The following is a 67,069-nucleotide window of genomic DNA, read 5'->3' as shown; positions in this document are numbered from 1 at the left end:
TCAGGCCATGAACCTGGGAGTCCAGGATCGAGTCCCACATCAGGCTTCCTGCATGAAGCCTTCTTCTCCCTCTGCCTGTCTCTCTCTTTCTCTGTGTCCCATGAATAAATAAATAAAATCTTAAAAAAAAAAAAAAAGAAAAGAAAGCATCTTCCTATAAGAGACACTTGAGCCCGAGAGTTTCCTGGAGGGACTAAAATTCTAGTATGCTCTGAGTCACAGAGGGATCACTGACAAAGGAAAAAGATACCCATGTGTGTAGTTATGAGGCAGTAGCAACTCAGTGAGCTGGGTGTCATGGTGTCTGAAGTGAGAGCATCTTGACAATCTGTCTCTTCTCTTTTGCTCCTGTAGCACCATATGTTAACATCCTTAAGGATACACACCCTTGTTGTATTTCTTTTTTTCTTTTTTTTAATTTTATTTATTTATTCATGAGAGACACAGAGAGAGGGAGGCAGAGACACAGGTAGAGGGAGAAGCAGGCTCCACGCAGGGAGCCTGATGTGGGACTCGATCCCGGGACTTCAGGATCACGCCCCTGGCTGAAGGCAGGTGCTATACCACTTAGCCACCCAGGGATCCCCCTCTATTGTATTTCTTGCCAGCCTGGGTGCTCCCCATACCTGGTACCTAATAATGGCATGGGGTTAGATGCTTAAACTATGTTTTCATTATATTTCTTATAAAGAATTTGTACTTTTTTCTGTGACCAGAAGATGCTGGGGGTTGGGGGGGAGGGGAGTGATGATCACTCTGAGATTAGAGAAGAATAATCCAGGTGAGAGATGGTAAAAGAATTTGGATCAAAGCAGAGGCTATGGGAAGGAGGGGATCAATTTGGGAGATAATTTGTATAGTGGCAGGTCTTGGTGACCACTGGCTGTGAGAGGAAAAAATTGGAAGTCAACAAAAATGGTTTTGAGAGTTCATCTTACGAAGTTGGATGACTGTTGATGCTATTCTGGAGATGGGGGTTTGAAGGCTGTTATCTGGAGTACAAGGGTCTTCATTCTGGGAGTATGCAGTGTGTCCTTGTCAGTATGATTTACATCTTGATGGTTAAAGTTTTGTTACTTAGAGTTTTTATTTTATTTCCTTTGTGCATTCCATTTTACCCATTTCATATATTGAAGACATGTTATTTTTGTAGTGAGTAACAACTGTTCATAGGACATGGAGTCTGAGGCCTTGAAAGTTGTGGGCTCTTGGGCAAGTCATTTAACTTTTCTTATCCTCGGTGGTTCATCTCCAAAATGAGGATGACGATGTCATAAGATTCCTGTGAGAATTAACTGAAGGGGTGGATGACAATACTCTGTAAAACATATATAAATACTGGCTATTGTTTGAAATCCACTATGCTGCCTTTTGGGGAAGGATCTTAGTAGTATCCAAGGGTCTGTTAGGATCTTATAGTATTGGCATATTCATGCATTCTTCGTGATCTTAGGACAAAAATCTATTAAATTAACTGATTTCATTAACCCTTTGGCATTGAGGACAGTATATAGCTCTTGTGAAATGCACAGTACTCATGTATAATAGGAACTTTACTGAGTCTTCAGTAGAACCAATACTCCTCTTCTTCTCCTCCTCCTCCTCCTCCTCCTCCTCCTTCTTTCTTCTCCTCCTCCTCTTCTTCTTCTTCTTCTTCTTCTTCTTCTTCTTCTTCTTTCTTCTTTCTTCTTTCTTCTTTCTTCTTTCTTCTTTCTTCTTTCTTCTTTCTTCTTCTTCTTTCTATTTTTTGAACCAATACCTGTCAAACAAGGTGGGGATGAAAAGAACCTTGGTTTTGGCATTAGAAGATTTGGTCCTGGATGGATGACTACTTACTTACCTTTTTTTTTTTTTTTTTTAATGGTTTTAGGCCCATTTTATAGGATGGTTGGCAGGATTCAATGAGGTAAAGCATGTTCGCTCACCCAACAAATACTGATTCTATCCTAGATGTCAGGCACTGTTGTAGATGCTTAGATTCAGCAGGAAATGACACAAAGTCCATGTTTGCATAGATTTTTACATTCTAGTGGGGGAGATTAAAAATAAATAGATATGAGATTTGCTGAAGTAATAAGGAAAATAAAACAGAGCTTTTTAAAGTAGGATGTCAAGAAATCCCCAGAGGAAATGACATGCCTGGCAGGTATAGGGTATAAAAGCAGTTCACTGCATAGTGAAAACGTGTAAAACCAAGTCTGGATAGAGTGGGCAGTGTGAAATCAAATGGTTTTTCTCTCATAGTACTGGACACAATGAATCTAGAAAAAACAAACATTAAAAAGAAAATCCCTTTCATAGGCCATGAAATAAGGGAAGGGATTTAATACCATAAAACCGGAAGTGTCAGCCCAGGATGTAATATCACTAAATGTCTAATTCAGTTCTGAGTGCTTTGTATTTATTAATGTAATTCATTTTTAGTTCTCCCAGAGAAAGGCGCAGAAATCTGTGGTATGGTTTAGCGCAAGTTCTAACCAGGCAGCCCTCTTTTCCCACCTCTCCAGGATATACTGATTAGTCCACAAGCTCCTGAGAACACTGAATAATAATCTTGAATCTGGGAAGAAGCGAACATGAGGAAAAATCTGTCTTCTGGTTGGGGGGATGGTGTAACCGGCTGCTGGGCACAGAACTGGGGATGGCGGATGATGGTGCAGAACTAGGGGTTGCTTCTCAGAAGCAATAGTTGCTGGGTTCCATGACGAGTTAGAATAATGATAAGAGAAGTCAAGAGTGGTTCCCCCCAGGAGTGTGAGATCTCTCCCAACATATGACATTCACACTGACTCAGAAGTACAAGCAAAGCCCAGGTGTTCTAGTAAAGACTAGTAAAGATTACATCTAGTTGGGGATCCCTGGGTGGCTCCGCGGTTTAGCGCCTGCCTTCGGCCCAGGGCGTGATCCTGGAGACCTAGGATCGAGTCCCACATCGGGTTCCCTGCATGGAGCTTGCTTCTCCCTCTGCCTGTTTCTCTGCCAATCTCTCTCTCTCTCTCTCTCTCTCTCTCTCTCTCGAATAAATAAAATCTTAAAAAAAAAATTACATCTAGTCTTAGAAGAACTATATTCATCCTCCCCTCCATTCCCTGTCTTTTACCACTGACAGAAAAGTAGTGGAAATGAAAAAGTCTTGGAGAAGGAGAGATGAATGAACCCCAGATGGGAGATTGACAGGAAATCCGTAAAAAATCATTTTTTACACATACCATTTTGGAGCAAATAGATGGTCTAAGCAGAGTTGCTCCCGTTAGGCATGAGTGAGCCGAGAAGTGGCATGCCACCCTTGTCATAGTATGGGCCTTAAAATTAAAGACATGAATAGTACTTATAAAGATGAATTGAGAACCGTGTCTGGAAGAAAGCATCATCTCAGGACACCTAATTCCCAGGAGATTCTTCAAGATAAGAACTTCATAAGAAAATGAATTCGATGCAACCTAGACCTCAGAGGTGAGAAAATAACTGAGATGGCAGAAGAAACTTGCATTGCTGTGTACAGCATTACAGATCTAATAAATTTGGAATATAAGGAACATAATAGACTTAGCTAAAAATCAAAGCACTGCCACAGAGAAAAGACTTGAAATAATCCAGTGAGTCCAGAAGAAAAAGACTAAGCAATCAGGAGCTGATATCTGTGGAAGGCTGATAAAAAGTCATTACTATTAGGATAATTGGTGTCCAAGATAGAGAACCTAGCAAATGGATCAAAAACAGTATTCAGAGATAAAATAGGAAATTTCCTCCAACAAATGAAATATGAACCAAATCTGCAAAGTACATTGAGTTCAAGAGTGATTGACAGCAAAGAGGCTTAGCCTGCTGGTAGTGCTTTTTTTTTTTTTTTTTTTTTTTAAGATTTTATTTATTCATGAGAGACACACAGAGGGGCAGAGACACAGGCAGAGGGAGAAGCAGGCTCCATGCAGGGAGCCTGATGCGTGACTTGATCCCGGGACTCTAGGATTTTGCCCTGGGCCGAAGGCAGGTGCTCAAGTGCTGAGCCAACCAGGAGTCCCCCTGGTGCTAGTTTTAAAAATAGTGTCAATTAAAAAAAATTTTTTTTTTTTTTCTTTTTTGTTTTTTCAATTTAAAAAATTTTAACCATTCTAATAGGTGGTAGTAGTATTTCATTGTGGTTTTATTTTTCATTTTCCTAATAACTAATAATGTTAAGCATTTTTACATGTACTTATTTGGCATCTACATATCTTCTTTTTTTCTTTTTTTAAGATTTTATTTATTTTTTCATGAGAGATCCAGAGAGAGAGAGGCAGAGACATAGGCAGAGGGAGAAGCAGGCTCCATGCAGGGAGCCTGACGTGGGACTCGATCCCCAGTCTCCAGGATCACATCCTGGGCCGAAGGTGGCACTAAGCCGCCGAGCCACCGGGACTGCCCATGTACATCCATTCTTAAATGCCTTTGATGAGGTGCGGTTGAGATACAGTAAACAGCCCATATTAAAAATGTACACTTTAAGTTTTGATATGTGTACACCCATGAAATCATTGCCACAATCAAGGTAATGAGCATCTAGCTCACACACTTATTTGTACACACATACACACATACCTTGCCAAAAATTTTTTTTTCTTTTTTTGTGGGTTGGGGAGAGTCAGAGGGAGAGGACGAGAGATAATCTTAAGCAGGCTCCATGCCCACTGTGGAGCCTGAAGCGGAGCTCGATCTCAAAACCCTGAGATCATGACCTGAGCTGAAATCGAGTTGTATGCTTAACTGAGCCATTCAGGGACCCCGCCTCAGAAGTTTCTTTGTACTCATACGTAAATCCTCTCACCCTGTGTCTTCCCCATCCCCAGGCAACCACGGACCTTCTTGTCATTATACCTTAGTATATTTTTTACAAATTTCTATAAATGAAATCATAAAGGGTATACGTTTTGGTGGGGGGCGTCTGGTCTCTTTCACTCGGTATAATTTCAAGATTCATCCTTGTGTGTGTCAGTGGTTTATTGGTTTTTACTGCTGTGTAATATTCTGTTGTATAAATATACCACGAGTTGTTTATCCGTGCATGTGTTGATGGGTGTTTGGGTTATTATAAATAAAGCTGCTATAAACATTAGTGTATATAAATCTTTGTATGGGCATATGCTTTCATTTCTCCTGGGTAAATATCTGGGATCGAAATGGTTAGATCTTATGATATGTATGTGTTTAACTTCTTAGAAACAGCCAAACTGGTTTTCAAAGTGGCTGTACTGGTAACATTCATTTCAGTAGGGACACCTGAGTGGCTTAGCCATTGGGTGGCTGCCTTCGGCTCAGGTCGTGATCCCAGGATTCGGTATCAAGTCCCACATCAGGCTCCCTGTGAAGAGCCTGCTTCTCCCTCTACCTGTGTCTCTCTGCCTCTCTCTCTGTCTCTCACGAATAAATAAATAAGTCTTTAAACAAAAAATATTCACTCCAGTAGTGTGTAAGAGTTCTAGTTCCTCTGTGCCTTTGGCAGTACAGGATACAGTGTTTAATTTTAGTCGTTCTAGAAGATGTGGAGTAGCAATATTTCCTTGTGGTCTTAGTTTGTGTTTCTCTAATGACTAGTGATGTCGAACACCTTTTCAAGTGCTTGTTTTCCATCTATATCTGTCATCTTTCTGAGTGTGTCTGTTCAAATCTTGCCCACATTTTTATTAGGCTGTTTATCTTTTTGTTACTAAGAGAAATTATATGTTCAGGATATAAGTTCTTATTTTATTTTTAAGATTTTATTTATTATTTATTTTGAGAGAGAGAAAGACCATGAGTGGGGGGAGGAACAGAGAGAGACAAGTAGACTCCTTGCTGAGCAGGGAGCCCAACGCTGGACTTGATCCTATGATCATGAGATCATGGCCTGAGCCAAAATCAAGAATTGGAGGCCCAACTAACTAAAGCACTCTGGTGCCCCAAGGATATGGGTCCTTTTTGGGATCTATGCTTTTCCCATATTTTCTCCCTGTCTGTGGCTTGCCTTTTATTTATTTTATTTTGATTGTTTTTTTTTTTTTTTTAAGATTTTATTTATTTATTCATGAGAGACATGGAGATGGGCAGAGGAAGAAGCAGGCTTCCTGCAGGGAGCCCGATGTAGGACTCAATCCCAGAACCCTGGGATCACAACCTGAGCCACAGACAGATGCTCAACCACTGAGCCACCCCCAGGCGCCCCAATTTTTATTATTTTTTAAAGATTTTATTTATTAGAGAAAGAGCACATGATCATAGGATAAGAGGTAGAGGGACAGGCTGACTCCCCACTGAGCATGGAGCCTGGCATGGGGATCAATCCCAGGACCCTGAAATCCTGACCTGAGCTGAAGTTAGATGCTTAGCCAACTGAACCACCCAGGTTTCCCTGCCTTTCATTTATTAATAGGGTCTTTTGGGATCCCTGGGTGGCGCAGTGGTTTAGCGCCTGCCTTTGGCCCAGGGCGTGATCCTGGAGACCCGGGATCGAATCCCACGTCGGGCTCCCGGTGCATGGAGCCTGCTTCTCCCTCTGCCTATGTCTCTGCCTCTCTCTCTCTCTCTCTCTCTGTCTCTGTGTGTGTGTGTGTGTGACTATCATAAATAAATAAACATTTAAAAAAAAGATTTATTTATAAAAAAAAATAGGGTCTTTTGAAGAGATGTTTTACATTTTGATCAAGTCCAACTGAACAGTTTTTTTTATTTGGTAGTTCAACTTTTAATTTCCTCAGAAATTTCTATCTAACCAAAGGTAACAGAATTTGGTGCATTTGATTTCCTGTGTTTTCTTATAGGAGTTCTCAGTTTTAGTTCTTACATTTAGGTCTGTGATCCATTTTGAGTTAATTTTTCTATATAATATATGAGGGTTGAGGTTCTTTTTTTGTATGAATATCCAGTTGTGGCAACACCAGTTTCTTTTTTTTTTTAATTTTTTTTTTAAATTTATTTATGATAGTTACACAGAGAGAGAGACAGAGACACAGGCAGAGAGAGAAGCAGGCTCCATGCACCAGGAGCCCGATGTGGGATTCGATCCCAGGTCTCCAGGATCGCGCCCTGGGCCAAAGGCAGGCGCCAAACCGCTGCGCCACCCAGGGATCCCGCAACACCAGTTTCTATTACTGATCATTTTTGTCTTGCTTATCATTTACTGAGAGGGGAGGTGTTGGGTATCTGGGTGGCTCAGTCAGTTAAGCATCTACCTTATGATCCCAGTGTCCTGGGACAGAGCCATGCATCGGGCTCTCCGCTCAGCGAGGAGACTGCTTCTCTCTCTCCCTCAGCCCCTCCCCTCTGCTTGTGTGTGCTCATGTGTATGCATGTACTTTCTTTGTCTCTCTCAAATAAATAAAATCTTTTAAAAAGAGGGCTGTTGAGACACCTGGGTGGCTCAGTGATTGAGCGTCTACCTTCAGCTCAGGGCATGATCTCGTGATTCAGGATTGAGTCCCACATGGGGCTGCCTGCAGGGAGCCTGCTTCTCCCTCTGCCTGTGTTTCTGCCTCTTTCACTCTCTGTGTCTCTCATGAATAAATAAAAAATAATCTTTAAAAAAAAGAATTAAAAGAGTGTTAAAACCTTCAACTATGATTATAGATATGTCTTTTTCTCCTTCTTAAAGTTTGTCTCATGCATTTTAGTACTGTTTTAAGATGTATGCATGTGCAGGATTATTATATTTATCTGAAGAATTGATCCTGTTATAAATAAATGTTCCTGTTTATTTCTGATGATACTCCTTCCTTGGAGTGTATTTGATCTGATGTCAGTATAGGCACACTAGCTTTCTTTTGTTTAGTTTTTGTATGGTTGATCTTTTTTATACTCTTCCTTTAAATATAAAGTGGGTTTGTTTGGGGTTTTTTGATAAATTATTTGATTTATTTAAACTAAAAAAGAAAAAAAAAAAACGTTCACTTATTTCTCCCACCCCTGATCCTTGCCTCTGGGAACCACCAATTTCTTCTCTATGAGTTTGGTTTGGTTTTTGTTTTTTTTAGGTCCTGCATGTAAGTAATTTCACAGTCTTTCTCTGACTTACTTCACTTAGCATCATGCCCTTGAATCCCATCCCTGCTGTTGTAAATGTCAAAACTTCCTTCTTTATGGCTGAGTGTTCTGTTGTTTATGTATATCCTGTATATATGCATACACACACACATATAACACACGTACACGCACAGTACAATTTTCTTTATCCATTTATCTGTCGATGGAACATGGGTTACTTGCGTGTCTTTGCTAATGTAAATAATGCTGCAGTGAACATGAGGGTAGGTATCTTTTTTGAGCTAGTGTTTTTGTCTCCTTTGAGTAAATACCCAGAAATGAGATTGCTGGATCATATGGTAATTCTGTTCCCAAGTTTTTTTTTTTTTTTTTTTTTTTTTTTTTTTTATAAATTTTTATTTATTTATGATAGTCACACAGAGAGAGAGAGAGAGAGAGAGGCAGAGACACAGGCAGAGGGAGAAGCAGGCTCCATGCACTGGGAGCCTGACATGGGATTTGATCCCGGGTCTCCAGGATCGTGCCCTGGGCCAAAGGCAGGCGCCAAACCGCTGCGCCACCCAGGGATCCCCTGTTCCCAAGTTTTTGAGGAACCTCCATACTGTTTTTTTGGGGGGTTTTTGGGAAGATTTTATTTATTTATTCACGATAGACATGGGGGAGAGGGGCAGAGACACAGGCAGAGGGAGAAGCAGGCTCCATGCTGGGAGCCCGACGTGGGGCTCTATCCACGGACTCCAGGATCGTGCCCCAGGCCAAAGGCAGGCGCTAAACCGCTGAACCACCCAGGGATCCCCATACTGTTTTTTTGTAGTGGCTGCACCAATTTACATTCCCACAAACAGTACACAAGGGTTCCCTTTTCTTTACACCTTTGCCAATATTTGTTATTTCTTGTCTTTTGGATAATTGCCATTCTAATGGGTGTGAGGTAATATCTAAAGTATAATTTTTAGGGGATCCCTGGGTGGTGCAGCGGTTTGGCGCCTGCCTTTGGCCCGGGGCACGATCCTGGAGACCTGGAATCGAATCCCACGTTGGGCTCCCGGTGCATGGAGCCTGCTTCTCCCTCTGCCTATGTCTCTGCCTCTCTCTCTCTCTCTCTCTGTGTGACTATCATAAATTAAAAAAAAAAAAATTTAAAGTATACTTTTTAAAGAGCGTATATATGTATGTATATATATATATGTCTTGCCTTTATTTTATCCAGACTGCTTTTTGCAGTGTCTCTTGAGCCCATTTAATGTAATTATTGGTAGTGGTGGGTTAATTTTATCATCCTGGTATTGGCTTTTTTCTTTTTAGTTTTCTTGTCCCTGTTTTCCTTTAACCTTCTTTTTCAGTGAATTGAATATTTTTAGTTGATGATTTTATGTCTTTTTTGTTGCCATAAAAAGTGTTTGCTCAAGTGATTATAATGTGCATCTTTGATTTACTGTATTTTATGCACAGTTGTTTGCTACTTTATGAACTTGCCAATGAAAAATATCATTAAACTTTACCCCCAATGGGGGCTTAATTCATAATCCTGAGATCAAGAATCACATGATCCACCAAACTAGCCAGGCAGGGACTCCAGCTATAAAAATAATTTTAAGGATAAAAAATAGCTTCAATTTATTTATTTATTTATTTATTTATTTATTTATTTATTTATTTATTTATGATTTTTATTTATTTATTCATAAGAGACACAGAGACAGAGAGAGAGGCAGAGACACAGGCAAAGGGAGCAGCCTTTGCTTCCAGCCTGCATGGAGCCTGACATGGGACTCGGTCCTGGATCTCCAGGATCCTGCCCCGGGCCGAAGGCGGTGCTAAACCGCTGAGCCACTGGGGCTGCCCAGATTCACAGATTTTTGTTGTTGTTTCCTACCTACTGTTAACTTTTATTGACTGAAGTTCTTTATTTTGCTACAGCATTATTTGTTTTAGCATTTCTCTTTTGATCTTTTAGTTTCTATTTCTGTGCTTCCTTGTCTGTTTATGCATGTCCACCGTTTCTGCTTGATTGTTATATGTTTATCGTTGATATTTTGTTACTTTTTTGTTTGTTTTATTCTCCCTCCACTGATATTTTAGTCTTTTTCTGATAACCTCCATTATCTTATCTGTGGGTATTTTTAAAAGATTTTATTTATTTATTTATTTATTTATTTATTTGAGAGAGAAAGTAACGTCAGGAGGAGGGGCAGAGAGACAAGCAGACTCCCAGCAGAGAGCCTGATGCAGGACTCAGTTCTGGAACCCTGGGATCATGACTTGAGCTGAAGGCAGACACTTAACTGACTGAGCCACCCAGGCGCGCCTGTATTTAGTTTCTTTTATTGTTTACCAGAGATGGTATGTTGACGAACAGTAGATACTGAAGTAAATATTTACTCCTTAGAAGGGTATGCCCCTTCTTCTGTAAGGCTAGTAATGTGCTTACTCTGTGGTTGAGCTGAGTCTGGACTTTGTTGCAATTTTAGTTAGATTCAGTTCAGCATTGGCTTTAGTACCTTCGTCCAGACCTTTTTTTTTTTTTTTTTTTTTTTTTAAGATTTTATTTATTTATTCAAGAGAGAGGCAGAGACACAGAGGAAGAAGCAGGCTCTTTGCAGGGAGCCTAATACGGGACTTGATCCCCAGACCCTGCCTGGATCAGGCCCTGAGCCGAAGGCAGATGCTCAGCTGCTGAGCCACCCAGGTGTCCCTTCATCCAGACTTTGAATCAAACATTGACAAGACTTCAGATACCTTGCTGAGCTCTACAGGCTTGCTAATAGATTTTGGGCCTTTGGATTTTCTTTGCTCTCTGGTTTTACTCCTGGTACTCTGTAAGAAGGAAACAAAGTTTGCAAAGCATGGCCTCTGGTGTTGGAATGTGATTTGTATGTGGTCCTTCAGGGTTCTTTGTTTCCTTGCCCTAGGTATTCCTGGAGTGGAGAACCACTTTTTCTGACCTGCCCTCCATCAGAAGTCACTCAGCTCCCAGCCTGCAGCCACTGTGGAGGCCGAAGGACATTTGAGTTTCAGCTTATGCCAGCACTGGTCAGCATGCTCAGAAGCACTAATTTAGGTAATAAGCCCTTTTTTAATTTGAATTTGTGGATCTATTGCACCAGTAATGGAATTATTTTATTTTTTTAAAGGATTTATTTATTTATTTATTTATTTATTTATTCATTCATTCATTCATTCATTCATAAGAGACACAGAGAGAGAGAGGCAGAGACACAGGTGGAGGGAGAAGCAGGCTCCATGCAGGGAGCCCAATGCGGGACTCGATCCCAGGACTCCTCGATCACACCCTGGGCCAAAGGCAGGCGCTAAACCGCTGAGCCACCCAGGGATCCCAATGGAATTATTTTAAAAGGAAAGGCTCTCATTTTGTTTCTGTTTACTTATCAAATATAAGCATATTATAGAAAATTTGGGAAATTTATAATCCAATCAATCATAACACAATCATGAATACCATTTGATTGGTTTAAAGCTTAGCTATTGGGCAGCCCAGGTGGCTCAGCGGTTTAGCGCCGCCTTCAGCCCAGGGCATTATCCTGGAGACCCGAGATCGAGTCCCACGTCAGGCTCCCTGCATGGAGCCTGCTTCTCCCTCTGCCTGTGTTTCTGCCTCTCTCTCTGTGTCTCTCATGAATAAATAAATAAAAATCTTAAATAAGTAAATCAAGCAAGCAAGCAAGCAAGCTATTTTTTAGCCTTAACATGATTTTTATAGCAGGAGTCCCTGCCTGGCTAGTTTGGTGGATCGTGTGATTCTTGATCTCAGGATTATGAGTTAGCTCCCATTGGGAGTAAAGTTTACTTACTTAAAAAAAAATTTTTCATAGCATATTATAGTCAAAATATATTATTCTTTTTAAGATTTTATTTATTTAGAAGAGCACACACAAGCATACAAGTGTAGGAACAGGGGAGGGGTAGAGGGAGATGGAGAAGTAGACTCCCCACTGAGTGGGGAGTCTGACGTGGGCCTCATTCCCAGACTCCAAGTGAAAGGCAGACACCCAACTGACTAAGCCACCCAGGCACCCCTTTTATTCTTTAAAAAAAAACGGGGGGCACAGGGGAGGGAGAATAACTTTTATAGGGGCACCTGGCTGGCTCAGTTGGAAGAGCATATAACTCGATCTTGAGGTCATGAATTTGAGACCCATGTTGAGTGTAGACATTACTAAATAAATAAATAAATAAATAAATAAATAAATAATGTGTAAAAAAATAACTTTTGGGGCACCTGGCAGGCTCAGTTGGTAGAGCCTGTGTTGGTTTGGGGGTTGTGAGTTCAAGGTCCATGTTGGCAAATAGAATTTACTTTAAAAATTTAAAAGGGACACTTGAGTGGCTCAGTGGTTTAGCGCCTGTTTTCAGCCCAGAGCATGATCCTGGAGTCCAGGGATCGAGTCCCACGTTGGGCTAAAATTTTTAATTTTTGTTTTAAAAATTCTAAATGTAAAGATCATATAATGATGATAAAATCATAACTAAAATCATACAAAAATTATTTTTAAATTTTTAAAAAAAGATTTTATTTGAGCGAGAGAATGCACACAAGCATGGGCAGAGGGACAAGCAGTCTACCCACTGAGCATAGAGCCTGACACAGGCTCGATCCCAGGACCCTGAGATCATGACCAGAGCTGAAGTCAGATGCTAAACCAACCAAGGCACCCAGGCACCCCGTAAGAGTTATCTTTTAAATTTTTATTTTTTAAAGATTTTATTTATTTATTCATGAGAGACACAGAGAGACAGAGAGGCAGAGACCTAGGCAGAGGGAGAAGCAGGCTCCAAGCAGGGAGCCCAATGTGGGACTCGATCCCAGGTCTCCAGGATCACACCCTGGGCTGAATGCTGCGCTAAACTGCTGAGCCACCCAGGCTGCCCAAAACTCAATTTTTTTACGTGGATATTTAGGGTTTTCTACGTATAAGATCAAATAATCTGCAACAGATCATTTTATTTCTTTCTTTTTTTTTAAATATTATTTCTTTTCAATTCTGCCTTTTTTTTTTTTTTTTTTTAAGATTATTTATTTATTCATGACAGAGGGGGAGAGAGAGAGAGAGAGAGAGAGGGAGGCAGAAGGAGAAGCAGGCTCCAAGCAGGGAGCCCGAAGTGGGACTCAATCCCAGGTCTCCAGGATCACACCCTGGGCTGAAGGCTGCGCTAAACCTCTGGGCCACCAGGGCTGCCCTGCCTTTTTCTTTTTTGCTTAATTCCTCTATAAATTCTGTGTTGATTGGAAGTGTTAAAATTGGGCATCCTATCTTGTTCCTGATTGAGGAATTTCCTTTCTGTTTATTGAGTTATTTTTTATCAGTTGAGTGTGTTGATTTTTGTCAAATGCTTTTTCTGAATCAATTGAGATGATCGTGCAGTTGTATTCATTTTATTAAGTGTATTACATCAATTTTTGTATATTTAACCACCTTTGCATTTTGAGATAAATCTTACTGGATCATGGTATATAAATTTTTTTAAGATTTTATTTTATTTTTATTATTTATTTATTTTTTTATTATTATTTTTTTTAAGATTTTATTTATTCATGAGAGACACACAGAGAGAGAGGGGGCAGACATAGGCAGAGAGAGAGCAGGCTCCATGCAGGGAGCCTGATGTGGGACTCAATCCGGGACTCCAGGATCACATCCTGGGCCGAAGGCAGGTGCTCAACCGCTGAGCCACCTAGGCGTCCCAAGATTTTATTTTATTTTTATATTTTTTTTAAGATTTATTTATTTTATGATAGAGAGAGAGAGAGAGAGAGAGAGGCAGAGACACAGGAGGAGGGAGAAGCAGGCTCCATGCCAGGAGCCCGACGTGGGACTCGATCCCGGGACTCCAGGATTGCGCCCTGGGCCAAAGGCAGGCGCTAAACCGCTGAGCCACCCAGGGATCCCCCCAAGATTTTATTTTTAAATACCCTCTATACCCAACAGGGGAGTCAGACTCATAACCCTAAGATTAAGAGTCACATGCTCTACTGACTTAGCCATCCAGGCGCCCTGGTGTATAAATCTTTTTAATAAGCTCTTGGATTTTGTTTGCTAGTATTTTGTTGAGGATTTTTATATCTTACATTTATTTTATTTTTTAATTTATTTTATTTCTTAAAGACAATTTTTTTAAAGATTTTGTTTATTTATTCATGAGAGACAGAAAGTGAGAGAGAGGGATCCCTGGGTGGCGTAGCGGTTTGGCACCTGCCTTTGGACCAGGGCGCGATCCTGGAGACCCAGGATCGAATCCCACATCGGGCTTCTGGTGCATGGAGCCTGCTTCTCCCTCTGCCTGTGTCTCTGCCTCTCTCTCTCTCTCTGTGTGTGACTATCATAAATAAAAAATAATAAAAATAATAAAAAAAAGAAAGTGAGAGAGAGAGGCAGAGACACAGGCAGAGGGAGAAGCAGGCTCCATGCAGAGAGCCCGATGTGGGACTCGATCCCAGGACTCCAGGATCAGGCCCTGGCTGAAGGCAGGTGCCAAACCGCTGAGCCAGGGATCCTCCTATTTTATTTTTCTTTAAAGGTTATTTAAACAATCTCTACACCCAACATGAGGCTTGAACTCACAACTCTGAGATCAAGAGCTACATACTTTACCCACTGAGCCAGCCAGGCACCCCTGTATGTTGTATTTATAAGAGACGTTGGTCTGTAATTTTCTTGTAGTGCCTTAGTATAGCTTTGGTATTAAGATAATGCTTGTCTTGGGGCACCTGACTGGCTTGGTTGATGGGAGCATGTGTTTACTTCTATAATTTTTTAAGTAGGCTCCATGTGCAACATGGAGCCCAATGGAACCTTACACTCAAGACCTGAGCCCCAAGGGATGCCTGGGTGGCTTAGCGGTTGAGTGTCTGTAGGCCTTTGGCTCAGGGCGTGATCCTGGAGTCCCAGGATCGAGTTCCACATCGGGCTCTCTGCTTGGAGCCTGCTTCTCCCTCACATGTGTCTCTGCCTCTCTCTGTCTTTCATAAATAAATAAAATCTTAAAAAAAAAAAACCTGAGTGGAGATCAAGTCAACCAACTACGTCAACCAACCGCATGCAACTGTTGATCTCAGGGTTGAGCCCCATGAGTTTGAGCCCCATGTTGGGTATAGTGCCCTTTATAAAAAAAGAAAAAAAGGATAATGCCTCATAGAATGCGTTAGAAGTCATTCCTCTTTAGAGTAATCACTCCTCTTTAGTTGCTTGGCAGAGGTTAAGAGGGATTGGTATTTGAATGTTTTGTCATATTCACTAGTTAAACCATCTAGCTCTTGGGTTTTTTGTTGTTGGGTGGTTTTTGATTACTGGTTCAATCTCCTTACTAGTTACAGTCTATTCAGATTTTCTATTTCCTGAGTCAGTTTTGGTAGATTGCATCTATCTTTCTTTCTTTCTTTTTCTTTCTTTCTTTTTCTTTCTTTCTTTCTTTTTCTTTTCTTTTCTTTTCTTTTCTTTTCTTTTCTTTTCTTTTCTTTTCTTTTCTTTTCTTTCTTTTCTTTTCTTTTCTTTTCTTTTCTTTTTTTTCTTTCTTTTCTTTCTTTTCTTTCTATTTATGATAGTCACACACAGAGAGAGAGAGAGGCAGAGACATAGGCAGAGGGAGAAGCAGGCTCCTCGCAGGGACCCCGATGTGGGACTTGATCCCAGGTCTCCAGGATCATGCCCTGGGCCCAAGGCAGACGAGACGCTCAGCCACTGAGCCACCCAGGGATCCCTACCTGTTTGATTTTTTTTTTTTTTTTTTTTTAAATTTATGATAGTCACACAGAGAGAGAGAGAGAGAGAGGCAGAGACACAGGCAGAGGGAGAAGCAGGCCCCATGCACCGGGAGCCCAACGTGGGATTCGATCCCGGGTCTTCGCACCCTGGGCCAAAGGCAGGTGCCAAACCGCTGCGCCACCCAGGGATCCCTACCTGTTTGATTCTTACGGCCAGTTCTCAAACCCTCCTGAAGGTTCTCAATATTATTTTCCTCACAAATTGAACTCCAGACGACCTGGCTCCATGTTTATTTCCCTGAAGATGTCTCCTGTGTGCCTGGTTCTCCTGAACTAGTCTGAGCTCTAGACCCACACCGCTAGCATTGCTGTCATCCTGGGTCACCTTCTGCCTTTATTTTGGTATCTCTTTGCCCCCCTGCCAAGTGAGTCCCCCTGTTTCCTAGGACTCTTATCTTCCTCTTTTCTCAGCTTGTCCTTTCAGTTTTGATATAGCACTTCCTCTAGTAGTTTCCTGAGAATGGGTCATGGGAGATAGATAATTAAAGTATCCTATGGGTCTTAAAATATATTTATTCTATCTTTATGTTCATAACATAGTCAGATATGGGATCCTAAGCCATTAATAGTTGTTGTTTTTTTTTTCCAGAATTTTAAAGATTTCACCTCATTCTTTTTTTCTTTTCTTTTTTTTTTTTTTTTTTTTAAACTACTCTACACCCAATGTGAGGCTTGAACTTACAACCCCAGGATCCAAACTTGCATGCTGCTCCTACCGAGCCCACCAGATGCCCCATATTACCTCATTCTTTTAGCATCCTGTGTTGCTATAGAAAGCAGTCACGTTCTGACTGGTAGTCCCTTGAATGAGAACCTCCTTGCTTCCAGGTTACTTTTAAAATCTTCACTTTCTCTTTGTTATTCTGAAATTGTGTATATTGTGCTAAGTACTTAGTAGGTGGTGTTTTCAGTTCAGACACTCCTGTCCTTCAACTACTAGGATGATTTTCTTCCATTTTTCTTGTGCCTTTATGGGAACTTCTGTTTTGATTCTGTTCTCTTTTGTTCTGATTTTTGCCTCACTTGGCAGGAATTTTCTTCAACTTTGTTCTTTATTCATATTTTTAGTTGTGGTTAAAAAATATATAACATAAAATTTAACATCTTAATCATTTATTAGTATGCAACTTAGTAATGTTTAGTTTATTCACATTGTTGTGTAGCCAGTCTCTAAGAACTTTTTCTTTTGCAAAACTGAAACTCTATAAGCGATAACTCCCCATTTCCCCCTTTCCTCAGCCCTTGGCAACCACCATTCTACCTTCTGTTTCTATGAATTTGGCTACTTTAGATACCTCATGTAAGTGGAATCATAGAATTTACCCATTGAGACTGCCTTATTTCACTTAGCCTAATGTCTTTGAGGTTCATCTATGTTGTATTATGTGTTAGAATTTCCTTTTTAAAGCTGAATAATAGTCTTTCATATGGATCTACCACATTTCGTTCATCTGTTCATTTGTTGAACACTTGGGTTGCTGCTTCTTGGCTATTGTGAATATTGTTGCTATGCATATGGCAAATATCTCTTCAAGATCCTGTTTTCAGTTCTTTTGGATATGTATATATACCAGAAACAGAATTGCTAGATCATATGGTAATTTTATTTTTAATTCTTTGAGGAACCACTATAACATTTTCCATAGTGACTGCAACATTTTATATTTCTAGTCAACAGTATACAAGAATTCCAGTTTCTCCACATCCTCACCAACACTTGTTCTCTGTTTTGTTTTGTTTTGTTTTGTTTATAGTAAGCATCCTAATGGATGTGATGTATCTATTTTGGTTACAGTTTGCATTTCCCTAATGATTAATGATGTTGAGCACCTTTTCATATGAATTGGTTGTTAGCCATTTACATATCATTTTAGGAGAAATGTCTACTCAAGTCTTACTGTTCATTTGTAGTCAGGTTATTTGACTTTTTGTTGTTGAGCTGTAAGAGTTCTTTTTATATTCTGGATATGAACCCCTTATCAGATGTGATTTGCAAATGTTTTCTTCTATTTTGTAGGTTGCCTTTTCACTGTTAATTGTATCACTTGGTTCATCTAAGTTTTTAATTTTGATATATTCCATTTTGTCTATTTTCACTTCTGTTACCTGTGCTTTGGTTTCATATTCAGGAAATTCTTACCATTTACTTCCTTTTATTCCTTTTTTCCTTTTTTTTTTTTTTTTTTTTAAGATTTTACCTATTTATTCATGAGACACACAGAAAGATAGAGAGGCAGAGATATAGGCAGAGGGAGAAGCAGGCTCCGTGCAGGGAGCCCAGTGCAGGACTCGATCCTAGCACCCTGGAATCATGACCTGAGCCAAAGGCAGATGCTCACTGAGCCACCCAGGTGCCCCCATTTACTTTAAAAAAAAAAAAATAAAGCACACAGTAAAGTATCCAGTCTTAAGCCTACAGCTTGATTAATTTTTACATAAATACACTCCTGTAATCACCTTCCAGAACGAGATAGAGAGTGTTTGCAGTGTCCCAGAAAGCCCCTTGGGCCTGCTTCCCTCTAAGGTTATCAGTCTCCACTGTTCTCTTAGGAATTTTGCCTGTCCTGGAACTTCACCCAAGTGGAATCCTATGATGTGTGACTTTTGGGCCTGAGTGCTTCTGTTTAACATTATATCTTTGTTAGTTTTATCTTCTAACCCTTCTTTTGAATTTAGTTTGGCTGTTCTATTTTTATTTTTCAAAAGCTCTTCCTTGTTCTCTGAAACTTTTTCATTCCACCTTTTTGTTGTGTTTTGTTTTGTTTTATGATTTCTTTCATATCTTTAAGAAGTGGTCCAGGGGCACCTGGGTGGCTCAGTCAGTCAAGTGTCCTACTCTTCATCTTAGCTCAGGTCTTGATCTCAGGGTCATGAGTTCAAGTCCCCAAAAAAGAAGTGGTTTGTTTTTTTTAGTTTTCACTTATTACCTACGTTGTCTATTTTTTGCAATTTTTTAAAATACTTTAAGTAATCTGTATACCCAACATGGGACTTAAACCTGTAGCCCCAAGACCAAGAGTCGTGTGCTCCACTGACTGAATCCAGACATCCCTTCTGCAATTTCTCTGATCCTCGAATATTATGTTGGAGTTTTTTGGTAAATGTCTGGTGAACTTTGGAAATCACTATTACAGCATTTTTCAACATAAGTTTAGTCATCATTCTTGACATTAATACAGATAAAAAGTTTAGATAGATGGCTAGAAAAATGGGATGCTGGAATGGATTCTTTTTACCTGGTCTCTAAAAGATCCTTCTGAAGCTAGGAGAATTATATTCATTCCATTTTTCAATTTTAGATTATATGTATTTGGCTCTTTACTACTGTAAGTAAGGAAATTTGCTCCACCTCCAAATATTTTAGTACTTTCTTTAAGGTTTTTTAATTTCTTAAACTAATCTCTGCACCCATCATGGGGCTTGAATTTATAATCCCGAGATCAGGAGTCACATGCTCCCCCAACTAAACCAGCTGGGTGCCCCATTTTAGTATTATTTTTACTTCATTGAGGTCTGTAAGTCTATACTCTGTCACCATGATTGTCATAGCTGATAAGCTTTTGTTCTATGTTTAAATGGTTTGTGTGCTCACACTATTCTTTTCTGTGAGCTTTTCCATTCCTGAATCTTTTATTTTGATTTTTCTCTGGTAGCTACAGTCTATCAAGTGATATATCGCCTCAAGGAGGGCTTATAAGGCTTATTCTTACTTCTGAATGTCTGCCTCTGAACTGAAGGACAACCCAGTATGAAATCTTGAGGTCGCACTTTCTTCCGAATGATCGTAGGTATACCTGATGCTATGGTCCCCTCACAGTGAGAGCCCCTCTGGTTCTCTTGTTATTGCCCAGAGCCCCCGTCTCATGGGGAAGTATATTTTTCTCCAAATCCCTAAGATCTTTTATATTGCTACCTTTGGCATTGGGTGAAGTCTGAGGTTGGCCTGATTTCCCTCCCACTAACATTTGTGCTAGCACCTGTAGATTTTTCTTTATTTGTGAGGTCCAGTCACTTGAACTAACATGGTGTGCTATTGTAATGTTCCATAATTCTTTCATCCTGGGACACGGTGGATTTTCGGACCTGCATTTAATTTTTCTTTTCTTTTTTAAACTTCTTTTTTTTCTTTTTTAATTTTCTGAATATTTTTTCTGTTGCATATGTAGCTTTTCTACTGAAGCAGTAGCAGTTGCATTGGTCACCTTTTTCCTCTCTTGTGCTCACATCTTTCCTCTTTCCCTCGCATTTGCTGAGATTCTCTCAAGCCTTTCCTTTCTACTTGTAATGAGGTTTCACCTGTCTTTTGCATTCCTTGTGGCTTCTGGTGTTTTTCTTTTCTTTTTTGATTTTATTTATTTATTCATGAGAGACAGGGAGAGAGAGAGAGAGAGAGAGAGAGAGAGAGAGAGAGGCAGAGACGCAGGCAGAGGGAGAAGCAGGCTCCATGCAGGGAGCCCAATGTGGGACTCAATCCTAGGACTCCAGGATCATGACTTGAACCAAACAAAGGCAGACGCTTAACCGCTGAGCCACCCAAACATCCCTGTTTTTCATTAGATGTGTAATGGGGCTGTTTTGACCTATATCTTTTTTTTTCTTTTTTTTTTTTTTATTTATTTATGATAGTCACACACAGAGAGAGAGGCAGAGACATAGGCAGAGGGAGAAGCAGGCCCCATGCACCGGGAGCCCGACGTGGGATTTGATCCCGGGTCTCCAGGATCGCGCCCTGGGCCAAAGGCAGGTGCCAAACTGCTGCGCCACCCAGGGATCCCTTGACCTATATCTATATAGTTTCCTCTTTCTCCTGCCCCTTCCTCGCCCTTCTGCTGTGCCAGGTTCCTGGGCTCAGGCTTCATATACAGTACTCTGCTCTTTGGTTTCTTGTTCTGATTCCTTGCCTCTTCTTTCCTACCCTGGTGGCTACCAGTTCCAAGACCCCAGCCTTCTGATCATTGGCAAACTGCATGTTGCACATTCTGGTTGGAAATTACCTCAGATTTGCCAGGTGATTCCTCCCAGATCAGCTCTATTTTGGCCTTGTTGCTTCTGTTTTTGATGCTTTTTTTTTCCATTATACCTGCCTGCATTTTCCTTTCAAGGTGTTTTTTCCTTTGTTGCTCCAAACCTGTTGTCCAACTCCTCCTATTGACTCTAGTTTTCCTATTCTGGTATCAGTAGGAGTTCTTGTTGATCCTGTTTTCTTGGTGTTATTCTTCTCAGCTCTTAGGATTGTGTGTGTGTGTGTGTGCGCGCGCGCATGCGTGCCTGCGCACATGCACGCGCACTTTCTTGAAGATAGTGTTGTGTTCTATTAGTGTGGCATTTATTCATTTATTCATTCATTCATTTAAAGTGTATTTGTTTAATTTCTCTACCCAATGTGGATCACAAACTCACAATCCTGAGATCAAGAGTCATATGCTAAATTTACTGACTGAGCCAGCCAAGAGCCCCATGACATTTTTTTTAAAGGATTTTATTTATTTGAGAGAGAGCAGGGGAAGGGGCAGTGGGAGAGGGAGAGAATCTCAAGCAGATTCCACACTGAGCACGGAGCCCAATGCAGGGCTCAATCTTAGGACCCTGAGTTCATGACCTGGGCCAAGATCAAGAGATGAACACTTAACCGACTGAGAGCCATCAGGCACCCCCTCAATTTTTTTTAAGTAGGCTCCACCCCCAGCATCAAGCCCAACAGGGGGTTTGAACTCACCACCCTGAAATCAAGACCTGAGTTGATGTCAAGTCAGATGCTCAACCAACTGAGCCACCAGGCAGCCTCTGCCACCCCATGATATATTTTTAAATGATTTCCAGTATCCTAGACAGTTGTAATAAAGACTTAAAAGTATATTTTCCTGTTAATTCTGCTTTTCATCATCAGTGGTCCCCATTACTGTGGGAAAGAGTGTGACCAAAAGTTAGTGAGCACTGGTTTTGCTTTTCCTAATTATTTTTTCAGCTTATCAGGTAAAATCACTCCTGTAGCAACACGAGCTACCTTGATATTACATCATCTTTCTCCTTCCTTCTATTATCTTCTCATTGCTTAAACTCTTTGTTTTATAATGAGCACTTAAGATATGTCAGGCTCTGTTCTAAGTATCTTACCTGTGCTAGTTTATTTAATCCTCCTCACAGTAATCTTACCATGATAAAGTCATTATCACAGAGCAGTGAAGTCCCTTGGTCGGGTGGTGGAGCTGGGATTTTAACTCAGGTAGTCTTACTCCAGACTCTGGGCTCTTTCCACTAAGGAAACCTTCAAATATTGATTATATCTCCTAACACTTTCTCTGCTAGACTCCTGAATATGTTGTATCTTTCAGGTCTTTCTGTAGAATTTGGAACAATTCTAATTTACACATGTGAGAAGAGTTGCTGGCCTCAAAATCATCAGACTCCCATGGAAGAACTTTGTATTATACAAGAAGACCCAGATGAATCATTATTTAAGTAGAGCGTTTCCTTTTATTTATATAAATTAAAACAAATTTTTATGTCTGGATTTGTGTATTTTTCCTTCATTTTGACCCACAGATTATTAACTGTTTAAGTGCTGTCCTTTTTGCTGTATGGCACCTGTGCTGCGGCTACAGCAAGATTTAGAACCTTCTGGCTGTGAGCTGGGCTCTCCTCCCAGGGTCAGTTGCTTTTCTCCACAGTGACTGCTCCAAGCGTGGCTCCTCTCCAGCCCAGAGGTCAGGTGTTCCCTGCACAGGCAGCCTAGTGGGCTTTGTAGGAGGGAGAGCAGCTGAAGAGCCAGGGGCAGCTGTCAGCCTCTTCCCACTGCACTCTGTTGCAGTCCCTGTATGCTGATCAAATCACGCAACTCTCCCCAGTTTCTTAAGGCTCCTACCCTGTGACACTTACTGTTTAGATCCGACTGGCGTCCTCCCCACCCTCACCCTGTCCTACCTTCTTCCCCTGCAGCTTCACAGCAAAGGAGTCCTTTCTCTATTCTGATTATTATCCCTCCTTTCAGATGTTCACTTTTCCAGTCTCCTTTCTCCTTTTAGTTTTTATGTCAACTCCTCCATTCTGCTACTTTGACAGCGGTATGAAGACATGCCCACCGACTGTATACAGACTTGCTATTTGCCTGCAGAGATGAGGAAACTGGTATAAACAATTTGAATTGCTACTTCTGGCAAAATAACACATTAGGTCCAGATTATCATGACGTGGGGTTCTCCTGGGCAGTGTGTGACTGGTGGGAACGCCACCTGGTCCTGCCTCCCAGGGCACCTGGAGGAAAGTGGCTGGCTGGGTTCAAACTGAACTTGCTGGCAGTGAGGCTTTCAGCACAAAGGAGAAGAGGAATAATTTTCTCTTTACCCTTCTAGGTACTTACTGAGAATCTGTAAGAAAAGACCGATTGACAGAAGAAAAAGAGAAGTATATGTATACCTCCTATATAGATGGGAGATATCCAGCAAAACCAAGTACCTTCTCAAAATGGCCCAAGCTATTACGTCACATACCACCTTCAGCTAAAGACAAAAGAGAGATGTGGGGTGCACAGACCGGTCACAAGAAGTTATCAGGCAACACATAGCAAACAAGGGTAGCATTGTTAAATATTGTCAGGGAAAGAAGATAATGAGAAAGTAAGTCCAACATGAACCCATTCAAATGTAAAACTGTGGGGGTGCCTGCCTGGCTCAGTCAGAAGAGCTCTTGAGTTCTAGCCCCACGTTGGGTATAGAGATTACTTAAATAAAACCAAAGGAATTGAATGCATGAATGAATGAATGAATGAATGAATGAATGAATGAAAAACTGCATGTTTTTACTTAGGAGACATAGATCAAGAAAGGTGTGTGTGGGGGGGGGTATGCACCTGGGTGGCTCAGCCAGAAGAGTATGTGAGTCTTTATCTCATCTGGGGGTTGAGTTTGAACCCCACACAAGGTGTAGTGATTACTTAAAAAAAAAAGACAAAGGCCATCAAGAGCCCTGAGGAGTGGGATTAGGCATGGGTGGGCCTTTCGAGCTTTCACTTCCAGCACTTGCATCCTATTTGAATTTGTTAAGGCATGCAAGCATTTTACACATTATACTCACACACACAAATCCACAAAGAAAAAGAAAAAGCCCTCAAAATTAGGTAACTGCCCAGCCTGGCCTAGGGGAAGAGAAGTGAGGCAGAGAAGCCAAGGAAAGGTGGTTCCCATTCACTGAGTGTCTAGAGGGATAAGTAAGATCAGCATCCTGGGAAGGGTCTTCTTTAGATTTAACTGCCACGATGGGGTCTTTGTAAAAGCTAACCCTGTGTAGGGAAGCAACATCGGCAGCCCACTTGGAGGGGTGCCTCCCGTGCACTTCCTGCACTCCTGCAAGGACCAGACCAACTTGGCATGTGGGTGGTGAGCCATGCAGCTGATGAGAAAGACCACAGAAGTCTAAAAGAATTTTCCTGTTTTCTCTTTACCTTTTCCAATAATTTTTTCTTACTGAATATATTTTATATATATAACATTGTGTAAGTGTACATACAGTGTGCAATGTGTTAACTTCATACATTTACGTATTGTGAGATTGCTGTTGTAGCAATATTTAGCATGTTAAAAAAACAAAGTTCAACTGAGTGTAAAGATCTAACTGGCTTTAGTCAATGATTCATGAGTCTGACAGCATCCCATCTAGCAAGTAGAAAGTTCTGAGTTGTTCAAAATAGACGTGTTGATAAGCAGAAGGATGGTGGGACAGGAAGTTACCTAACCTTCCTATGAGGGTCTTATCAGCCAGATGAAATCACTAGTGCTGATGGGGAATTTCCAGTCTGATTGGTTTAAAATTCCACTCCTAGGAAAGGCCAAAATTGCAATTAGGTTAGGTATTATCTCTTGGTTTGCTCGTTTGGGGCTTAGCACAAGTGACTCCATTTTTAGCCTTTTCTTTTTTACAGGTACCTCTATCACATTACATAATTATCTTTCTCTTTAGTATTTGGGATAATTTTTTTTTTTAATTTTAGAAGTAACATTTTCTTTGAGGAGCATGAGCATCTGGAAATACAAAAAAGCCTACAGAAGAAATAAAATTATCCACAATTCAACCACACACAGATACAGAAAAATGTTAACTGACTTTCTAACTGCTTTTTAATATATTTTTGTTTTTACAAAATTTAATCATATAAAGTTTTGTATCTTTTAACATTATATTGCATTATGTTGTGATGATTTTTGAATATTTCCAAATTACTTTTATTTAAAAAAAAAAAAAAAAGACAAGCCCAAAATTGGGTTGGTTAGGCTAAGTCTCACATCACCAAGCAGACTTAATTACAGTTTCAGGCTCTCCCAGAAATGGAATCTTAAACCAGTCAATCAGGAATCGCCTGATCAGGGACGCCTGGCTGCCTCAGTCAGAAGATTGCGTGACTCTTGGTCTCAGGGTTGTTGAGTTTGAGCCCCACATTGTGTGTAGAGATTACGTAAATAAATATATATTTAAAAATTTTGGGGATTCCTGGGTGGCGCAGTGGTTTGGTGCCTGCCTTTGGCCCAGGGTGTGATCCTGGAGACCCGGGATCGAATCCCACGTCGGGCTCCCGGTGCATGGAGCCTGCTTCTCCCTCTGTCTGTGTCTCTGTCTCTCTCTCTCTCTGTGTGACTATCACAAATAAATAAAAAAATATTTTAAAAAATTTTAAAAGTTAGGTAATTACCTGATAGAAGGAAAGTAACCTTGCAGTAACAGACCCCATACTTGTAGGACTTCCTTGCTCCTTCCCCCTTGCAGCCATGAAAGTTTTTGTACCGCTCCTCAGAGCTCTTTTCTGTCTCCTAGATTGAATGGTGCTCAATTGGAATCGAGGTTTGCTCCAATAAACACATTTAAAAAATATGCCTCAGTTTATATTTTAACACCCTCTAGGAAAGCTTTGCTTTAGAATCCTTATCTATGGGCAACCTGGGTGGCTCAGTGGTATGGTGCTGCCTTCAGCCCGGGGCATGATCCTGGAGACCCGGGATCGAGTCCCACCTCCGGCTCCCTGCATGGAGCCTGCTTCTCCTTCTGCCTGTGTACACTCTCATGGATAAATAAATAAAAATCTTAAAAAAAAAAAAAAAAAAGAATCCTCACCTATAGCTACGGGAGTGCTTGTTTTCCTATCCTTTGACCACACGGAATGCCACACTTTTTCTTTTGCTGGATTCACAGGTGAAAAGGACTTAAGCACGGTTTTACAATTCTTTGATTACACATTGTAATGTTTATTGGTCATATGCATTTCCTTTGCGAGTGCCTGTTCACATCCCTGGCCTGTATTCGTTGTGGGGGGGGGGGTGACATCTGCTCTCTTGTTAATTTGCAAGAACTCTTTACATACAGCGGCATCTATTTTCAAACGCGCACGGAAGCCTCGGCTGGGAGTGCAAACCCCCCAGGCTCACAAAGCCGGCCGCTGGGGTTCCCAAAGCCGGAAGCGGCTCCTGGCGCGTCGGCGACCACCACCACCAGGCCGGGGTCCGACGCGGCCGCGAGCGGGGCTTCGCGCAGAGCCCATCCTGCACGCGGCCGGGGCTCCCCGCGCGGCCCGGGCGTCGCCCGCTCGGCGCCAACGGCGGCCGCAGCGCGCAGGAACGGAAGTCGGGCCGCCCTTCCCCCACCTGCTTCCGGCCGCCGCTCAGTTCTCGCGCCTCCGCCTCCGCCTCCGCCGCGGCTCGTGGTCGTCCCGCCATGGCACTGTCGCGGGGGCTGCCCCGGGAGCTGGCCGAGGCCGTGGCCGGGGGCCGGGTGCTGGTGGTGGGCGCGGGCGGCATCGGCTGCGAGCTCCTCAAGAACCTCGTGCTCACCGGCTTCTCTCACATCGACCTGGTGAGGGCCCGGCGTGCGCGCGGGCTGAATGGCGGGCGGGCCTGCGGGGGGCCGGGGCGCGGGGGGCGGGCGGCGGGCGGCGGGGCGGCGGCGGGCCTGCAGGCCCCGGGGTCGTGGCCGCCCGCGGGGCCGCGCGGGACGCCGGGAGGCCGCGGGCCGGGGTCCTCCGGGCGCCCCCTCCCCCTCCCCCTCGCCCCGGGGGCAGCGGCGGCGCTGGGCTGGGGGAGCGGCCTCGCTGCCCGGCTCCCGCGGGAGGCGACGGTGCGCGTGTCGTGGGGGTCGTGACCGTTGGTGTCGGCGGTCACGGGAGCCGCTGGCTGCTGAGCGCTCGTCCCGAGCCCCACGCAGTTCTGAGCGGTTAACTTGCCTTAACGCATCTTCTCTTCGCTGCCCCCGTAAGGTTGCAAACGCCATTTTCATCCCCCACCCCCCCGCCGCTTTTTAAAAAAAAAAAGAAGAAGAAGAAGAAAAGTGAGCTCTAGGAGCATGTTTTTTTTTTTTTTAGTAACTTAGTGGCAGGACTGTTTTGGGACCGGCGCTCCTCTGCTGTGGGTATAATCCGCGTGACTGTCCCTGTTATCTCCGTAGATAGCCCTAAACATCCCCCCAAGACGTTGGTGAGGATTGTGACTCTTGGCACTCCTGTCCAGCGACTGTAATCTTAAATACTATTAAATGTAAACTTTTTTTTTTTTTTTTTTTTTAAGAAATTGGAGGTGTTAACGAGGAGGCTGGATGTGAGTTTAAGTCGTCTTGAAGGTGTAGTGGAAATACGGAATGGGGAAAAAAATAGAAGTGGCAGACTGAACTAAGAAATGATTTGGGGAGGGGGAGCCCCGGCTGGAGAATTTACACATTTTTCCTTTGGCTGTTAGAAGGGTAGCCTGCCTTCCCATCCGGTTCTGGACCTCAGATCCAGATGGGATTTGTGCCCTGAGCTGGTAACTGCTGCTACACGTTTAAAAAGAACCGTTTTGTAATAGGACAGTAGAGTGGGCGCCTGAAAAAGAAACGCTGATTTCTTTTTTTTTTTTTAATTTGATTTAATTTTTGTAATAAACGTGGAAAGTGCAGGTAGAAAATGTTTAGGTGGTTATATAGTGATTTTTTTTTTTTTTCAGAAATTATAACCTAAACTGTTAAAATGTTTCATGATAACGTTTTGGTTACTCTATATAAGTGTGGAGTGGAATGAAGTCTTTAGTCGTTTTCTTCCATTATGTTTGTTTATTTATTCATGAGAGAGAGAGGCAGAGACACAGGCAGAGGGAGAAGCAGGCTCCATGCAGGGAGCCCAATATGGGATTTGATCCCAGGTCTCCGGGATCAGGCCCTGGGCGGAAGGGAGGCGCTCAACCGCTGAGCCACCCACGAATCCCCCGTTATGTTTATTTTTAAGTAGCAGTTAGTAATAGTTAAAAGGTGACACTACTTCTTTAACCTTGTGTAGACATTTTCTTTCGCAGCCCTTAGGTAATGATTATAATAAATGGAGTTGTGTGTGAATGAAGACTTGAACTAAAGCAGCAAAAATTCAGTAAATCTGCCAAGTATCATTTAAGATAAACAAGTCAGATTAATATATTGGGTTTGATAGTAATTAATTAGATTGATAGATAAATGAGTTATATATTTATTTTCAATAGACACATAATTTTATGCCATGTAAGGAATTTCCAAACATACTTGCCAGGATGATTAAACAAACAAACAAAAAAATGCATCCTTTCTAAAATATTTCTGAGAAAAATGTCTCTGAAATTAAATCCTGACTTTTTTTTATTTATTTTTATTTTTTTAAGATTTTATTTATTTATTCATGAGAAACACAGAGGCAGAGACACAGTCAGAGGGAAAAATAGGCTCCATGCAGGGAGCCCGACGTGGGACTCGATCCCAGCACCCGGGATCAAGCCCTGGGCCGAAGACGGCGCTAAACCGCAGAGCCACCCGGGCTGCTGTCGACTTTTTTTTTTTTTAAATAAGTCCCGCGTCCTTTTTTTTTTTTTTTTTTTTTTTTCTTTTTTTATGTGTTAAATTATTTTTATCAGTTTGACAATTTTAGTATTGCTGGTTGAAAGTGAAAAGCATTTTCTCTGCTGATGTGACAAAGAGCAAGAGTTTGGGTTATGAATGCTGAAGATAGTGGTATTGCTCAAACATACTAGAAAATTTGTGATTTATCTGGAGTTTATGCACTTGTAGATTGATCTGGATACTATCGATGTCAGCAACCTCAACAGGCAATTTTTGTTTCAAAAGAAACATGTTGGAAGATCAAAGGCCCAGGTAACTTCATTTTTCTTATACTTTTTGTCTTTATTCATTAATATTTGTGCACTTCGGTGTATCTTCTCTTTATGGTATCAAGTTAATTGGGACTCTTCAGTAGGAGGGAGAATTGGGGGAAGCTGCCTCTTTTTACTTCAGAGAAGTAAAAAGAAGAGTAAAAAGGTGTGAAGAGTAAAAAGGTGTGAAGAGTAAAAAGGTGTGGAATAAAGTACTAAAGACTACATCCTCCTGTTGTAGGGTGTTGAGGAAATAGATGTGCTCTACCTGCTCCTGTAAATGGTATTCCCTTCATATTTAGATTTCTCATTGTTTGCTTAGGGTGAGCTTTGTTCCAGTGTTTCCTAGAGGTTGACTGCTCCTGTATTTGGGGGCAAGAGAAGCGACAGCCTCTGCTCCTGTCTCTTGTAGAAAAAGCCTTCCCTGAGGTTCTAGCCACGTTGGCTTTTCCTTAGTGCCTTGAATGTTCCATCTTGAATCAGGGTCTTAAAAAACATATTTTTACTTTGCTTTTCTCCCAACCCTTTTGGCAAACTCCCACTCTGTTCTCTTTTTTGGTTTCCAAAATTTGGCTTCCTTCTCTAGAGATACACTCCAAATAAACCTTCTAGACTAAGTCAGACCTTCCTCTTATACAATTTCTACTTTTTTTTTTTTTTTTTAAGATATTTTTATTTATTTAAGTAATCTCTACACAACGTGGGGCCGGAACTCAAAACCCCGAGATCAAGAGTAGCCTGCTCTGCGGACTGAGCCAGCCAGGCGCCCTACAGCTTCTCCTTTTTCTCTGTATCATTTATCATAGTTCATAGTTCTGTTTATCTACACTAATTAACGTTACTTTGGTTTACTAAGTGCTTCATACAGATGCTGGCACAAAGAAGATAGTAAATGTTTTTGAATGAATAAATGACACTTATTTACTGCATTTTATATTCTTGTTGATGCTTGCTCTTCATGTAGATGTGTATAAGGGAAGGAGCCAGCTCTCCTTTTATTTTATAAATATATATCATATTTTAATCATTGAAATTCACATTTTTACATTTCTTTAGTTTTTAATATAAATAAGATATGTAAGTAGGTGAAACAGTTTGTCATCCATAAATAAACTTGAAATACAGAGAATTGTAGCAATTGAGTAAATTAGTAATTTAGTGTTGTTTGTTTTTCCAGGTTGCCAAAGAAAGTGTACTGCAGTTTTACCCGAAAGCTAATATCATAGCCTATCATGACAGCATCATGAAGTATGTTCTAATTATTATGTTGCAAAACTGTTGTTTTGTGAATTAAACTTTGAAAGTATAAGGTATTTTTGTTAACTTGATCCAGGAGTTTGAAGTCCTTCTGCTTTTAAAAATGATTTTTCTATCCTAATTATAGAGAACAAACTGCTGGTTATCAGGGGAGGTGGATGGGGATGGATTAAATAAGTGATGGGGATTAAGGAGGGCACTGTGATGAGCACCAAGTGTTGTGTTGTATGTAAGTGTTGAGTCACTAAATAATATACTGTATGTTAACTAATTGGGATTTAAATAAAAACATGAATTATTTTTCTAGATAAAATGTCATAGCCTGTACCCACATAATAAGTAGAGTTTTTATAAATAGTTTATATAACGGATTTAAATGAGTTAGAGACAAAATATTTTAATATTTTAAATAAGTTACTGAAACACAGGGCCTTATGTTTTTGTTTTAAATAAAGATACACTAGACTATGAAAAATCCTTATATGTGATAATTCAGACTTCTAAATATATCGCTCTCATTCTGATTGATTGCATCTGTGGTCTTTTTCAGTTTAAACGATTCTTTCCCAAAATAATTTGTTTGGACTATGACGTCTGTAGTATAACACTAGAAATTGTGATGGGGGCCATATATAAATACGCTCTGATCTCAGTAAAGATAGAGTAAATACATAATTTTGGAAGTGTTGGGACAAAGGAACCCTGGGTCTGAATTGTCCTTTATAGTTGTTGTCTAGCTTACAAGTAAGTGGTATTAAAAATAATAACTTCTTGTTTGAGGTCTGCAATTAGAGTCTTTTACTTTCTCAGGAAATTTGTATCTCCAGTTTCTCTTTTATTCTCTGGATGTTTGCTCTGCAAACCTTCCTGTAGCTCTGTAACCCCTTTGCCTTGTGTTGCTTTCCCAGTGCTGCTAAAAGCAGGGACCCTAGAGGCCTGAACCCTGCCTGATCCTAACCATGTGAGGTGAAGTCAGAGGCCAGGCAGATCCTGGGAATGTGTTCTTTATATGTTCCCAGGCTGCCTGGCGAAGGCCTGGTGGGACTGGTGAAGTCATGCCATCTTTCTGCCAGTTTAAGATCCTGCTCTTAGGCCCTAGATTGCTGGCCAGAAAGGATGCCTAGTCACAGGGAGTAAGGGGAAATTATTTCTTTGAAGTCTCCTATGGTGTTTGGAAAAAGTCCAACCTATTATACCCCTAGTATCAATTATTTTTGCACTGTTATTTTAATATGCTTTTTAGGATACTGTATTCTGTGAAGATCAGGTGTAAGGCCAGTTGTTTTAGTGACATTGTTTTGTTTTGTTTTATTTTGTAGCCCTGACTATAATGTGGAATTTTTTCGACAATTTATATTGGTTATGAATGCTTTAGATAACAGAGGTGAGATTATTTTAATACATTTAATTTCTAAGTATTTCCCTTCCTCCAAAACAAGGCTGTTTCCACTTGTAGCGTTTAAAGTATTTCCTAATGAGTTTCATGTAGAGGGAAGTAAGGTTAGCTTTAAAATTTACCAGTTGATTGTAATTTTAACTAGAACTGGTTTCAGGCAGGAATTTAGCTATCATTTACTCTGCTTGTTCTACCAAAAGGTGTGAATATAGAAGTTGTTAAAATCACTAAAGAGGGTGACTACATATGGTATGTGGGTGTGTGCTTGTTTCAGAGTATCCCATCACTTAAGCAGTGTGACTTCCTTCATTTACATGGCGATCTAAGAAATATCAGTGCCTACATCTCATCTCAAAACCAGTTAAGTCAGTCTCTGAATGGGGCCTGAACATCTTTTTTTCCCAAGATTCCCACATAATTCTAAAGTACAATCAGGGCTGTAAAACCACTGTTTTGAGATTGAGGCAACAGGATGTCAAAGTTCTTGTAGATGCCATGGATCTTGAATTATTTTAGGTACAGCTGGTGTGCCAGGATAACAGACTGGATTCTGTTTAGACGTACACATTATTAGACCATTTAAGCTTTTCACAAATTAGTGGGTGATGTTTCTTAAAATCAAGTGTTTTATAGCCAGGCATTGTTCTGCATGGGAAACATCTGTGGAGTGATTTGTAACAATTTTGAGCCAGAAATACCAAAGAATAAACACAAAGTAGCATGAGGAAGGGTCTGTTAGCTTTTTTTTTTTTTTTTTTTTTTTAAGTTTTGTTTATTTACTTGAGAGAGTAAGTGAGTGGGAGCAGTGGCAGAGAGAATCTCAAGCTGACCCTGAGCAAGGAGAACCCTGAGCGTGGAGCTGACACACAGGCCAGATACCAAGACCCTGAGATTGTGACCTGAGCCAAAACCAAGAGTGTGGTACTCAACTGACTGAGCCACCCACACCTCCCAGAATGACTTTTAACTAGATTCCTTTTTATTCCCCTTGGCCTTAAACTGCCTTAATAGTTCCAAGTTGATGTTCTGTATTCTCCATTCACTTCTATATGTTACCTACGAATTTTTTTAGAATAATAGTAAGAACTCAAAACACACTGAAACAATGCTTTAGCTAAGATTAATAGAGTAGGCACAGCAATAGAAGAAAAAGGCGACACTTTGGGATTTAAAAATTATTTATAGGGGTACTTTCCAGTGGAGTAAATTTGTGCTATAAATTATGTTTGAAATTTTGCTAGTGAATGTCTCTTAAATGTAGCAGTTTTATTTACTCTGGTCATAGCTATAAGAAAATTGCATTGAAATAAAAAAAAACAATAGTTCGGGTAAATGTTAGCCTAACTAAAGGTAATTATTTTTTTTTTCCCCCGTAAATTACTGCTAACTAGGGACGCCTGGGTGGCTCAGCGATTGTTTGCCTTTGGTTCAGGGCGTGATCCCAGAGTCCCGGGATCGGGTCCCGCATTGGGCTCCCTGTGAGGAGCCTGCTTCTCTGTCTGCCTGTGTCTGCGTCTGTCTCTCTGACTTTCATGAGTAAATAAATAAACTCTTTAAAAACAAAAACACTGCTAACTAGTATTTTTCTTCCAGCTGCTCGCAACCATGTTAATAGGATGTGCCTGGCAGCTGATGTTCCTCTTATTGAGAGTGGAACTGCTGGTTACCTTGGGCAAGTAACTACCATCAAAAAGGTAAAGTAAGTTTTTTTTACTTCCCAAATAATTTTTTTGGACCTTAAGGGGGAGGGAAGAAGTAAACTTTGAATTTATATGATATGGGCTGGTCAGCATCCAAGAAACAGGGATTTTTGTGCTGTGATAAAACATAGATACTATAAAAGTAATGAAAAGAATATAGGGCAGGGATTTTTTAGCTTGGTGCTATTTTGCTTCTGTAGCTTATATATTAAAGTTATTAGACTGGTAAGCTTAATAAAATTACATTTACAAATTCTTTGTAGCTATGAGACTGCATGTCATGCTGTAGTTGACATGATAAAACAGTCTTCTGCAAAATTACTTTTTATCTGAAGTCTGGACTCAGTAGATCTTTGAAGAGTACTTTGAAAACTTTTGGTGTATTTCTGAAATATTTCAAACAGAATAATAGAGCAAATGAATACTTGTAGACTTACAATGGAGTTTTACAAAATTCAACGTTGTCCTCTTTTTCCTCTTAGTTCTTTTAGGAAATTAAACATAGTTACATATGAGGAATAATTTTGCAGGTTTTGAAACCAAAACTTGGATTACATTCCTTAAAATTTGCTGCTTTTGTCCTTACTTGGCAATTTACCCATATTGAAAATTGTGGCTCTGTTTCTTTCCTTTTAGCTGGTAAATACCACTATTAGAAGCTTATTTAGTATCCTTTTACAAAGACTATTGTAAATATCAGTGTGTATTAAATTTACTTAAATCACTAGAGTCCTTCAGAGTCTGTTCATAAGTTCAGCAGTAGTTCTCTTTTCCACTGTGATTTGACGGATGGCTGCTTGTCGTATGGCTGCTGCCCCCAAGAAAGTTACTGTGAAAGATACTAGAAATGGTACTATGGAGAAAGTCCTGGATTTGCTGCTATATTTCCAGGTTTTGGTTCTTTAACCAGTATTAGAAAGACATTGCTCATTAACATGATCCTAAGGTACTAGTATGTATTAAGACTGAGATTGAGAATTGCTGAAATGAGGAATATTCATTTATGGTTTTGAAAAATTGTCTTAGGTGCCATAGACTTGTTCCAAAGATTCCTTACATTGCAAATTAAAATGTAACCCTAGCTCAACAAAATGAAGATTTTATTTGGTGGTAATCTAGGATTTTTCTGTATACATAGGTGGTTCTTGAAATGAATAATTATTTTTAGCTTTCTTAATTTTTAGGAGATTATAAGGTAAGGCTATGAATAATATTTAAATAACTGAGGTTCAGACCTTTGAGAGAGAATTGGTTAGAAAGCTGTTATTTGTAAAAAAAAAAAAAAAGAAAGCTGTTATTTGTCTTTTAGTAGTTTTTCTTTTGTTTAGTGTGATTAAGGGAAACTTCATATTGATATTCAGGTGCAGTTGGGTTTTTTTTTGTTTGTTTTTTTGGGTTTTTTTTTTGTTTTTTTTTTTTGGTTTTTTTTAGCTTGTGAGTGGTGCTTACTGGACCAGGAGTCAGGAATCCTGGCTTAGATTTAGCTGTGACTGTGATTCATTCAATTCACATTTCTTACAGTTTCTCCTCTGTAAAGGAAGGATTTTGGAGTCACTGATATTTTAAAATACGCTTTAAAATAGTATAAATATAAAATCCAGTTAGAGTAGATGAATGAATGTTTATTATATTACTTTATAATGTTGAGAAACCACCAGTGTGGGATAAATGACTTTCTCATATCCTGACTTTGCAGGGTGTAACTGAGTGTTATGAATGTCATCCCAAACCTACCCAGAGAACTTTTCCTGGCTGTACAATTCGTAACACACCATCAGAACCTATTCATTGCATCGTTTGGGCAAAGTATTTGTTCAAGTAAGAGTCTATTTCTGGGCATATTTTCAGTATTGTCGATGGGAAATGGGGTCATTTTTATTTAAATATTTTGGAGAGATTGTACTTAGGAGGAATATTCTTTTAAATATGGCAAAGAGACACTTCAGTAGCCTTCTTTTGATATCTCTTGCGCTAAATTCAGCCAACATTGTATCCATGCCTGTTAACATACCATAGACTATTTAGGAAGCCTGATATTGGAGACAGGCATGTAACTAAAGGAATACAAATTTGTGTATTTGGAATTATAAAAACAGCAGCAACTTATTGGTTAAAAAAAGATCACAGGGGAGTGCCTGGGTGGCTCAGTCAGTTAAGCATCTACCTTTAGCTTGGGGCGTGTCCCAGGGCCCTGTTAGTGGTCCCAGGGCCCTGTTAGTGGGGAGCCTGCTTCTCTCTCTCTCTCTCTCCCGACCCTCCACCCCCACTTCCTTGTGCTCTCTCTTTCAAATAAGTAAAATCTTTTTTTTTTTAAGCGGGATTGTGGAAATTAAAAATATTTTGTAGGGATCCCTGGGTGGCGCAGCGGTTTGGCGCCTGCCTTTGGCCCAGGGCGCGATCCTGGAGACCCGGGATCGAATCCCACGTCGGGCTCCTGGTGCATGGAGCCTGCTTCTCCCTCTGCCTGTGTCTCTGCCTCTCTCTCTCTCTCTCTCTCTCTCTCTCTCTGTGTGTGTGACTATCATAAATAAAGAAAAAAAAATATTTTGTAATGATAATGAAAATAATACGTGTGAAACTTGGATGCATTGAATATGGCAGTTGATAGAAAAGTTCTAGGCATATACACATAAAGAAAGATGAACCTTAATGAGCTAAGGACCCAACTTATATTGGAAAAAGGATAAACTCCAAGGAAATTAGTGGGAAGGAGGTAATTGAGATAAGGGGGAAAAATACTTCTTTGAGTTCAGTCATAGAAAGGAGAGAAATAACTAAATGAGGAATATAATCTCAGGACAGATTTACGTAATAGTAAAGAACAAAAGGATGATAATAAAAAGACCATGCTGGTATACAGAAATTTTTAATGATCTGGATAAATTCATTTAAAAACAAGCACAGTGAGGAGGGACAGAGGGAGAAAATCTCAAGCAGACTCCATGCTGAGCATGGAGCCCAGTAAGGGGGTCAGTCTCACTACTTGTGAAATTACCATCTGGACCAAAACTGAGAGTCAGATCCTTAACTGACTGCTTGCTACTCAGGCACTCTTGGATAAATTCACTGTGAAAAAAACTGACTCAAAGAAATAGAAAGCCTGAATAGTACTATGCCTTAGGGGAATTTAACCAGTGTTTTAAATTCTGAGTGATGCACCAAACTTACATAAATTTGCTGGTGATCTCCACTGAACTTGAAAGTACTATATCAAAATAATGTTAAGTAAACTGTCCCATAGACATTTTTTTTAAATGAATATTAGTTTACATTTACAGGACTGTCATGTCTTTGATAACAAAACCATATAAGGTCATTATGGAATAACAGAATTTTAAGACTTTTTTTTTTTAAGCTTTATTTGTTTTAGAGTGTACACATTCTTGTAAGAGTGTGGGGAGGGCCTCAAGGGGGAGAGAGAGAGAAGCAGATTCCCTGCAGAGCTCAGAGCCTGACATAGGGCTCAGTCTCATGACTCTAAGATCACGACCCTGAGACAAAATCAAGAGTTAGATGCTGAACTGACTTAGCCACCCAGATACCCTCAAGACATTCTTATTTATAAATGTAGATGCAAAAGTCTTGTACAAAATAGTAGCATACAAATCTAGAATTTTGTAAAACAAAAGGTGTGCCATGACCAGGTTGTATTTATTCCAAGAATATAAGCACAGTTTAATAAAGGCCGTTCACTTCATTAAGAAATTAAAGAGGGGGCAGCCCGGGTGGCTCAGCGGTTTAGCACTGCCGTCAGCCCAGGGCTGGATCCTGGAGACCCAGGATCAAGTCCCACATCTAGGCTCCCTGCATGGAGCCTGCTTCTCCCTCTGCCTATGTCTCTGCCTCTCTCTCTCTCTCTCTCTCTCTCTCTCATGAATGAATACAAATCTTTAAAAAAAGAGGGAGAGAAACTATATAATCGAGATGTAGAAAAAGCATCTGACAAAATTTAGCAAACATCATTTCATGACAAATTCTTAGTGAATTAAAATTTTATCAACCTGGTAAAAGATATCTTTACAAACCTACAACCAACACTGATTTCCTTCTTCTTCTTTTTTTTCTTTTTTTCACTGATTTCCTTATTGATTGAGGTATAATGTATATGCACTCAGAAAAGTACACATATAATGTATAACAGTGAAATTTCACAAAAAACATACTTACAAACTTTAAGTGGTAAACTTTTTTTTTTAACAGATTTTACTTTTTAGATATTTAAGATTTTCAGCAAAATTGAGGAGGTACAGAGTTCCCCCATTGTTTCTTGTGTTAGAATGATACATACATAGTAATTAATGAACCACTATTGATCCTTTTTTATTAACTGAAGTCCATGGTTTATTCAGAGATCTTTCGTTTTTACCTAGTGTCCGTTTTTTGTTCCAGGGTACCACATTACCATTAGTTGGGTCAGGTCTCTCTAGGCCTTAGGCCTCCTTTGGCTGTGATAGTTTTTCAGACTTTCCTCCTTTTTGATGACCTGATAATTTTGAGGAGTGCTAGTCAGGTATTTTGTAAGATGCTTTACTATGGGAAATTTTTTTGTGTGTCTTAACACTGTCATGAGCTATTGGAAGGGAAATCATACAGATAGGTAAATTGCCATTTTCATGACATCATATGAAGAGTAAATATATTATTGAAGTATTGATGTGGTTTATAACTTAATGTTGGCCTTGATCATTTAACTAAGGTAGTGTTTGCCAGGCTTCTCCACTGTAAAGTTAACTCTGCTCCCCCCCCCCTTTTTTTTTAAGATTTTATTTATCCATGAGAGACACAGAGAGAGGCAGAGACAGGCAGAGGGAGAAGCAGGCTCCATACAGGGAGCCCAACGCAGGACTTGATCCTGGGTCTCCAGGATCACACCCTGGGCTGAAGGCAGGGCTAAACTGCTGAGCCACCTGGGCTGCCCTGCTCCCCTTTCTATATTGTATCGTACACTTCGGAAGGAAGTCATTGTGTGCATCTCACACCTAAGGAATGGGAGCTGTGTTCTGTTTCCTTGAGAGCATAGTGTCTACATAGAGTTCTTCTGCCTGGAAAATTTTTCTCACCTATTTATTGATTTATTCATCATTTATATCAGTATGCACATTAAATATATTTTTCAGGTTAAATCCAGTAGTATGTTTGTTGCTCAGCTTTGGCTACTGGGAATTCTTTATTTTGGGTCTGTGCTCTTAGACATACTGCCATCAATGTGGGGGAGGATGTTTAGGGAGTAATACCTTGCTTTCTGGTACTAGATGTTCCAGGCTCATCATGTTATTTCCTGCTGTAGAATCAGACCTTTCTCCAAGGAGCCTTGGTTCCTTTTATTAAAGAATGGCTTTAGAAATCAAGATTTGAATGTTTGGCATGCATTGGTGTCATTTCTTTTAGGCTCTTTTAACTAATAGAGCAAAGAATATGTTTTATACTAATCTGTATATGTGTACAAATTTATAAACATTTCAGTATCCATCCTTATCTATATTAAGCTAAATGTGAATTCATACTAGTGTCTCCAGCTCTACTCCATTAGTACATGGATCCTTCTAGCCTCCTCCCTGTGCTTATCTGTATAGTCCCACTCCAACAGGCAGAAACTTCCACTGTTTGCCATCCATATACTTAATATAAGCATTCTTTTTAATTTTTTTTTAAGATTTTCTTTATCCATGAGAGATACAGAGAGAGGGGCAGAGGGAGAAGCTCCCTGTGGGGAGCCCTATGCAGGACTGGATCCCAGGACCCTGGGATCACGACCTGAGCCAAAGGCAGATGCTCAACCACTGAACCACGAAGGGGCCCCTAAGTTATTTTTTTTTTAAAGATTTTTTTTCATTTGAGGGAGTGCATGCATGAGTTGGAGGGAGAGGGAGAAGCAGACCCCCACTGAACCTAAGGACTTGATCCCAGGACCTTGAGATGAGGACCCCAGCTGAAGGCAGACACCCAACCAACAGAGCCACCTACACACCTTGATACAAGCATTATTTTTAAATCAACTCTGAAATCATAGCGTGAAGGAGATTGCTGCTTCGATTTGGTGTTGTAATGAAGTTCCTAGCCAGCACAATAAGACAAAATTCAGGAGTAAGAGTTGAGAAAGAAGAAACAAAACTTGTTTGCATATAGTTTGAAAAGCTCCAAAGAATCTATAGACAAATTATTAGAAATAATGAGTTGGCCAACTAATAATTTAGTTGGCCATGTTGCTGAACTCAATCCCAAGACCCCAGGATCACCCCCTGGGCCAAAGGCAGGCGCTAAACCGCTGAGCCACCCAGGCATCCTAATGTGAAATTTTAATATAAGCTAAAAGTAACTTACAGTATGTTACTGGTACAGAAATAGAAACACAGCCCTAGGGACAATGCAGAGCTCTTGGCCAGGGGTGCATTAAGAGATACCAGATGAAAGAAGGGATTGAATAAAAGGTAGGACAATTTATTATCAATGTAGAAAAAAAATTATCCAAATAGTATATAAAAATTAAGTCTAGATAGATTTTTTTAAAGGTTTTATTTATTTATTCATGAGAGACAGAGAGGCAAAGATACAGGCAGAGGGAGAAGCAGGCTCCATGCAGGGAGCCCAATGTGGGACTCAATCCTGGGTCTCCAGGATCACGACCTGGGCTGACGGCAGTGCTAAACTGCTGACCCACCCAGGCTGCCCTAGATAGATTATTTAGATGTCAAAGGAAAAACACTATTTTTCTAATATGGGGGAAAATCTTTAGGAAACAATCTCAAGACTCAAAAAAGTGATAATCATAAAAGAAAGGATTGATTCATTTGAATCCATTAAATATTACTTGTCAAAAGACTATATATGAGAAAATATTTGCAACACAAATTCAACCAAAAATTATGATCTTAGAATATATTCCTGTAATCAAGAAATACACAACCTGACAAAATATAGGCATTTTCACTTAGAGGGAAACCCACATAGGCAGTAAGCAAATGAAGATGTATTTAACTTCATGACTAACTTCGTGAAAACTAAGAGTAAAACTATAAGGTACCATTTTATTCTTCGTAGGTTAGCAAAATGTTAAGTCTAGGGGGGAGTGAATTGATAGGAACTCCTACATGCCTTGTGGGAGGTGAAAATTGATACAGTGACTTTGGTAAACAAGTGGACATTACAAACAAGTCTTGTAAACTCTATCAGGAGCTTCTTTTTAACTGCAAAGGATACCTTTAAAAAGCTTTCTTCTAAGTCAAGTACTTGAGGAAAGGTTGAAACATTATATCCCTGTAACTGCTATGAAGTACTTTTTAGGATAACTGGATTAACAAAAAAGAATTCCTGCTTAATACATTGTTTCTTAAGGCCTTTTAGTAGTAAAGATATATACTACCATGAAAAAAAGTCTTTTTATTCTTAGACCTAGATCAGCGCCCAGCATGTAGCAGATGTGTAATAATGTTTTTTTAATAGCTAGTTACAGGTATACTTCACAAGTGCCATTCTGGCATTAGAATGTTCTCCAACTTGGAATGTAAAAGCTGTGTCTTGATCAAATATTTTAATGTAGAAATTTGCAGAGCCTAAATGATAGGAATGAACATAGGTGTGCTAAAATTTAGCGTGCTGTGTATTATGGTTGAAATTAGAATGCAAACTATCTGAACAGGTTGCTTTAATACTTTTAAGCTTATGGAATATAATTTATCTTTTTTTTTTTTTATTTATGATAGTCACAGAGAGAGAGAGAGAGAGGGGCAGAGACATAGGCAGAGGGAGAAGCAGGCTCCATGTACCGGAAGCCCGACGTGGGATTCGATCCCAGGTCTCCAGGATCGCGCCCTGGGCCAAAGGCAGGCGCCAAACCGCTGCGCCACCCAGGGATCCCAAATAATTTATCAATTGTTTATTCTTCATTCCTCCTAAAGATTTGGAATATTCTAAATTAGTTGTTTTGGGGTGAAGTAGGAAAAGTAAATCTTCAGAATTTTTTTTTTGAACATAAATATTTATTGCTCTTATAGCCAGTTGTTTGGGGAAGAAGATGCTGATCAAGAAGTATCCCCTGACAGAGCTGACCCTGAAGCTTCCTGTGAGTAGATGGGGATGTTATCTTACTTAGTGAGCACTACCTTTATTTTGCTAACTTGATAGCATGAGGAGAAACAAAATAATTGCTTTTTTATGTTACATAGTATATTATGTATTTAAAATGGATTATTAAAACATGAGTAGTCCTTGTGGTGAAGACAAGGTGCAGAAATTTTACAAATGCAGTAAATAGAGCAGAGAGTTTTCAGATCTGATTACAGGTCCATATTTTGAACTGTTCTACATGTGGCTGTCAGAAACTGAAATAGAAGATGCTCATGAGTGTATTATTTTCCTTTGTCTTTAAACTCAGAAGGTCATGTGCAGGTGACTTCCATGAAAGACTCTTTGTCCCTCAAAGGTAGATGAGAGGTTGGTTCTACATTTACCATAACTGCGAATAAAATGGTGTTCATTCTATAGGGGAACCAATGGAAGCTGAAGCCAGAGCCAGAGCATCTAATGAAGATGGTGACATTAAACGTATTTCCACTAAGGAATGGGCTAAATCAACTGGATATGATCCAGTTAAACTTTTTACCAAGGTTAGATTTACTTTCTTTATAATTATGGGTTAGTTTATTATTCTGTTTGTTTTAAAATAGTAAACGAAATAGAGTTGCCTGGGTGGCTCAGTCAGTTAAAGTGTCTTCCTTCAGCTCGGGTCATGATTTCCAGGGTCCTGGGATCAGGCTCTGCATCGGGCTCCCTGCTCAGTGGGAAACCTGTTTCTCCCTCTCCTCCCCACTCATACTCTCTCTCACTCTGTCTCTCTCTCAAATAAAATCTTAAAAAAATAAAAATGAACTCTGAGCCTGAAGTTTAAAAAAAAGTACATGAAGTAGATGTTTTTTATGCCCAGTGTTGTCTTAATAAGTTGATTGATGTCATCAGGATAAGCAGTTTTGGGAATTTCCTAAATCGGTATAGAAATTAAAATAGAAAGGCTCCCTTACATATGTCTGGTTGGCTTTCCTTCCCTCATTTTTACTGAACCTCTTGATTTTCCTTGTAATTGACCTTCCTGCTGTTTCTCATCTTCTCTTAGATCCGTCCTGCTCAGATCTCTTGGGAAGCTGATGGACATTTACTGAATTAGTCTTGAATCCCTAATTCTCTCATTCTTGGACAAATCCCTCTTCATTAGTATATATTTGCCTGCTGAATATGTGTAGAGAAATCTACAAGATTGTTTTAATTGGCTCTATCTAATTATAGCCCAGCTAGATTTTCATGTCTGTGTTTAAAAGTTTTTTTACTTCTTTAGCCTCCACTCCCTAGCAAGTTTATCATAATAGATACTTGGAGATTTGTTACCCTTTTTTTTTTTTTACATATATAAGATTTTATTTATTTATTCATGAGAGACATGGTGGGGAGGGGGCAGGGAAGAGACACAGGCAGAGGGAGAAGCAGGCTCCATCCATGCAGGGAGGCTGACGTGGGACTCAATCCCTGGTCTCCAGGATCACTCCCTGGACTGAAGATAGCGCTAAACTGCTGAGCCACCCGGGCTACCCAGCCTTTTTCTTCAAAAAAAAAAAAAAAAAAAAAAAAAGAATTTATTCATGAGAGACACATAGAGTTAGAGACATAGGCAGAGGGAACCTGATGTGGGACTCAATCCCAGAACCCTGGGATCATGCCCTGAGCCAAAGGCAGATGCTCAACCACTGAGCCACCCAGGAGTCCCTCTTAGCTTTTCTTGAATTACCCTAATACAATAGGTAAATCTTACTATCCTTACTGAGCAGATGACCTTAAGAATATATTAACAGGCTTGTAGCCATTGGACAAAAGCACCCATTAAGAGCAGGTCCCACTTCATGCAAACTTTTTTTTCCCCTCCTGCTACTTGAGAGAAATTGCTATGAAAAAAGGTTCATTTACTTTTCCTTTGTACCTTTGTCTTTTTTATTTTTATTTTTTTAAGATTTTATTTATTTATTCATGAGAGACACAGAGACACAGGCAGAGGGAGAAGCAGGTGCCAAGCAGGGAGCCTGATGTGGGACTCCAGGATCACGCCCTGGGCCGAAGGCAGGTGTTAAACTGCTGAGCCACCTAGGGATCCCTGTCTTTTTTTTTTTTTTTTTTTTTTTTTTAATAGGCTTCATGGTGAATGTGGGGCTTGAATTCAAAACCCTGAGATTGTGGGGATCCCTGGGTGGCTCAGCGGTTTATTTATTTTTTAAGATTTTATTTATTCATGAGACACAAGAGAGAAGGGCAGAGAGACAGGCAGGGGGAGAAGCAGTCTCCATGCAGGGAGCCTGACACGGGACTCGATCCTGGGTCTCTAGGATCATGCCCTGGACTGAAGGCAGATGCTCACCCGCTGAGCCCCCTGGGCTGCCCTGTGTGTGTGTGTGTGTGTGTGTGTGTGTGTGTGATGAATAAATAATAAAATCTTAAAAAAAAAAAAAACAGATTGAGAATGAACAAACTCTAATGACTGAACCAGCCAGGCACCCCCTGTAACTTATTTCTTTATCACTATATTTTTGCCAGTTTAATTGCAGTAAGCTTTGCTGTGGTTCTGCTTTTCTTGATTTTGATGGGAGTTCTCTGTGTTCCCCAGATCTGAATGGGAAAGTCTTTATCTCCCATTTTGAATAGTATGTTTGCCGGTTAAAGTATTCTTGGCCACAGATTTTTGCCATTTGGCACTTTGACTATATCATGCCACTTCTGGCTTGAAAAGTTTCTGCTGAACAATATACTAGCCTTAAAGAGTTTCCCTTTTAAGTTACTGTCTTTTGTCTTCTTTAAAATTGTTTTCTTGGGTAGCCCTGGTGGCTCAGCGGTTTAGCGCCGCCTTCAGCCCGTGTGATCCTGGAGACCCGGGATCAAGTCCCGCATAGGGCTCCCTGCATGGAACCTGCTTCTGTCTCTGCCTCTCTCTCTCTCTCTCTCTCTCTCTCATTTGCTGTGTCTCTAATTAATAAATAAAATCTTTAAAAAAAAAATAAAATTGTTTTCTTTATCACCATGTTTTGCCAATTTAATTTTTTTACTGTATTTTTCAAACAGTATTTTCTTTCTGCCCTGCATCTTGATCTTTCCTGGCTCCTTCTGTTTGCTTTCCAACATGTACAGGTTCTGCTATCCTAAGCAAATAGCCTACTACTTCCTCCAGTTTATATATCTACTCTCTTCCTCAGTGCAAGAGCTGTCACAGGTTGAACTCTTTAAACTTGTTGCATTTATTTCCCTGTTTTAGCCTTTTTAAAATTTTTTAAAAGATACTTATTTGAGAGAGAGAGAAAGAATGAGTAGACAGAGGGAGAGGAAGAAGCAGGCTCCCCACTGAGTAGGGAGCCTTATATGGGGCTTCATCTCAGGACCTTGGGATTATGACCTGAGTCGAAGGCAGACACTTAACCAGCTTTGCCACCCAGGTACCCCCTATAACCTTTTCTTAAGAAAATGGATTCTGCTTTTTTAAAAAAATGGATTTTGGTTATGCTTAAAATGCACTTAGCTCTGTTAGGGATGGTGACAGTGTATTTTCTAATTTTGAGTTTCCCAGCTCTATTCAGTAGGTAACTAAGCATCTGCTGTGTGCTGGTTACCACTCTGAAATGAGATAGAGTGGTAAACAAGACAGAAGATAGGGTCCTAGCTCTTTGGTTTTTTGTTTTTGTTTTGTTTTTTAAGATTTTATTTATTTGTTCATGAGAGACACAGAGAAAAGGCAGAGACATAGGCAGAGGGAGAAGCAGGCTCCATGTAGATAGCCCAATGTGGGACTCTCCTGGAATTCTGGGATCACACCCTGAGCCAAAAGCAGACACTCAACTGCTGAGCCACCAGGCACCCCAGGTCCTAGCTCTTTGTAGGTAACTCATAGTTCAGAGGCAAAGTCAAACATTGAATAAGTAAGATCAAAATCAGAGTGTCATGACATTAAGATCAGATGCATTAGAATTTTTAATACTAAGTAGACTTAGCATTGTTATTAGTGTTATTAAACATTGTTATTAGACCTACTAACTAGAACTAGAGTTCAAAAGAGATTTTCCAGAGGAAGTGACGTTTCAACCCAAGACTTTAAAGAATAGGGTTGGGGATAAAAGTGCTACATATATAAAGAAGGTATCTGGTCAGAAAACTGAAATAATTCTAAAGGGAGAGTGGGAAGCGGACTAGAAACATAAGGTGAGCCTACATCAAGCAGGAAGTCCTAGGTCATTACAAGGATGGTAAACCAAGGCAGTGGGAATCCATTAAAGGTAGTCTATAGGATCAGATAGAGAGGGTATGCCGTGCACCATTCTTAGGACCTGATATTCCTGTTGTAGTCAACAGGGGACAGTGCCTTCTGGAGTTGTACAATGTTAGAGTAATCTGAAGTACACGCCCATTTGCATTCCCAGTGGAGTGTGGGGAAAAAGTAGACTCAACAAGACTTACGGTGTTTAGGGGATGTGTCCAAGTCTTTTTCTTTCTTTCTTTTCTTTCTTTTCTTTCTTTTCTTTCTTTTCTTTCTTTTCTTTTCTTTTCTTTTCTTTCTTTCTTTCTTTCTTTCTTTCTTTCTTTCTTTCTTTCTTTCTTTCTTTCTTTCTTTCTTTCTTTCTTTCTTTCTTTCCTTTTCTTCATAGAAACACAGAGAATGAGAGGCAGAGACACAGGTAGGGGGAGAAGCAGGCTCCATGCAGAGAGCCTGACGTGGGATTTGATCCAAGGTCTCCAGGATCACGCTCTGGGCTGCAGGCAGCGCTAAATCGCTGCACCACTGGGGCTGCCTAGTGTCCAAGTCTTGATTTCGGCTCAGGTTGTGATCCCAGGGTTGGAGACTGAGCCCCATGTTGGGCTCCATGTTCAGCAGGGAGTCTGCTCAAGATTCTTTTTATCTCCCCCACCTGCCACTCACACGCTCTTTCTTTGAAATAAATAGTTTAAAAAACAAAAAAGACTTCAGATGTTTAAGGTGAGGAATAGTGAAAAATTAGGAATTTTACCTGGTTTCCTGCTGGGCAGCAGAATGAACAAGGTGCTATTTCTCTGAAGTAGGCGAGGTGAGCAGCATGTGTGTTGGATAGGGGTTAGAGACCAGGAGAAGATGACAGAATCATTTTGAGATTGCTGTGGAATATTAGAATAAGGACAGGTGATTGTAAGGCAAGCAGAGAGGTTTAGACTATGGTTTGTAGGCCTAAGAGAAAAGAGCGTGGAGGTGGTTTATTATAGAACTCAGAGGGATTCCCAGGATTTAATAATTGGATAAGGGGAATGGAGCCTTGTATGTGGAAAACCATGCTAATTCCCCATTACCTTAGGAGACTTTTCAGCCAAGCCCTTAAGGTCATCTATAAAATGGGTCTTGGGACGCCTGGGTGGCTGAGCCATTGGCTCAGCGCTTGATCCCGGGTCTGGGGATTGAGTCCCACATCAGGCTTCCTGCATGGAGCCTGCTCCTCCCTCTGCCTGTGTCTCTGCCTCTCTTACTCTTTCTCTCTCTGTCTCTGTCTCAGGAATAAATAAATAAATCTTTAAAAAAAAAAATAAAGTGGGTCTAACCACATTGGTTACCCAGATCATACTGAATTTATTTCCTTGCCTGTGCACCCATTTCAGATGTTACCATCTCCTTGAACTCTTTTCTTATTCCTCAAAACAAAGCAACTGCTGGTGCTAAAAGCTGTGTTATTTTCACACTAAATTTGTATTCTTAACTATTTGTATATTTGGTTAGTTTTCCAAAGATATAAGGATGCTTCATAAATATTGACTGAATTGAATATATTTTGATAGAAATAGTTCTGAATTTGGGGGGCACCTGGGTGGCTCAGTTGGTTAAGCAGCTTGATTTTGGCTCAGGTCATAATCTTGGGGTCATCAAATTGAGCCCCACGTCAGGCTCTGGGCACAGCAGGGAGTCTCTTTTGAGATTCTCTCTCCCTCGCCCCTTCCCTTGCTCATGCTCTCTCTCTAAAATAAATAAAATATAAATTTAAAAATGGTTTTGAAAAAAAAATAAAAATAAAAATGGTTTTGAATTTTTTACTAAACTGATTTACATTCATAGCTGATACATATAATAAATGTATGAGTAAATCATCTGACAGTAGAAAATTCAGCTGAGGAAAAAATAAATTTTCGAAAATCACCTAAAATTCCACCACAGGATAGTGCCATTGTTGTGATAGTCTCTTAGGCTACATGTAATAATGTTTATAATGTATTTTTTTTTTAATTTTATTTATTTATTTATTTATTTATTTATTTATTTATTTATGATAGTCGAGAGAGAGAGAGAGAGGCAGAGGGAGAAGCAGGCTCCATGCACTGGGAGCCCGATGTGGGATTCGATCCCGGGTCTCCAGGATCACGCCCTGGGCCAAAGGCAGGCGCTAAACCGCTGAGCCACCCAGGGATCCCCTGTATTTTGTTTTTGAAAGAGTGCATTTGTGAGCCAGGAGGAGAGAGAGAGAATCTTAAGGAGGCTTCATGCCCAGCGTAGAGCCTCAGGGCTCGATCTCATGACCCTGAGACCATGACTTGAGCCAAAATCAGGAGTCGGACACTTAACCGACTGAGCCACCCAGACACTTCTATAATGTTTTTGAAAAAAAATTGTTTTGGTTTTGGGATTTGCGGGGGAAGACTGGGGGTCACAAGGGCAGACCACATTTCAAAGATGTTACAGATGGTTAAATTCTGGTTTTTCTACTTTTAAAATGTGTATGCGTTATTGCTATACCTTGAATTTGGAGTTAACTAGTTAAAACTGGTCTCTCTGAGCTCAGTGATTTTATTCAGTTCTTGTGGAAATGATGTATATTTATTTAGCTTTGGGATTGGTGTGATTTTGCTTTAGATTGATCTTTAGAACGTTAGAGGTGTGTTTTGGAGAGGTGAGTTGGGAGGGCAGGAGCCATGAGCACTATTCATAGTTCCCTTACTCTGTTTTCCTCAGCATTTCTGCTTTCACTGTTTCAAATGCAGGTGTTCTGTGTGATATTTCTTTTTACAGAAGGTTTAAGTTTTGTGGGGTTTTTTCTTTTAGAAATTGCTAATCTGCTGGTATGTGTCTTTAAGATTTTATGGTATATTATAGTAAACCAGCAGTGAAATTTTTGTTATATTTTATCAACATGGGGACTGTAGGATTTGTGGGATTTTAACTTTTTTTTTTTTTTTTTTTTTTTTAAGCTTTTTAAAGATGATATCCGGTATCTGTTGACAATGGATAAACTGTGGCGGAAAAGGAAACCTCCAGTTCCATTGGATTGGGCTGAAGTACAAAGTCAAGGTAAAGAATACATTTATGGGTTGCCAGGCAGGCTTTTTCAGGGAAGCATCTGGCTCTTGACCTCATGGTTGTGAGCTCAAGCCCCACATTAGGTGTAGAGATTACATATTGCATACATACATACATAAATACATGCATATACAAACCAACTTAAAAACTTGTCTTGTGATACCTAAAGTGGAAATTCTCTCACCTAAAATCTTTAAATAACACTGAATTTCGTGGTAACAAATTCAAACAGTTTAGAAATATGTGAAGAAGAAAGATCACTGCAAATCTTGCCACCTAGAGAAATAGCCACTATTAACATTTAGGGAACGTCTTGGTAGTCAACTGTGCATAGAAACAAAGGGCATTTGTTTATGCACTTACGTAAATGGAATCATACTATTTGTATATTCTTACTGCTCTTTCTAGTCAATATTATTTAGCTCCTTATTGGATGACCTTTATTTGTTTCATATTTTCCCTGAAATAAAGTGTTAAGATACATTGTGATAAGAATACATGCACCTACATCTTTGTACCTTTGTGTGTGTATCTTTTGAAGATTTAATTTGAGGACATACTTGTAACTTTGAAGTGAGGAAAAGCACTGTGAAAGTGACGTTTTGTTTATCCTGCTGCCTCTTCCACATATTGTATCTGTGCTTTATCTGAATTATATTTCAGTTAATTTATGCAAAGTAGTGGTCAGTATATTGAAACTTAAAGGGTCCCAGGAGATTTGGGGTGTCAGTTTGGAGCAGTTCTCTACACTAATGAATAGATGTCTTCACAGACCAAACGATAGCTTCCATTTAACTGAGTGCTAATTATGTGTTGGGCAAAATGCTTATCATCTTATTGACAGTGTATCTTTGAATTCCCCAATAACTTTATGAGGTCCCTCACTATTAGCAATTTCATTGCACAGACTTTTGTAGCATTCTGATAATTATTTGTTTTGTTTTGTTGAGAGATTTGATTTTTATTCCATGTTTCTCTTTTTTTTTTTTTTTTTTAAGATTTTATTTATTTATTCATGAGAGAGAGAGAGAGGCAGAGACACACAGAGGCAGAGGGAGAAGCAGGCTCCATACAGGGAGCCTGATGTGGGACTCAATCCTGGGTCTCCAGGATCATGCCCTTGGCTGAAGGCGGCGCTAAACCGCTGAGCCACTGGGCTGCCCTGATAATTATTTTAATGGAATTTGTTTCGTTTTGATTTTCTTACTGGTCAAGCATTGAATTGTTAAATAAAATAGAGGAATGATGTTTAAAAGTGAAATTTCTAACATTTTTTCCCTTAGGCGAAGAAACCAATGCATCAGATCAACAAAATGAACCCCAGTTAGGTCTGAAAGACCAGCAGGTTCTAGATGTAAAGAGCTATGCCTGTCTTTTTTCAAAGAGCATTGAGACTTTGAGAGTTCATTTAGCAGAAAAAGGGGATGGAGCTGAGCTCATATGGGACAAGGTTCGTTTTGAAAATATGTGGCAATTCTGTTATCACTTGGATATTTATAGTTCTTGAACTGTAACCAGAAACAAGTGGTTTTTTGAGTATCATTTATTCTACCAGAATTTGAGGACATAATGATGATGTTGCTTAGGTGTTTTCATTTCTAATTACTACATTGAACTATGAATTTTCTGTATGTGAATTCAAGTATCAAGTAATACAAAACTTCATTTTAGATTCTGGTAGTGTATGTGTGGTTTGTAATTATGTTGACTGGAGAAATGTGATTTCATTGGAGTAAAATGTTTCACTGACTTAAAAAATTATTTGTGTAATACAGATTTGTTCATAGAAATCATAAAATTCTTTTGGAGACAACAGCTCTTGGGCCTAATTTAACCTTGAAAGTAATAAAATTGCCTTTCTATTGAAATACAGTGAAAGATCTGAGACTTCTAAATACAGAGTTGATCTTATTTTTAATAGTAATCAGTTTTCTGTGTCTAAAAGGGATTTATATGTGATGGCAGAAATTTGTCATGAGTTGTAAGGGGAGAAGTTTGGTCAGTATTAGTAATTTTGTGCAAATTTTGAAACTGAATTAGACATCTAAAATGAAACTAGTAAGTTTATATTTAGGAGATTCTCATAAACATTCGTTTATGAGTTTATATTGCATAAACAGGTTTATATTATATTAAGGGCTTATATTGTATAAAGATTACTTTATAAATATATATTTTCATTGTTACGATTATAATAGTGGTTCGGGACATTTTTATCCCTGAAACCTTGAAACTGAGAGTTGTTACCGTCTGATTAAAATCTATACCTATTGGGTATGGTGAGCCAGCTGCCTAGGAAAGTACCTGATGTGTACACTGTGTTGTGTACTGTTAAATAATCATACTTCATCACAGTCTTATGAACTATTTATATAATTGTCCCTACTTAATAGTTAAGGAATTATGAGTTTTAAGGAATTTCATTTACCTGAGGTTAGTCAGTAAATAGAGATCTCCCATCCTGTCAGTTTTTTCTCTTATATGCTTACTTAGGTGCTTCTGAATTATAGGCTAAGATAGTATGTTCTCAGTGAAGCAGGAAACCTTGCTGAAATCTAAAGAGACCAAGATATAGTCTCAAAAAGAATATAAATTGTCAAGGGAAAATTTTTGTTGTATTGCCATATGTGAAAAGAAACGTTGAATACAGGACACTGGTGTATCTAAGGGAATTTGGAGAAAGAAAACCGAAAGGTGTAGTCCAGATAATTTGAGTCTTTAATGAAGCCCTTTTCTCTAAAAAGTCTATCTCACTGATGTTATTGAACAACTTTTCATTACTGACTGATGGACTCAGAAAAGAATCACCACCATCAGTGAATGAAATTGGTGTTCCGGTCTTTATACTTAGTGTCTGCTACACTAGAAGCTTGGTGGGTCTTGGCATTCTTGTCAGGCTACATTCCTGGATCCAAGAAGCTGATAATGATACCCTGCCCTCTACTCATCCAGTCTCCATGTTACTCTGAGGCTTTACTACAGACTGGCTACTTCCTCAAGGCCATCTCTTATTCTAGTTGACTGTCTACAGTGTTATAAAACTTGGGAAAGTACTGTTTTGAAGGTGATACTAATCAAATTAAGTTTGTGGAAAGACTTGTTAAATTGTTTAAATTATCGGCAGGATGATCCATCTGCAATGGATTTTGTCACCTCCGCTGCGAACCTCAGGATGCATATTTTCAGTATGAATATGAAGAGCAGATTTGATATAAAATGTAAGTTGTCTTGTTCTTTGGTTGTATTATCTAAAATTCTGAGTAACTGTTTTTTAACAGTCAAATATATTCATCTTTGTTTTTTAGCAATGGCAGGGAACATTATTCCTGCTATCGCTACTACTAATGCAGTGATTGCTGGGTTAATAGTATTGGAAGGATTGAAGATTTTATCAGGAAAAATAGACCAGTGTAGAACGGTGAGTATATATATTTTCATTTTTTATGCAACATTTTTTATTTTTTAATTTAATTAATTTTAAAAGTAATCTGCTCAATGTGGAGCTTGAACTCTGGACCCTGAGGTTTAGAGTCATGTGCTCTGCCCGCTGAGCTAGGCAGGCGCCCCTGTCCAACCTTTTTTTCATAGTAGTTTATACTTTGGGGGAAAAAAAACTTACAAATAGCATATTAACTAGATCATTTTAAAAATTAAATCAATGAGCTGAGTGAAGTAAGTCAATCGGAGAAGGACAAACATTATATGTTCTCATTCATTTGGGAAATGTAAATAATAATGAAAGGGAATATAAGGGAAGGGAGAAGAAATGTGTGGGAAATATAAGAAAGGGAGACAGAACATAAAGACTCCTAACTCTGGGAAACGAACTAGGGGTGGTGGAAGGTGAGGAGGGCCGGGGGTGGGGGTGAATGGGTGACGGGCACAGGAGGGGGCACTTGACGGGATGAGCACTGGGTGTTATTCTGTATGTTGGTAAATTGAACACCAATAAAAAATAAATTTATTTTAAAAATTAAATCAATGAAATTGATTAAAGCAGTGGGAAAAACACTGTTTCAGTTACCCCCGTGATTTCATGTGTAAGTAAGCTTCTTGGAAATTACAGCCAAAAAGAAAACATTTGCTCCTCTTATTTTTTCTGAAAAAGAAGCAGAAGCTAGTTTGCTTCTAACAGTTGCCTAGTTTTACTGAAGTCTTAGAGGGACTTGTGTGGTTCCTTCTGTTAATTTTTTTTTTTAATATTTTTTTCAATTCTAGGAGTTATCTTATGGTTTTAATTTTGTTTTTTCATTTTATAGTACTCTCCTTTTTTGTTCTTGTTTTTCAGTCTCCTTTTTGGTTTTAAATCTAGTTCATGTTCTTTAATAATGTCAGTGTCTGAACTCTATGGGTGAGTCTACTGTCATTTCTGCTAGATCTTACAATATTTTGTTGGCTTATGGTGTATTTTTTTAATCGAATTAGTGTTAATGTGTCTGGTAATTCTTAAGGACTTATTAAAGGTGTGCTTCTTCAAAGAGGATTTGTGTTTATTTAATAAAATCTTTAAAAAAATAAATAAATAAATTCTTAGCTTTACGGGCAGCCCCAGTGGCGCAGCGGTTTAGCGCTGCCTGCAGCCCAGGGCATGATCCTGGATCAAGTCCCACGTCAGGCTCTCTGCATGATGCCTGCTTCTCCCTCTGCCTGTGTCTCTGTCTCTCTCTCTCTCTCTCTCTTTGTCTCTATGAATGAATAAATAAAATCTTTAAAAAATAAAATAAATTCTTAGCTTTAGTTTTTCAGCTCCTATATCCAGACAGCAAATCTTCATGAGCCTTGTCTTACCATAATGAAATGTGAAGGAAGATAATGTGTCGTTCTTCCCTCCTCTTCCCCCCCTCCCTCCCCTAAGCACCAAGGCCAAAATCTTTTTTTTTTTTTTTTCCTATTTTTGTGGGAAAGATGCTTTTATTCTCCACATACCTCCCCTTCCAGGTCCTTGCTCTATGCAGGAGTCTCCTGTTAATTCCTACCTTGCAGAATACTTAGGTGGCTCAGTGGTTGAGCGGCTGGCTTTAGTTCAAGGCGTGATCCCGGGTCTGCGGATCGAGTCCTGCATTAGGCTCCCTGAGAGGAACCTGCTTCTCCCTCTGCCTGTGTCTCTGCTTCTCTCTCTGTATCTCTCATGAATGAATAAAATCTTTAAAAAAAAAAAATTCCTACATTGCTCGAGGGATGGACTAAGTTTATTTTTTAAAACTAAAGCCACTGGTTATTCTCTCTGGATTCCTGCTTTTACTTTGATTTTGCTTGAAGATAGTTTGCATTCTTACCAGCTGAGCAATTTAAAAAACTGCCTTAAAAAACATTTAGCCAATACTTTTGATCTTGTTTAGGTTCTCCTTTTTACTATAATGTTGAAATGAAAGGACCAATTTATTTTTAGGATTTTCTTTTTTTATTATTTTTTATTTTCAGGATTTTCCAAAAACTACCTCCTTTGAAATGGTACTCGTACTTTTCAGTGCCATTATTGATACACTCTTAAAATACCTTTTATTGTTGGGGCACCTGGGTGGCTCAGTCAGTTAAGCATCCAACTCTTAATCTCAGCTCAGGTCTTGATCTCAGGTTGTAAGTTCAAGCCCCATATTGGGTTCCATGCTAGGTCTGGAGCCTACTTAATCCATTTTTGGGATGCCTGGGTGGCTCAGCACTTGAGCGTCTGCCTTTGGCTCAGGGTGTGATCCCGGGATCTGCGATGGAGTCCCACATCGGGCTCCTTACAGGAAGGCTGCTTCTCCTTCTGCCTGTGTCTCTGCCCCCCTTTCTTTCTCTCGCTCTCTCTCTGTGTCTCTGTGTCTCATGAATAAATAAAATCTTTATAAAATAAAACCTTTTTCTGTTTTCATGAAATTTTGGGACAAAGGAATGCAGAGTCATTGCCAGTCTGTCATCTTGATTTGATTTGCTGTTTAAATCTTCTTTGACTGTCCTATTTTTAATTTTTAAGAACTTCTTGTTTGTTTGGGGTTTTTTTTAGATTTTATTTATTCATGAAAGACACAGAGAAAGAGAGGCAGAGACACAGGCAGAGGGAGAAGCAGACTCCATGCAAGGAGCCTGACATGGGACTCGATCCCGGGTCTCCAGGATCACACCTTGGGTTGAAGGCAGCACTAAACCGCTGAGGCACCAGGGCTGCCAGAACTTCGTGTTTTAATTTCCAACAGCCTGAGTTTGTCCTGTGGCTACAGAATACATCACTTGGAGCTGATAGACAATATTAATTAATGAATTTATTAAAATGTCTGTTACCTGTGACATCCTTCTTGTTTCTTTACCTACTCAGCTTTGTCCCTCTCTTGGGTTGATGATGTTTATGTCTGCATTTTTGGTTCACATTTATAAACTGAATTTTAGGATGGCATAATAGTCTTAGCCTGTTAATAGTGTTAGCATTTGTTTTCATGACTGTTGATTTCCCTTAGTACAGTTACCTTCCCAGTGAAACCTAAGATCAAACAAATCTATTCCTCCATTGAACCAATACAGTGACAGACTGTTAGCACTACTGTTAACAGGAGCCCTCCTCCCAGCAATAACTGCTTCCTACAGGATTTACTTCATTAAGCTTGGGGGATCCATGGGGTTCCTCTTCAGAATTAGTTCATCTTAGCAAGTGCCACTCTTAACATGGTCATCACAAGATGAAAATTTATATATCTGCTTCTAGTGGTGTTCTCACATTGGTTTGTATTGATCTTGCTAGTATTTACCAAACTTTGTAGTAATATGAGGTGAGGCCTCCTTAAATTCCAGTGCAATTTTTATTTTTTTTAAGGTTTATTCACGAGAGACACACAGAAAGAGGGGGGGCTGAGACACAGGCAGAGGGAGAAGCAGGCTCCATGCAGGGATCCCAATGTGGGACTCGATCCCTGGTCTCCAGGATCATGACTTGAACCAAAGGCAGACGCTCAACCTCTGAGCCACCCAGGTGTCCCTTGGTGCAATTTTTAAAATTTGCATTGGCTTTTATTTTTTTGTTTGGGTACTAGGCAGGACGGAAGGTGGTAAATAGATGCTAATACTGCCTGAAGTACATTTTTTTTCCTCGTAATTATATAAACATTACTATTGTAGTTATCATAGACAAGTTGAAAAGAAAGGCAGTATATTGGTTCCATACATCTATGAAGGTGTCATCATTAATTGGAGAAATTAATATATGTTGCTGTTATTGAGAAGTTGGCTTAAAATTGATAACCACTAGGAAGACACTCAAAAGCTTATTTAAGATCAGAGAGGAGTACAGCTAGGCCCTTACTTGGCTAAATTAGTTTGTAGAATAGTTCAGAGTCTTGAGCACAAGATTTCTTTTCAGTAAGCATAGCCTTTGACGTGGTAGCTAATTGGAAAAGTTGGAAAATCAATCTCTTAAGAAGGTCTTGGTCTTCCTTATGTTTTTTGCCATCTAGAAGGGAATATTTAAGTCATTTTTTATTGTCTCTACAGTAAACAAGATGGTAGACTTTCAGTTGTATGATATATAAAATTGTAACTCAGATTTATGGATTCTGCTTGTATTTTTTTTCTCCTTCAAAGATTTTTTTGAATAAACAACCAAACCCAAGAAAGAAGCTTCTTGTGCCTTGTGCACTGGATCGTCCCAACCCTAATTGTTACGTATGTGCCAGCAAGCCAGAGGTGACTGTTCGACTGAATGTCCACAAAGTGACTGTTCTCACATTACAGGATAAGGTAAGTGCAGACACTGGTTCTCTTCCACAAAGTATGTTCATTTTTCTTTCCTAAAAACAGAAAACCCAGGTTCCCTTCTGCTTTATAGTGTTGGTGTGATAAACTAAAAGCCACATAATTACTCGAAAGATACTGACTACTAAAGTGCGTTGCTCTGATATTCTAGGTTGCTTTACTATCTGAGTTCCTGCTGGTTTTTTGTCTGTGGTTCCAGAGTATGTGCCTCACATGCCAGAAGGGAGTAGATGAATTTGGATGGAATATGCACCATAGGTGGTACAGAGGTGATACAAATTCTTGGCAAACAAGAGACAACTATGTTCCCAGATAGTGTGTAAATTCTCTGTTCTCTGACAAGCAGTATCCTTAAATGGTCTGGTGATCATCCTGATTCTGGTGTGTTAAGTTGGCCTCTTACAGAATTCTGCATTTGTGTACCCGGATTCACCATTTGAGCTCTGGAGTGAGGAAAATGGAAGTTTAGGATTAGGTCTGGTCCTTAGGTTTCTCCTAAATGGGCTAGACGTAGTTTCTTTAATGGCCCAAATGGGTGCCACTTCCCACTTTGGGGATTACTTCAGATTGTTCTCTGATAACATCCATCATCGTGTTTCATATTTATATGACACAGGTGCAGTAGACTCTTGTGGCCCAGTTCTCCCAGAACTGATTAAATGGGACAGATTGATTTGTGCTTGTGTTTTGATGGAGAAGCATGCCCCACCTACTTTCTTAGAAAATAATTGTAGTTTGTATGTATTCATTCTTGAGCTTAAAAGCAATCCCACTATTTGTAGGATAATCAGACCTTTAGAGAATTCGTCCTTTTTTTTAAGAACAGGTAGGATTTTACAGATGATTATCACTCCTGTCTTGAAATTTAAAGAGAGATGGAGGGACACTTGGGTGGCTCAGAGGTTGAGCGTCTGCCTTTGGCTCAGGACGTGATCCCAGTCCAGGGCAAGTCCCGCCTAGGGCTCCCTGTGAGGAACCTGCTTCCCCCTCTGTCTATGTCTCCGCCTCTCTCTCTGTCTGGGTGTTTCGTGAATAAATAAAATCTTTAAAAATGAATGAACGAATGAATGAATTTGAGATGGAACTTGGGAAGCGGAATACTATCAAGTATCAGTTTTTTTTATAAATTTTCCATCTACAAAACGTGCAAATACAGGATTGGTATAGAGACTAAGTGTCTAGCTCAGTACCTGATCTGTAGGGAAGGACAAAATACGAAGGGCCAATCAAGAGTTCACAACTGCCCATTTGGAGCAAGTTTTATCTGAACTTTATCAGTGGTCAAATGTGGAGGTAGAAGGTAGGCAAACATGGGCATGGAGTAATTGGGTGAATTTCTAGTGCTTTCCTGCATGCCCTGGGGTATCTTAAAGAACACCTTTGCCCCTTTCAATGGAAGGGGAAAGTAAGAGCCTTTGTGGAAAAAATGTCAGTTTTTTGTTTTTTTATGATTTTTAGCTATATATATTAATATTTTGAATCTTTTTTCTTTATAGATAGTGAAAGAAAAATTTGCTATGGTAGCACCAGATGTCCAAATTGAAGATGGGAAAGGAACAATCCTAATATCTTCAGAAGAGGGAGAGACAGAAGGTATTAATACATTGCGTTTATTCACTCCCCTCATTGGATGGAAACTGTGTACATGAAGAAGTAACATTAGTTTGTCTGTTTACGGTACACATTACTTGGTATCACAGCTGAAAGGGGCAATATTTGGTCATGGAAGTGCTCTTCCAAGGTGGCACTGCCTTGCTGGGATCACCACATTTTCAGATTTGAGGACTCCCATGTTGTCCGGGTATCTCAGAGACTGTCAGGAACCCCGTGAATGGTTAGGTTTATAGTGACCATGAACAAGGAACCATCTTGCCTGTCTCATGGATCCTGGGAGCTAAATTAGTAATGTGAAGATTGCTCTGGCTATTAAGGTAGGAAGGATAATTTAATGCTATTAGGTGTTTTGTCCAAGAGCAGAGAAGCCTTCATAGCCCGCTATAGAGCAGAAAGTAATGCTGAAAGTCCGTGCCCACTTTTGTTTTAGGCTTTCTTTTTCAAAAGTTCAGGCAGGTCGGGGCACTTAGGTGGCGTGGTCTGTTAAGTGTCTAGTTCTTGTTTTTGGCTCAGGTCATGATCCTGGGGTTGAGGGATCGAGCCTGAGATTATGGGATCCAGCCCTGTATCAGGCTCTGTACTCAGCAGAGTCAGCTTGGGATTCTCTCTCCCTCTGCCCCTCCCACTTGTGTTCTCTGTCTCTCTAAAATAAATAAATAAATTTTCAAAAAAAAAAAAAAACTAGTTTAAACAGGTCATCCTGTTTAATGCATTTGTTGTACAAAGTGCGATGCATTTGATTCTGTTTAAGCTTAGAACTGATAATAATTGGGGATCCCTGGGTGGCTCAGCGGTTTAGTGCCTGCCTTTGGTATAGGGTGTGATCCTGGAGTCCCGGGACCAAGTCCCACATCCAGCTCCCTGCATGGAGCCTGCTTCTCCATCTGCCTGTGTCTGTACCTCTCTCTCTCTCTCTCTCTCTCTCTCTCTCTCTCACACTCTCTCTCTCTCTTTCTATGTGTGTCTCATGAATAAATAAATAAAATCTTAAAAAAAAAAAGAAAAGAACTGATAATAATTATGTCCCCTTCAGACTGCACTGGTCACTTTGATTAGACTTAGCCTAAGTTCCCTTACCTTTTCGGTCACTTTAGCAGCTCATTTCCTTGGGCTACCACTTGAGTTGATTTCACCACATCCACAATTTTATCAGTGTACCATTACTTTGAAAATCTGGGTGTTTTCCCCAAACGTGTGATGTGTGTATTCACACATTTGTTCATTGATTATTTATTCAGGACAGTTTGCCAGATTCCGATGGGGTTATTCAAATGTCGAGCCTTTACATTAAAACTTAGTGTCAGGATTCTTCTTGACTATAGTTTTTTGTCAAGAGCTTGTTCAAGGCCATGTTTTGCATAGGTTTATTCTAAGTATCTGGTTGAATATATTTAACACCGCATTTTAGCCGGCTGTCTTTACTCACAGAAAGTTTGTGACTATTCTCCCCTTGGTTCTCTGGTACTGACCAGCTCTTTCAAGTGCTAGGACTTTAAAGGGTTTTTTTGGTTTTTTTAATCATTTAGAGCACAGCTGGGCAGGTGGGGAGGAACAGACAGAGGTAGTAGAAGGAGAAGCAAAATCCCTGCTGAGCAGGAATCCGGGCATGGGGCTCGATCCCAGGCAAGCCCTTGGGATCATGACCTGAGGCAAAGGCAGATGCTTAACCAACAGCCACCCAAGCACCTTCACAAATGCTAGGACTTTAAAAATGGAAACTGGCCAGGAATCTCAAGTGACTGAACTGGCCCTTCTCCACAAAATACATGTGCTACTGAGGGAGAGAACATATATTCAAATATTTTGTGTCCTTCTGTGTTATAAGTATGGTCCTAGGTGTTTATGATTCAAGAATGAATAAGGAAGACAGTGGTCCCTCTATAGCCTGGAAGGAGAAGAGAGATGATCAAGTGGGTTTAATACAGTCTAACTATAGGAAGAGAGCATATAAGGTAGGAATTGAAGCCTTGTGAGAAGAGGAGAGGGGTCACATGAGAAAGGACTCTGGATCAGTTCTTAGATGGAAAGGTGCTCTGGGCAGAGAAAGGAATGACTGCATTTGGGCAGAATCGGCAGCCTTTATAAATAAACGTGTGAACTAGTGAAACAATTTTGGAATCGCCAGTTACTTGTTTTACTGGAAAGTAGAGTGCGGTGTGGTTGGCAGTGGTGGCACAGCTGGAGAGCTTCCTGTGCCATGCTGGTGACATTGTTTGCCATCCTGTCCCCCAGGGCCATGCTCCCACCAGAGTTTATAAGCAGGGAAGTAATGTGTTATAGGAAGAAAAAAATGAAAGTAGTGAGGGATGTTTACTGAGGCAAAAGCAAATGAAAGAGTTGAAATTTACAGTCAGAGTTCAGGGGCCAGATGAGGAGAAATAGCATTGTTGAGCAGATGAGGATTATCACAGGACTCTGGCTTCAGAGATGATATGCTAATTGACCAGAATAGAACGCATAGTAACTTGCTTCTCTTTCAGACATGTTGCGTCTGAGGAGTTTGTGTTGAGAGGGGAATGTGTGAAAGGGCTTGAAGATTAAGTCTGGGTAGGAGCTATCATTCTCTGAAGGCGTCTCAGGTAGCTTAAAAAGTTAAAATAAGAAAAATCAATCTGTAGGGGTACCCCACTGACTCAGTAGAGCATGCAGTTCTCAATCTCAGAGTCACGAATTTGAGCCCCACATTAGGCATAGAGTTTACTTAAAAAATCTGTAAAATTAGAAACTCAGTAGTTTCTGGGTTTCAGGGTCAAGTAGGGAGGATTCTTTCTAAGATTTTCCTTATAAGCAACAAAAAAAATAAAGCTATTAGATTATATAGAGAATCACATAAATTTAATGATGGATAACTAGAATTTATTTATTTTTATTTTTATTTTTTTTTAAATTTATTTATGATAGTCACACACACACAGACACAGAGAGAGAGAGGCAGAGACATAGGCAGAGGGAGAAGCAGGCTCCATGCACCGGGAGCCTGACGTGGGACTCGATCCCGGGTCTCCAGGATCGCTCCCTGGGCCAAAGGCAGGCGCCAAACTGCTGCGCCACCCAGGGATCCCGATAACTAGAATTTAAAATACAGTCTACTTAGTATGTGCCACACACTACATAGGTCAGCAGGTTCTATACGGTGTGTGTCCTTCACAGAGCAGATGTTTAATAAAGTGCACTCTGGTGATAAGGGGGTGAAATTGAGAGCAAACTGAGGAAGCAGTTTTGTAAATGATACCTGAGTACTTTTACTGGTCCAGGGAGAGGAACATTTGAATAGGCTGGAGAGAAAGGATAATTAAGGCAGAAAGACCCAAGAATAGGGAGGGTGAGGTGGTGGGGACATCAAAAGTTTGGTTCAAGGAATTGTTCTTCATTGAAGTATCTATAAACCATGGAGCAAAGGTTTATTCAGTGCTAGTGGGTGTTAGGGACTGTGCTGCATGAAGCAGAAATATTCACATGAACCAGAAAGGACATGTGGAAGCTGAAACCAGATAGGAGTGATTATTTTTGGGAGGTCCCATAGGCTTGTCGTTGAGAAATGTTGGAAATTCATGTTGAGAAATGGAAATCCATTCAAATCAACAAAGTTGTCTCATATTTCTGAATTTTAAAATTTGCTGAAAAGTAGTTTTTTAAGTTGTTGTGGATAACCTCTCTGCAAGTAGACTATATTTTGAACAACACTAAAAGTTGTCTTTGACTCCTCTAGGAGTCCAGAATAATTTGGTTTGAATGGGAGAATGTTGTCAGAACTTCTTACAGTTTGGTTCTTTTGAAGCAGTTTTAGTAGTTGAGTATTCACTCGGGGCTGAATTTTTAAGTGCCTAATATTTTAGTGGATTACTTTGCTTGGGCCACCATTCAAAAATACACAGAGTGACTTAAATAACAAATTTATTTTCTCATGATGCTGGAGGCTACAGGTTGTAAGATCAAAATGTGCGCAGGTTTGGTTTCTCTTGAGGTCTCCTTGGCTTCTTACAAGGATTCCACTTAGATCGGATTAGGGCCAACCCTTAATAGCCTCATTATAACTTAATTACCTATTCAAAAAGAAGGCACTGTTTCCAAATACTGTCACATTCTGAGGTACTGGGGTTAGGGCTTCAACATAGGAATTTTGAGTGGGTGACACAATTCAGCTTATAATAGGAGTTTAATCTTTTTTAAACTAATGTGACTGCTCCGTGGAAATCTATAACTGAAGTATCTAAATTCCTTTCCAATTTCTTAGCTAATAATCACAAAAAGCTGTCAGAATTTGGAATTAGAAATGGGAGCCGGCTTCAAGCAGATGACTTCCTTCAGGACTACACTTTATTGATCAACATCCTTCATAGGTAGGAACTATTGATATATTTTTAAGTGTAATAAATTATCTGAATATAAAAACGTAAAGTAGAGAAAAAATGTTTTCTTACCGTTAAGCCCTACTCTTCATTTGAAACCACACAATATATTTGCTTATGTTGGCTGCTAAGTTCCCTGATGCTTGACCTATAGAAGAATCTGAGAATTCAGAAACAGAAGGGATAGGCAAAACTAAAATAAAAACTTCAATTATTTTGAAGATTTCTCAGAAGAAAGAAAGAAATCTTTGTCCAGTAAAACAAATATTTCGTTTGTGATCTGTAAGAATAACAAGACATTTTAAGATTATCCTATAGAGATTATTGAATCATTTTTTTTATTTGATTTAATGTCTTGCCCATTTTATAAAAAAGCATTCGTATTCTTGCATTACAGAATGTTTGCATATATATAACACAGTTAAAATACAGATGGTCCTCCATTTTGATGTGGTTAGCTGTTGAATAAGGTGCATTTTTTTTGTGTATGTTCCCGTTGGTACACCTTAACTACACCCTGACTTAGGACTTTTGGATACCATCTAACCAACAGGAAAGGAGTTGCTACCTGCATCCACTTGTTTGGCTAATGTTGCCATCTATGAATTTAAAGAATGTGTAGCTGTTTGGAGGATATCATATTTTATATACTTGGTTTATAAAAAGTATAAATGACAAGAAAGACTGAATGTGAGTTATTGGTAGTAAGTACTGCATTTTACAAAGCTAGGCATGCCTCGTGGCTCAGCTGGTTGAACATCTGCCTTCTGCTTAGGTCATGGTCCCAGGTCCTGGGATTGAGCTCAGCGGGGAGTCTGCTTCTCCTTCTCCCTCTGCCACTCCCCTTGCTTGTGCTCTTTCTCTCTATTAAATAAATAAAAATTTTAAAAGAAAAACGTTTCATAAAGTTAGACAATGGAGTCAAAGACTGATATGGCTTGGGAGTGATCTCTAGCCTCAAACACCATTGGATACCAATGGTGTGCTCGTGTTCAATTATACAAGAAAAAAAAACAATGGAAGGACATGTTACAATAAAATGGAAATATATCAGATGGTGTCTAAAGAGGAGGCATAATTAGGGTTTTTTTTTTATCATATTTTTTAGCTCTCTGGGAACAGAACCCCCCCTTAAAACATGTAAGTCTTTTGCTTGACTTTCATGCATTAAACTTTCATACATGTTTTTGGGAACTCATTATAAAAGCAGGGTGCTGCCCGTAAAGATGGGGGGGAAACCCAGAGTCCATGTAACCGCCCTATTCCTAAAACACCAAATTACTCTGGTCAAGATCGGAGTGGAATATATAGAATCTTTAAACATAGTAGCCGAAGAAATAATGCCTAAAAGATATATTGGGTTGCGGAGTTCTGAATTTCATTTTCTGCTCTACCAGTAAAAGTTACATAATACTGTTTTAAAAATCTTCTTCTTGATCTGAAGGGGCAATGGTACTGGCCATCTGAGAGTTTTGAATTTCACAAAAATTTGTTAACATGCAGTCTAATTTTTATTTTATTAGCTCTTTGAAAATCAGGATCCGTATATTTGGTGTGTACATAGTACATGCACTTAGAGCTTAACAGTGTCTTTCTGGTGTGCCTTTGCTATCCTCTATAGTCATGGTGGTCCAGTTTTACATTGTGTCATTCTTTTACAGTGAGGACCTAGGGAAGGATATTGAATTTGAAGTTGTTGGTGATGCCCCAGAAAAAGTGGGGCCCAAACAAGCTGAAGATGCTGCCAAAAGCATAACTAATGGCAGTGACGATGGAGCTCAGCCTTCCACGTCCACTGGTGAGTCATGGCCCCAGCCAGCCAGCACTTTAATTACCCACCAAGCAAGCAAGTCATTATGTAGAAACAAATGGATCATTTTACAAATAAGACCATAAAACAAATCCACAGGACTGTTAGAGGTGTGTATTGATTTGGCATTGTTTTAATAGAGCTTTGTATGTATGAACCATGAACATATTTAAGTCTAGGGGAAATTCTTATGGAAAATAGGAACTGTTCTTTTTTGTTAGTGGGTTTTTACAACTGGAAATGTTAATGAGTGTACTAGTGCATGAAGACACTTCATCATTTTTCATAGTAGTAGTTTTGGATTTCGTATGCCTGTTTTATTTAGGGGAAACAAATCGATGCATCTGACTATTTTGAGTGAACAGATGCTGTAAATAGAGAATTAAGCATTTCACAGTTTTCTCGGAACTGTTATGACTTTGGTAAAGTACATCAGAGGCTGTTTCCCTGCACAGTCAGTGCTAGTGCTTGGTGCTTTGCTTTGTGCTCAGATTTGGATGTTTCCTATCGACCTGCATCCCACAGCAGCCTCCTTTCATTCTTTACTCAGGAAATTAAATTTCTACTTCTCTGTTTCCATTTCTTTAACCCTGTGTCTTTGGTGTTCTTTGGAATATGGTTGTTCTTGGTTCTTATGTTCTCTGAGAACTTTTTAAAGATAGACTTTGAGACTAGCTAGAGTGTAGTCCACCTATGAGCCATGACCTTTCTTCCCCTCCAAAAATAGAAAAAGTCTTTCATTCTTCTGTAAGGAAGGGACTTTGGTAGTTTTTCAGAAACCATAAATTAAAATGTGCATTCACTGATCCCTTACTGTGGGTTGGTTTGGGAGGCTATAGCAATGAGTAAGATAGGTAGGTACTCTGCTTTTGCTTTGGCGGGGATGGAGGATGGGGTGGGGGTGGTTCATGAAACCAACTGTAGTGTAAGGTTAAGAGCATGCACTGTAGAGCCCACTGTGTGGATTTGAGTCCTGGCCTCATCTTCTGCTATTGTATGACCTTGGGCAAGTCAATCTCTGTACGTCAGTTTCCTTTTCTGGAAAACGGATAATAATGTTATCTTCTTTATAGGGTTGTTGTGATGATTAAATGAGTTGTTATATGCAAAGTGCTCAGAACAGTTCCTGGCACATTGTAAGTGCTATATATATGTTGTTGTTGTTGTTGTTTTATTATTATTATTATTACCACCACTACCAGTATTAGGATATGCACCTTCCCCTTTTCTGTTGGAGAAATAGAAACAAGGAGCTATGATAATTTGAGTTCTATAATGCTTGTTACAGTTTTTTTTGTTTAGATTAGAAAACAAGTAGGTGCTTGTTACAGAAAACATTAAAACAGTACAGAGACGTGTAATGTGTAAAGTGAAGATTCCCTACGGGTGGCCTACCATTCTTAAGTTTGGTATATATTAAAAATGCCAGCTTTTCACTTTCATAAAATATTAGTGAATCACTAGTAACTCCCACTCCACTTTTAACCATTTTTCCCTTTTTTCTGAAATAAGCACAAGAGCAAGATGATGTGCTCATAGTTGATTCAGATGAAGAAGGTCCTTCAAATAATGCTGACATCAGTGAAGAAGAGAGAAGTCGCAAGAGGAAATTAGATGAGAAAGAGAATATCAGTGCAAAGAGGTCCCGCACAGAACACACAGAAGAGCTTGATGATGTGATAGCATTAGATTGAACAGCTGCCTCTAAACAGGACCCTCTTACTGCAGTAGGTCATCTGGGCAGATCCAGGTTATTTGTTACGTCCTTTGTTCCAAAGGGAAAAAATTGACACCAGTGACTCGAAGATGATTCTGCTCCTTTGGAAAGCATTCATTTTGCTAGAACAATTAGAAACATTGCGGTATGCGGTATTGAAAGTAGGAATATAGTTTTAAAGCCCTTTGAACAAAGTGTGTGCATAACCAGTCATGAGATGAAACAACACAATGCATGTTGCCTTTTTAATGTAAATACCCTTAGGTATCATTTAACAGTTTTAAAATATTGTGGTTTAGTAAAGTTGATACCTGGTTATAAATATTATGCCTTTATTTTTGGTTAGAAGAAGAATTATTTTTAGCCTAGATCTAACCATTTTTCATACTCTTAACTGACTGAAACAGATTCAAAGAAGTATCAAGTGCTATGCATTGAAACGTGTTTTTAAATGTTACCTGGCACTATGTATATTAATGTAAAACAATGTTAATTTACTCAAGTTTTCAGCTTGTACTGCCTGGTGTGTCTGTGTAAGAAGCCAATTTTGTGTATTGTTACAGTTTCAGGTTATTTATATTTGATGTTTTGTAGAACTCAAATACGACTATACTGTACTTATGGACCAAATAAATGGCATCTGCATACTTGTTATACATGCCTGCATAGTTCACGTTTCTGCTGCCTTAGTGGGTTTATATATTACTGCAGGCATGCTAAATTCTTTCCTTCTAAAAACTTAACTCCTAATGGATATGAAGGTTAAATGATCTCCACTGTTTGCCATAGATGAGTACTTTCTAAAATAAAACTTTAAATGGCAGTGTTGCTTTTTAGGTTTGGATTGTAAACAACTGGCCTTCTGTTGAGAACATTAAGTGATCTTTGCCCAGCCCCAGGAACTTAGAACCTTGGATTTGAGATTCCAGAGCAGGGGAGAGTCTTCTTCTACAGTCTTCTCTGGGTTGCCCCTCCCCACCCCACCCCACCCTCAATTCATCAGAGTCCCTTCTTGAGTATGTACCATTTAGGGCCCAACTCCAGCCTACATATGTGGCCAGACCAGTGCTGGATGGATCAGCATCCCTGTCTCTGCCGCTGGCCTCAGAGGACCTTGGCCCTTAGGGGGTACTCTCCTCACACAGATGTGCCTTGAGTTTTTAGATAACAGAAACCCCTGGAGTTGTTTTCCCCCATTCTATACCCCAACCTTCGGTGGTTTTGGCTGCAGTCGATTAAATTTCAAGTTATTGGTTCATCATTTTGTTCTCCTTTGTATAGTTCTT

At 39.7% G+C, this 67,069-nt stretch overlaps 2 protein-coding genes across 15 annotated transcripts in view; both read left to right on the top strand.

Moving 5' to 3' along the window:
• The window catches only part of PDCD2L (programmed cell death 2 like), a 30,120-nt gene extending 7,837 nt beyond the window's left edge, over positions 1–22,283 (top strand). For 2 of the 6 annotated variants that reach the window (XM_072781930.1, XM_072781907.1), the window contains 2 exons: positions 10,905–11,053; positions 22,105–22,283. In XM_072781930.1, the coding sequence (XP_072638031.1) occupies positions 10,905–11,053; positions 22,105–22,235 (280 nt within the window). In that variant the 3' untranslated portion in view covers positions 22,236–22,283. Of the gene's footprint in view, positions 1–10,904; positions 11,054–19,425; positions 19,561–20,398; positions 20,513–22,104 lie in introns of all 6 variants that reach the window. The other 4 variants (XR_012009385.1, XR_012009389.1, XR_012009393.1 and 1 more) reach the window with 4 other exon arrangements.
• Positions 22,284–26,377: 4,094 nt separating this feature from the next.
• UBA2 (ubiquitin like modifier activating enzyme 2) lies at positions 26,378–66,437 on the top strand. Of its 9 annotated transcripts, none has more exons than XM_072781682.1 (18): positions 27,101–27,222; positions 27,313–27,342; positions 28,811–28,894; positions 30,071–30,141; positions 31,470–31,534; positions 33,140–33,240; positions 34,943–35,064; positions 41,238–41,305; positions 41,728–41,849; positions 48,463–48,562; positions 49,855–50,021; positions 51,696–51,789; positions 51,877–51,989; positions 56,123–56,278; positions 57,790–57,886; positions 62,142–62,247; positions 63,918–64,054; positions 65,579–66,437. In XM_072781682.1, the coding sequence occupies exons 4-18, from the start codon at positions 30,137–30,139 to the stop codon at positions 65,758–65,760; spliced, it is 1,635 nt and encodes a 544-aa protein (XP_072637783.1). In that variant the 5' UTR covers positions 27,101–27,222; positions 27,313–27,342; positions 28,811–28,894; positions 30,071–30,136; the 3' UTR covers positions 65,761–66,437. The 9 variants fall into 9 exon arrangements, with proteins under 9 accessions (XP_072637767.1, XP_072637816.1, XP_072637793.1 ...); XM_072781722.1 differs by having other exon boundaries at positions 27,124–27,153; XM_072781666.1 differs by lacking the exons at positions 27,101–27,222; positions 27,313–27,342 and adding an exon at positions 26,378–26,605.
• Positions 66,438–67,069: the final 632 nt, after the last annotated feature.

This window comes from Canis lupus, chromosome 1 (genome assembly GCF_048164855.1).
Source record: "Canis lupus baileyi chromosome 1, mCanLup2.hap1, whole genome shotgun sequence".
Taxonomy (NCBI): Eukaryota; Metazoa; Chordata; class Mammalia; order Carnivora; family Canidae; genus Canis; species Canis lupus.
This window is presented reverse-complemented; position numbering and strand designations above follow the sequence as displayed.

Bases quoted from the DNA above. Each gene is read 5' to 3' on its own strand.
- UBA2 (XM_072781666.1), top strand. From the start codon at position 26,468: ATGGCACTGTCGCGGGGGCTGCCCCGGGAGCTGGCCGAGGCCGTGGCC. The intron at 31,535-33,139 runs GTGAGATTATTT...TTTTTCTTCCAG, and splicing joins GAATGCTTTAGATAACAGAG to CTGCTCGCAACCATGTTAAT. The intron at 64,055-65,578 runs GTGAGTCATGGC...TTCTGAAATAAG, and splicing joins TCAGCCTTCCACGTCCACTG to CACAAGAGCAAGATGATGTG.